Source organism: Eriocheir sinensis, chromosome 23, assembly GCF_024679095.1.
Source record: "Eriocheir sinensis breed Jianghai 21 chromosome 23, ASM2467909v1, whole genome shotgun sequence".
In the NCBI taxonomy this organism is placed as follows: domain Eukaryota; kingdom Metazoa; phylum Arthropoda; class Malacostraca; order Decapoda; family Varunidae; genus Eriocheir; species Eriocheir sinensis.
In genome coordinates, this window is record NC_066531.1 from 11,331,788 (window position 1) to 11,403,876 (window position 72,089).

At 42.8% G+C, this 72,089-nt stretch overlaps 1 protein-coding gene across 1 annotated transcript; it reads right to left on the reverse strand.

Moving 5' to 3' along the window:
• Window positions 1-35,070: 35,070 nt before the first annotated feature.
• Window positions 35,071-41,374, reverse strand: LOC127002479 (uncharacterized). The gene is made up of 5 exons (XM_050868472.1): window positions 41,322-41,374; window positions 39,603-39,715; window positions 38,908-39,000; window positions 36,369-36,481; window positions 35,071-36,018 (listed from the first exon to the last, which is right to left on the reverse strand). Exons 2-5 carry the CDS (start codon window positions 39,682-39,684, stop codon window positions 35,938-35,940), a joined length of 369 nt encoding a protein of 122 aa, XP_050724429.1. The 5' UTR covers window positions 39,685-39,715; window positions 41,322-41,374; the 3' UTR covers window positions 35,071-35,937.
• Between the last annotated feature and the right edge of the window lie 30,715 nt (window positions 41,375-72,089).

Sequence of the window (72,089 nt, forward strand, 5' to 3'; positions counted from 1 at the left end):
AAGGATGACGATGCAAAATATTTTAATTATTATAGAATGTCTAAGGCATCATATAATGAACTTTTACATCGTTTAGGTCCAGCACTTCAACGACAAGACACAAAGTTCAGAAATGCCTTGACGCCAGATGAGCAACTGACCATAGCAATCAGGTAAGTTATATGTTTATATTAATGAATTTTGTTATATTTTCAGAATTGAGCTCAAATTTTATTTTTGTAAGTTTTTAAGGATGTGTCACATTATTTATTTTAAGATATATATTTATATTTATATTTGTAATTAAATATTTCGTATAGTAGAGTTGATTTAACGGTTAATATACTCACACAAAACAATAGCACTACAGCAAACAAAACACGGGGGAATTAAAATTCAATACAAAGGTATGAAATATATTCAGAAAATAATAGGAAACTATATATATCCATTCTTTAAATAAAAAAAGCAATTGTTAATTCTGCTAGTATATTATATTGTATTCAGAAAACAATATACAAAATCATAATATTCCTATTGTGAAAGAGGAAAACCAAGTGTACCTTCTGCATTTACATAATGCAGTGGGAAAAAATTGTCATAATTTATAATTCAACAAGGCTTGATGTATCTGAATAAATCGAGTCAACAGGTGAAGGAACAGGCTGAAGTGTTGTCTGGGGACATGTTTGATAAGCGCTGCGATGCATAGGTAGCGCACTGCTCATATAATCAGGTATGACATTTTGCGTAGGAGGCTGCAAGGTGAAACTTTGATTGGTGAAGCTGCTCGAAGCCTGTTGACCTGAGAAGTAGAGAGGATTCTGATGCCCTTTCCTTCTCTTGATTGAGAGCAGGGCCTCAATAGCACTATGTTGCCATTCCAGTACTTCATCTGCAGTTAAAGTTTCAAGTGAGGGTTCAATACCCTTCATAAAAGCCATATGCGTGCTTTGCTCCTCATGCGTGTCCAATTTCTGAAGAAGTTCATGTTCAAATGTGGAAATTTTGCTACGTTTATTTCTCTGGGCTGAAGGTTTCTTTTCATGTAGTGAGCTTATTGATGACATGTCTGTTGGTGATTCTCCCTGACGGTCTTCATCATTTTCCATTGATGATGTTGTCTGGACTGTTTCTCCAATTGCTTTCAAAAATTCCAGATGTTGGGAATAAGCATAGGGTTTTTTACTACTGTACCCTGAACCAGAAGCAGCATTTTTTAAAATTCTTATTTGTTTCAAATATTTCTCTCTGACGTTCTTCCATTTCATTTGAAGGATTTACCTGCGGAAAAAATAGCATAAATAAGTAGTGTTTTTCATAGTTATGTATAGCATATATCATAATTTTCTAATAAGTTTAAATACGGAAGCCCTTCTCTACGAATCATGGATTTTTTTGTAGATTAATTTTCGTGTGCCACTTGCTAATAAGCAATACATTTTTTTCAGATATCTGGCGACTGGATCCTCAATGACAAATCTGCAGTACAGTTTCCGAGTTGGGAAACAAACAATTAGTGATTGCATAAGAGACGTGTGTTGGGCTATCTGGACAATACTACATAATGAAGAAATTCCAACGCCTAGCGAGGTAGGGTGGAACAAAATTGTTGAAAAATTTAATGAAAATGCTAACTTCCCGAATTGCCTCGGCGCAATCGACGGAAAACATATCAGAGTTATTAAGCCCAAACACAGCGAATCACTATACCATAATTACAAGCACTACTTTTCCATTGTTTTGTTAGCTGTTTGTGACAGCGATTATTTATTTACATACGTAGATATAGGGTCATACGGAAAAGAATGTGACTCGAATATCTTCAAGCAATCTACATTTTACAAATCTATTCAAAATAACACTCTGAACACTCCGCCAGATAAATGTCTCCCTGGACAAAATGAAGCCCTTCCGCATATGTTTGTTGGAGATGAGGCTTTTGGTCTTTCTTCCTCTGTTTTGAGACCTTATGCAGGAAATTACCTACAACCTAAAAAAAGAATATTCAATTATCGCCTGTCCAGAGCGAGAAGGTACGTTGAATGTACCTTTGGCATTCTTTCAAATAAATGGAGGATATTTCATACGCCGATGAATGTTGGCCTCAATGCTGCTATTGACATAACAAAGGCTTGCTGCGTGTTACATAATTTTGTACGAAGACGTGATGGATTCAATCGTGAGGATACCGCTATCAGGGGAAACGTCCAAGGTATTGCTCCTGTGCCACCATGCGGCGCAGCCCGTGGAGGGAGAGCTGCCAACAACATAAGAGATAACTTTGCAGACTATTTCACTAGCTATCAGGGTTCTGTTTCCTGGCAGAATGATATGATATAATTTTTGAAACTGCGATACATCGCACTCATGATAATGATGAATGGTTGAATGAATATATATATATATATATATATATATATATATATATATATATATATATATATATATATATATATATATATATATATATATATATTGGTTTTCCATTACCTGTACATTGATTGGAGCTATAGATTAAATTATTTACCAAGGTATAGTACATTGTTTGTAGCTATAATTCAAATTTTATTTACGTAGTTATGTCCTTAGTAGCTTTATTATTTGTAGTTACATTTCAAACTTTATATACCTAGGTATGTCCTTAGGTACTTTGTTTGTAGCAACAGATGAAACTTTATTTACCTATGTAGCCATGTTTTCATTAATGTATTGAAATACCTAACCATTGTGAAATAAATCTATGTTACTTACATTTTGCTATCATTTCCTTGTTGTCCAAATCATTGAAGCCAATAATTAGTTCTTCGCATATTTATCTCCAGGCTTCCTTCTTGAGATTTTTATCTTTATAATTCTCTGAAGAAATATCCCAGATGCAATTTCTTGCTTGAACTAATTCAATAAGCCGTTCTATATTTACTTCCACTCCACACGACATTATCTGAAAAGATAAACAAAACTTTTAAAATCTGTTATTTCCACAAGAAAATTAATATAGGTGTATCTTCATAGATTGTGAAGCTAACATGTTATTTTAAAAAACAAATGCAAACTTTATTGAATTATCAGAATAGCTTTGATAATCACTTAAAAAGTTATTAACCACAAACATCCGTATTTTAATCACAAGCAGCCCCTTTGCAGCCAAATGGCTGCATACTTTTTGTTTAGAGTACTTCCTCTATTGCATGGTGTCCTAGCTGAGGCTATCTTACAGCAAAGGAAGATATTGGTGGCTTGTTTCAGGATGATCCTTCTACCACTCCAAACTTGTAAGTGAAAAATGTAGGCTTCTTCACGAAGTGTAGGTTTCCCGAGTTTCAAGTTTATCAGCGAAATGACCTACAATGACCTTATTTGAACTTTAATTTGATCTTTGGTAAAAAAATCCTGCATAGTGAGAAATGTAGGCCTCTTCAAGAAATATATGTTCCTCGAGTTTGAAGCCGATAGGAGAAATACTAAAAATTGACCTTATTTGACCTTTTTTGACCTTCTGATTGGTCAAAGGTCACCAAAATTATCACTATAACATTCCTTGGGTCATGACCTTTCCATCGATACCTCATATGTCCAGGTGGGTTGTCTTGGGGCGGAGGAGATAGGGCACAGACAGACAGACAGACACACACACACACACAGACAGACAGTAAGAAAATTTATATATAGATTAACATAAAAAAAAAAAAAAATATTCAGTTAATATTTCATGGCGTACAGGGATATTTCACTTACGATAGAACAACTCGCAGCACCTTCCTCCATCACTGCTTGAAACTGACTGAGCGCTGCCGCAGCGGTCTCTAGGTAGTGCAGACAGCTCCATAGAAATGCATATACCACCTAAACAGAAGCAGCGCAACGCTGCTTCTGTTTCTGTAGGAACGCTGCTCGTGTCGAGGCAGCGTTTCGCTGCTTGTATGAAGCAGCGGCTAGTGCGTACAGCTCCATAGGATTACATGTATGACCAACACTCAGGCAGCGGCAGCGAAAAACAGAAGCAGCGTTCCGCTGTCTAGTGCGGACGTAGCCTTAGACTCCACTCTGTCCAGAAGAGCTGTGAGTGAAGCCCCGCCCCCCCATAAGTGAGATGCATACTCCATACGAGGGCGGACAAGGCCCCTGTATAGAAGGAAGAAAAACTGGCGGAGACGATACAGAAAGCCCAACCAAGAGAAAACTGCTTTAGTGAGAGATGAGATGTGAAGTTTCCAGTTGAGATTTTGAGCTAAGGATAGACCGAGGATATTTAGTGTTGAAGAAGGTGACAGCTGAGTGTTATTGAAAAATTTGGAAGACTGTGCCGAGTAGATAGGTGGATAAATTATTTTTTCTGAGGCATTGAAAAACACAAGGTTCCTTCTACTACAATCGGAAATGATAGCAAGGTCTGAGGTTAAGCGTTCTGCAGCCTTCAGTCTGGAGTCATGTACTTCCTGTTGGTATGGCCTTCTATTGAAAGAAGTTGAATAATGAAGAGTGGAGTCGTCGGCGTATGAGTGGACTGTGCAGTTAGTTATGGAAAGAAGATCATTGATGAATAACAGGAAGAGAGCGGGCGATAGGACAGAGACCTGTGGAACACCACTGTTGATAAGTTTAGGGGAAGAACAGTGACCGTCTAACACAGCAGAGATAGAACGGCCGGAAAGGAAACTGGAGATAAAGGTACAGAGAGGGGAATAGAATCCGAAAGAGGGCAGTTTAGAAAGCAAAGACTTGTGCCAGACTCTATCGAAGGTTTTCGATATGTCTAGCGCAACAGAGAAAGTTTCACCGAAACGGCAAAGAGAGGATGACGAAGAATCAGTTAATACTGGCGATCAGATAGAAGCTTAGAAGTAGAAAGGTGTTTTTGAATCTTCCGGTTAAGGATTGATTCAAAAGCTTTAGATAGACAGGAAAGTAAAGCTATAGGGCGGTAGTTTGAGGGATTGGAACGGTCACCCTTCTTAGGCACAGGCTGTGCAAAGGATAGGTAGATGTTGATAGGCAGGCAGCGACGAAAGAGTTTGACCAGGCAGGGTGTCAGCACGGAAGCACAGTTTTCAAGGACAATAGGAGGCACTCCATCAGGTCCATAAGCCTTCTGAGAGTTGAGGCCAGAGAGGGCATAGAAAACATTATTATGAAGAATCTTAATAACATGCATAAAGGAGTCAGAGGGGGGATGAGTAGGAGGAACATGCCCATAATCGTCCAGGGTGGAGCTCTTATAGAAAGTTTGAGTGAAGAGTTCAACCTCAGAGATAGATTAGACGGCAGTGCTGCCGTCAGGGTTAAGGAAAGGGGGCAAAGAGGAAGAAGTGAAATTGGAGGAGAAGTCACGGAAAGAATTGGAAAAAGCAAGGTTTTGACATTTTCTATTGATGAAAGAAGGTTTGGTAAGTCGAAGAATAGATTTGGCACGATTCCGAACAGAGATACAAAGATCATGGTTAGCAGGAGTGCGAAGGCTCTGGTACCTTTTGTGAGCTGCTTCTCTATCTTTAATAGCACGAGAACAATCGTGATTAAACCTAGGGTTTTTAGCATGAAGAGTAGACAAAGTCCGTGGAATGTAGGCCTCCATTCCAGAAACAATCACCTCTGTGATGCGCTGGGCACACACAGAGGTGTCTCTCTCCTGGAAGCAGTAATCATTCCACGGGAAATTGGAAATGTACATCTTCTGGTCGTCCCACCGAGCTGAAGCAAAATACCAGAAGCATCGCCTCTTCGGTGGGTCCAAAGGATGTACAAGAGCGATAGGACAGGATACATAAATAAAGTTGTGATCGGAGGAGCCTAACAGATAAAACAGTTTGACAGAATAAGCAGAAGGATTAGAGGTAAGGAAGAGGTCTAGAATGTTGGCCCTATCTCCAAGACGGTCGGCAATACATGTAAGGTGCTGAACCAGCTGCTCTAGATCGTTGAGGAGAGCAAAGTTGTAGGCTTGTTCACCAGGCTGCTCAGTGAAAGAGGATGAAAGCCAAAGCTGGTGGTGAACATTGAAATCTCTCAAGCTGGAGATTTTAGCGATGGGAGAGTGAGTCAAAATGTGCTCCACTTTAGAGTTCAAGTAGTCAAAGAATTTTACAAAGTTAGTAGAGTTAGGTGAGAGATAAACAGCACATATGTATTAAAAATAGAATGACAATGAAACCTTAGCCAGATGGTGGAAAATTCAGAAGAAGCTAAATGACAAAAATGATTGCAACCTTGTGGCAGAGCTGGTTGCAAATATAAGATGCACATTAGCAATGCTGACAAACACGGGAGTGGTAGGTAATTTTATGAAGTGAAAATTACACTAACTCATATTGGGTCATGACATAGACTCTGTATCCTTGACGGATGTCGGCGGAACCGCCTAAATATTAGGCGGGCAAACTCTCAAAACAAAATTAAGGCGTCCTGACTTTATTTTTTTTTACCTAGCCTAACCAAATTTTGCATGTAGCCCCCCACAGGTAATGCGCATGGACCCATGTTGTCACATTTTCATTTTAGCTCGTTTTAGTATCAATAACATATATAAAACATTTAAGCACCGCTAAAACAAGAAAATAACAAACCTACTGCCAACTCAGTCACTGCTAATAAAAGCCACTGTTACTTGAGAGAGAGAGAGAGAGAGAGAGAGAGAGAGAGAGAGAGAGAGAGAGAGAGAGAGAGACATACTAAAAATATTAGTCTAATGCATCTCCGGACTGATTTCTTTCGCGGTGAGTGCATTTATAGATATGCTATTTTTTTTTTTTATACTTATTATCCTCACCTCTTATCCAATTTCATGCTCCTGTTACTTGTATTAGACACCAGTTCTGAATAACTATCTGTAATACATTATTCACTCATAAGCCCACGAAGAATTTTAAAAGAGATGGTGGTATTTTTTAAGAATGTGAAGAAACAAGTGTTGTAGGTGGAATTCCTGAACTGGAGAGAGAGAGAGAGAGAGAGAGAGAGAGAGAGAGAGAGAGAGAGAGAGAGAGAGAGAGAGAATTACTGCTTAAGAAAAAGTTACTGCAAAATAAGCCTAGTGCGGTGACCGAAGTGATAGCGTACTGGACCCACATGCGCCGCGTGATGGACGACGCGGGTTCGAATCACGCTACCACTCGGATTTTTCGGTCACCGCCGAGTGGCTTAAAACTACCCACATGCTGTCCTGAAGGCCACCCATCAACCCGGACTCTACAGGAAGCCGTCCAAGCGAATCAAGAACGAGTTCCGGGGGGCAGCATGAGCCAATGCAAGATGGCGCCACTATAAACACTCGCCTGCGCCAGAACGGGCTGGGCCGACCATCAGGCCCCACCTGGAAGAGGCCTTGGGCCGACCATCAGGCCCCACCAGGAAGATGCCTACCGGCGCAACAGGCAACGACGTAAAAAAAAAAAAAAATGACGTTTGGGAGGTGGTAGGCACCATGTCCACCTCAAATGTAATACCTGCAGATGCATTCTGGACTGCTCTCCTGTGTTGTTCTAGTGCTTTTGTTGATATGGTGCAATCGTATCCATTAAATATGATTGCTGAGCCCCTTCCATAATGATTAAGAACATGTGTCACATAGGTGTCACACACCTTTCCATATGTAGCGTCACATGACCAAGTTACACTGTGTAAGAGGTGGCCACCATCAATAATGAATTGTAAGTTCTCGGGAATCTGTAACTGGTCATTCACCTTTGACTTCAGCATAATGGCAAGGACACTTTTGGTGTTTTTGCGCATCATCCCATGATGAAAAAGGGAGGGAGGGTGGGTCCCAAATTCATAACAAAGGAAATCCCGCATTTCATTATGATGCTTCATAATACATGTCACACGCATGAAAAGAACGGCTGCGTTGACTTCCACAATCTGTCCTCTTATAGAAACTTGAGACCTAGCGCTGCTGATTGACAAAACCCTGTCTTTTCGCTTCATTTTCTGATCAGCATAGTTGTGTCCTGTCATTGCTTCTGCTCCAGCTTTCCCCACTGTGTATGATTCATCAGCATTTGCTGCAGTATTAGCAACTTCACCAGTAGAAATACAGACAAGAGATTCATACCCTTGATATGAGAGCGGGGAATGTGTAGAAAGCCAATTAATTAAAGTTTCACAATCCTGACTGTCACGTGCTGTTCTGGATGGACGTAAATCAGCATGCTGGTCTGATGTGCTGTTATGAACACCACATAAGTTTTCCAGTGCATTGCAGATAGGAACACATTTTGGAGTTACAAAGACCCATTTGGTCACAGTGCTATCAGTTATTCCCCTACCACGAGCCAGTTCACCAGATGTCTTCAATAATCTCATGAGTTCTTGCTCAATTATTTGGTCTGTAAAATTCCCATTCCAAAATGAATCACTTCTCCGTATTGTGAGGTAACCATGCTTGGAGAAATTTAGAAATTCAGTTTCACCCATGATTTCAGGTAGCTTCTTCATTGAGTCAAGATACAAACGTGATGATTTAGCATAAGCAGTATGGCCTGCTGCATGGAATATCGGGATCATTTACTCACAGCATGAAGATGCAAATGCCAGTCTTCTGTGCGCTCTGCTCTGATAAAGAGTATAATTACTTGCACCTGCTTTAAATACTGGATCCATAACTTGCCTGTACGACTTTGTCTAGCAGCATCTGCCATGAGATCATGTAAAATGTGAGTCAGCTGCTGAACTATCTCTTCATTCATAATGCTACTCATGTCACACTCCCTGGCAAGGAGCATTATTTGAACAGAGCAAAACTGACTGATATCCATCCCAATCAGACAACCTGGTGTCTGTAGTAAGATCCTCACAAGAGCAGCTGCTGTGAGTAAATGGGCACGAAGAGCTCTTGCATATGCATGCCCTGTCACCATATGATTCACTGTGTTTGGCGCATAGACTGTCTGCCACAGACTCTCCAAACCACTACCGCCCATTATGTAGCCAATAGATCCCATGAATGACATCAGAAGGTGAAACCCACCAAGCCTGACTATTGTGTTCTTGAGCTCAGGGGAGGCCTTAACAGCTTTGATATACAGTGGCTGGTCAAATGTCACAAGACACTTTCCCAAAAATGGTTGATGGCTGAGATGGAGCTTGGTTGATGAATGGAAGAATTTCTATCTTGCTTTTATGATTATTGTCCCCTGTGACTGCCACCTGCATGAATCCACTCCAGGAAGGACACTCTGCTGCAGGAATAGCTTGGGAAAAACTAGCAAACTATATACTATCCAGAGATTTAGCCAGGTTCAACAGGGCTGGGAGTGGTTGAGGGGGTTCAGGTGGGTCAATTATGAATGACTTCAGTCCTGCAGATTTAGTTTTTTTGTATGGCTTTATGGGCACATGACTGAACTGTCCCATCTGCACTACATATCTGATACTGGTGGACCTTTGTGGCAGAGATGAAACCTGATCTGTTGCTGCTGGGGTTACACATGCAATGCCACCCTTGGTATGCCACGTGGCATGACATGTTAGAGGGCGAACATTTATATCTACATTGTCAAAAATAAAATTGACTAGATCTCCAGAAAGGTAAAAAAAACTGCTCTCCTTTTGGTAAAAGGGCATCATATAGTCTTTGAACCTCCCTGTAGTTATCTGCAAAAGATAAACTACCGAGAAGATCAATGAGTTCATGTGACTCCAGTTTTCTATTAATATACACAGATATTCCTAGCAAAATTGGTGATATGAATGAACGAGGTCTGACAGCAGATATTATACTATGGGCAATAGCAGTGCGACGTCTTTCTGCTACTGCTCTGTCATTTGATTAAGTCTTGATTATCACTTCTAGGAGACGCCTTAAGCCCCAAATACACTGCCGAATTTTGGCCACGAACTTGACGCCGAATCAGTTCGTGAAAAAATTCGGCGACCGGTTCGCCGACATGACCAAGATTCTTACAGTTCGTGACCATTCGGCGACATGTCGGCGAATGCTCAAGACAATTCGGGGACAGTTCGGAGACATGTCGCCGAACGTTTTTTTTTTTTTTGTCGCGGAATAACTGGCGACAAGTCTCCGAATTGTCTTCGCATGTCCCCGAAGTGTCGGCGACATGTCGGGGACAATTCTCCGACAGTGCCAAGATTTCTGACAGCTGATCATCTGATGCCCATGTGGCATATAAGAGCACGGGAATCCGCGCCTACCTCATGGACTACTACAACACCGTGGCCTGACAGGACAGAATTGTGGGCGAGTAAATACCATGTGTGGTAATATGGGTAGTAATATGTATGATAGTATGTGTAATAAAATGTATAAATGTGACTTGTTTTTGTTTTGCTCTCCTACAAATATTTTAGAATGAATGAATGTTTACGTAATATCAGTAAACAAACCAGTAACTGAAAGAAGAAATAAATATAAATAACTGAAAATGAAACAAAGGTTAAATAATGGCAGAATAATGATATTAAGAAATAAGTAGAGTAATAAATAGTAAATTAATTATGAAATAAATGAAAATGTTAGTTCCATACCTATTTTATATATTCAGATTCTTCTTGTTTTTCATATTTTCTGGGTTACTTTTTAGTATTATAGTATTATGTGATGCCGTATATATATATATATATATATATATATATATATATATATATATATATATATATATATATATATATATATATATATATATATAGAGAGCGAGAGAGAGAGAGAGAGAGAGAGAGAGAGAGAGAGAGAGAGAGAGAGAGAGAGAGAATCCATAAATAGATAGATAGATAGATAGACCCCCGTGTACACCTCCCACCGCGACCCGTTTGCCATGTCGTGATTTATTCGCCGAATATTCGGGGACATGTCCCCGAATAGTCTTGGCCATTCGGCGACATGTCGGAGACATGTCCCCGAATAGTCGGCGACATGTCGGCGACAAATTTGCCAATAAAATTTAAAATTCAACGGTCAAAATTCGGCGACAATTCGCCGAACACCGCGAATCGGACGCCGAATTGTCTGCAACATGTCGGCGACAATTCGGCGTCCATTTTGCATTCGTGCACATTCGGCGAACGGCCGCGAAATTTTCATGCAACATGAAACTTTAGCCCCAAATACACTGCCGAATTTTGGCTCACGAATGCGCGAATATGCAAGTCATCCAGTGTCGCGAACAAGTTCGGCATCTTTCTTGCCTGTTCTTGGCCGTTCGGGGACATGTCTGCGTCCACCACGCGACTTTTGACAGTTGGTCACGACCGCCACGAAAGTTTCATGTTACATGAAAACATTTTACAGCAAAAAATGTTTCTTCCATTGAAAAGTAAAATATTGGAAGCCGAGAATATCGTCAATTACTCTGGTATGTATCAGTCTTACTTTTGTTGCAAATTGTTGGTGATTAGTTTAGTATTTGATAATTCTTCTGTCCATGTTTTCGATGGTAACGGTTTGTATTAACATATTTACAAACGATTCATTCAAAATGGCCGCGGAGGGGTAAGATGAACCTTTAAGTTTGGGGACAGATGAACCATCAGTTCATCTTACCCATCATGTGTGAATGATTATTTTTAATCCTCATTGTAATCTGTTTGATATCAGATGCCGCGAAAGTACATCAGAAAAACGGGCCGGGCCCCTGTACCCCTCGATGTGATGAAAAGGGCCGTCGCTGCATTCGACGATGGAAAAAAGAAGAAAGAAAGAAAAGAAAAGGGCCACAAAAATACTGACTGATACGCCAGTCCGGGATGAAGTAGCAGCAGAGAGAGAAGAAAAATAGGCCGCAAAGGCGAATAAAGAAATTGTGAAGAATTTGTTTGGTAAGAGACATAAGTCAAGACAGACAGCATCTATAATGCCACTTCGGATGATGATAGTGAGGACGATGTATGCGAGACCATGGATTCACTTACACAAGACTCTGATGACGATATATCGGATGACGAGTTAATGGAAGGCGGTTTCGTGGTAGTGAACATTCATAGCATGAAGGGAACCACATAAAGATATGTCGCAAGAGTCGACGTAATCGACGGTGATGAAATCGAGGGAGTTTTCATTTTTTTTTTTTTTTTTTTTTTACAACAAAGGAGGCAGCTCAAGGGCACACAAAAAAGAAAACAATATAAAAATAACCCCGCTAATGGTTGCTCCCATAAAGAGTCAGAAAAGGTGGACAAAAAAAATGTCAAATACGCGAGGATAGGTGTCCTTATAACCTACTCTTGAAAGAGTTCAAGTCATAGGCAGAAGGAAATGCAGATGAAGGAAGATTGTTCCAGAGTTTACCAGCGTGAGGGATGAAAGAGTGAAGATGCTGGTTAACTCTTGCATAAGGGGTTTGGACAGTATAGGGATGAGAATGAGTAGAAAGTCGTGTGCAGCGGGGCCGCGGGAGGGGGGGAGGCATGCAGTTAGCAAGTTCAGAAGAGCAGTCAGCGTGGAAATATCGATAGAAGATAGAAAGAGAGGCAACATCGCGGCGGAATTTAAGAGGTAGAAGACTATCAGTACAAAGGAACATAAATGAAGAACAAACAACAGCAGACCTGCTGGTCCTTACGAGGTTGTTTGTGACAAGCTACACTAACGTTCTAATCAAAGGTGGAAGATGAAGGACAGCAAAGGCGAAGGCTCCTCCCCACCCCCCCATCCCTCCAGCCAAAGCTGGCAGGAAAGGAAAAAAAAACATGCAGCATGGAAAAACTGCATGGAATTTATGTAGGAAAGAGGAAAGAACTACCATTACTGCTACCACTAGTGGTGGCAGCGCTCCACACGTAGGCACGAAGCAATCACTTAACAAGCATGAGTAAATCTTGTGTTTACACTTGTAATATTTGCTTTGTTTTGTGTATGCAGCTCAGCGTTTTAAGGAAGTAATTGTTTTGAATCTTCGTAATCTTCATTTTCAAGAAAATAAAAATGTATAAGAAATGCATTGTAATTCTCAGACAACGACGTTGTTTGTTAACGCGCATCGGATCCGGGGACGAGTAGGTTTCATTGCTTGTTTCTCCAACAGAAGTTCAGTCATCTATAGGCGATGGAAAGTTTTCAGATTCCGCCATAATCAACTTTACTTTTTAACTCTTAGCGGGTGATATTTTCTCAAATAGTCTCCAAAGCAAATACCCTTCATTCATCGTTAATCAAGTCATACTGAGTATACTATTCTGAGGAGACCTCGGGTAACCTTGTCCCAGGGAATCTACCCCAACGGCCGGTGGCAACACTGCAGGGTGGCGCACGGCTGCCTGAGGTGGCGGAGTTCACATATGAGGAGTCCGGCGGTAGTGGCGCGTGGCCTGTCATAAGTGTAACCATCACGTACCCTTTGAGGCTCCTAAATACTCTTCCGAACGCATGTGACCAGTTGTTGTGTCGCGTGTAACCTAGATTGACGCAGCGACGGAGGGGCAGCCTGAGGGACTGAACACCGATTCCTGGTAAGTATTTCCGTGGGTTGCCTCGTAGCAGCACAAGAGGTTTGTACTGATGTTTCAGGAATAAGAAAGTGAAAGGATTGTATCATCTACAAGAGTACTTCCTTCCGTGTATAGTTATGTGAGCTCGTAAATTCCACCGTCGGTTACAACAGAAACGGCAAATCGTGTATACTGCCTCTTTTCACCCCCCCCCCCCCTTTTCGTTGCTTTTTTACATAGCTCAAATGGCAATTAGCACTACCCCAGCTGCCATCCCCTCCCTGTCTTTGGCTTTACAGTGCCTAAAGTCAGGGATCTCCATGACCAATAACCCAGGAAAACTACTGTTGTACAGTCGGCTATAGAGAGTAGTGACACACTGTCCAGTAAGTTTCGTTCAGAAAGCGACATCTGGCAAGCCCTCCACGCGGCTTGAAAATTATTATATCCTATCGAAATCGTACTGTTGTGGTGATCGGTGGTCACAGGTGCACTCTACATAATTTTAAGATAGATATTTATCAAAAGTGCCCGTCGCTAACGCTTAATAAATATTTTTTCTTTAGGCTCCGTCGCTACATTTTGACACGAGCTTTTAGTTTCGTTCAAAATGAGTCAAGAGCAACTTTAAGTTGTTTATCAAACTATGATACATTTAAAATATACTGCACTTATAAGGGAGATTGTTATGCCTTTTAACTTAAAAAAAACAATTCCCTGACAGCCGAGATCTTGTTCTTTATTAAAAATTTATACGTAATAATAGGCTATGAACGTTCACATGATGACGCCGTCAACCGCGGACTTTGACGGCGCGGCGATGGAGCGCAGAGGTGAAACGACGCTGGAGCAGCGGTATTCGATTAAAGCCCTTATGTCTGCAGGGACTGCCCCGTCTGACATATCACGGATATTAAATATAAACAAGAGGACAGTTTATAGATGGATGAAGAGGATACAAGAAACCAACAACGTGAACAGCCTTCCGAGGAGTGGCGGGCCGCGACACGTAACCCAAGAGGAGGAGCAACGCATCATCGCTTCCGCCAGGAGAAGCCCTCTCACCACATCAGTCCAGCTCAAGCACAAAATAGGATGTCAGTTTGGAGTTCAAACAATCAGAAAGATACTACACAGAGCGGACATACACCACAGGACCCCTGCCGTCAAGCCCTTCCTCTCCCAGGAGAACAAGGAGGAGCGACTAGGATTCGCACTTGAGTATATTACTGAGGCAGACGACTTCTGGGACAATGTTGTGTTCTGCGATGAAAAGACTTTCTCCTCTGATGCACATGGAGGGCTGCATTGCTGGAGGCCAAACAGCACGAGGTAAGGAACGAAAAGCTGAGGATGAAATAGATTTATATATTCATGTTAGGCGTTTTAAGGCCTTAAAGTTTTAAGTCTGAAGTAATATATATATATATATATATATATATATATATATATATATATATATATATATATATATATATATATATATATATATATATATATATACACTATTTTGACATTTTCTCTGTATTCATGGGTCATAAGGCGGCGTCTGCTACCAGACACGGACAAACACAAGTAAGGCAAACATATTTACATATATAAATATCTGCTAAGTCTCGATGGTGGCACCACTTCATCAGCTGTGAGCCTCTGACAGCGTGCAGAGTTGTCAGTTGTTTAAGATTTACAGTAGCAGAACTAGACCTATATTATATGTAGCGAGTTTTGAAACAGGTAGCCCAATCTATATGTATAACAAAATCGAATGCCTATCTTATTTTAGAGAGAGAGAGAGAGAGAGAGAGAGCAGACAGATGTATAGACAGGCAGGTCAGGTGATGTTTTGATATTTATTTTTTATATATTATTTTTATGGCAAACAAGACGGTGACTTACCGAAGCCTTGTCTCCTACCATGATAGAGATCCTTAAACCACACCTTTACTCACGTGTTTCAAATGTTAAAACTATTTACCATTAGCAATTAAACTAGCCAGCCAGAGGTAACGTTCACAAAAAAAATTTAAAAAATCTAAAAGCGGACGACGGAACACCTTACACCCACCACACTTGACAATCACTGAGTAACGGACATCAAGCAACGCCCGGTCTATGGGTGAGTTGCTAGTTATGAAAAAACATAATTACCAGTGTTGCTGAAGATGGATGCCTATTAAATATTTCTGGCTAAAATAATAATCTACACAATCAAAATATTATACCGTTCAATGCACTGTAAAGCTTCAAACAATACCGCTTGTCATTGTCTGGTAAATGATGCCTGTAACATGTTTCGGTGCTGTGTAAAGTTGACTTCTATACTTCTTTTAGGTATGAGCCACAGAACATCCAGCCCTCTCGAAGGAGCGGGAGGATCACGGCAGGGCTGTGGGGCTGGATGGCAGCAAGTGGACCCGGTGAAATCGCAGTCATCGAAGAACGGATGACTGCAGAGCAGTACAGAGCCATCATGGAAGAAGTTATGCTACCTTCAGTTAGAGCGATGCTGATCCCTCCACCTCAGTCAATCTACATTGTTATGGACAATTCACCTGTTCATAATGCACACACAGTGAACAGGTGGTTCCAAGAACATCCTGAGGTTACTCGAATTCCCTGGCCAGCCCGTTCTCCAGACCTTAACCCCATTGAAAACCTGTGGGCCGAAATAACAAAGAAATGGGACCACAACATGGTTAGGAATAAAGAAACTCTAATCACCCACTCCACTACTATTTGGGAAAGTCTGAGAGGAAAAGATCTTTGCCAAAATTTAGTAGCCTCTATACCCCGGCGTCTGGAAAATGTTATAAAGAACAGGGGTTCGTACACAAAATATTAATGTTCACTTGTTCACAGAGAGAGAGAGAGAGAGAGAGAGAGAGAGAGAGAGAGAGAGAGAGAGAGAGAGAATATTCGTGTGCATGTGCGGCCTTTTGTGTGTGTGTGTGTGAGAGAGAGAGAGAGAGAGAGAGAGAGAGAATATTCGTGTGCCTGTGCGCGCTTGTTTTGCGTGTGTGTGTGTGTGTGTGTGTGTGTGTGAGAGAGAGAGAGAGAGAGAGAGAGAGAGAGAGAGAGAGAGAGAGAGAGAGAAACGTGTGTGTGTGTGTGTGTGTGTGTGTGTTCTGAAATAAATGACATATTTGAGTCTACTATTAGTTATCCTTGAAGACGAAGACGAATTTGTCCTCTGATAAATTTGATGTTGCTGAAATAAAGCAAACATCGTTAGTATTAGCTACTAGCTTGAACTAAAATAAATTGCTTGAATATATTTTTTCTCTGGCATCGGCAGCTGGGCTGTTCGGGTGCCACTATACTATATGGATGAATGGTAAGTCATAATTAAGCTGATTCAATTTGCGTAAGTCTGGCAGACTCAAAATTCTGTTCAACAGCTGAGCTGTCACGTCAGTAGCTGTGGAAACGTATAATTTTTAATACCTAAAAAAATAGGAGAGAGAGAGAGAGGGGCTGGGTGGGGACGGGAGACATATGTCCATCAGCGAAAAACGAAGGGGTCATATAGTCAGCGTCGCACCGAGATCTACACACACACACACACACACACACACACACACACGTATTTATACTTTGATATTACGTAATCTTCACTGAGAAATGATTTTAGATTTTTAATGATCTCCTGAACTGTCTTTGAGGCTTTATACTATATAGTAACGGGAATTAAGGTTGCGAGTTAAACAGACCCTCAAGCCTATTTGCTGTTTGATGGTAAGGAGCATGAATTACTGCCTGTCCCTGTGAAGGACAACATTGCACACGGTATTTTCAAAGTTTAATAAGAAAGTGTTTCGGACTGTTCGTGATGTTTTACCTCGTCGTCATCATCATCATCATGTAGAAGACATTCATTATCGCATTTCTAAATTGAATTCATGTAATCTTGTATATTTCTAACTACATTATATTATAATATAATATAATATTATACAATATTATAATTTCACGGTCACACACACACGATACACACTGAAACGAGTCACTAACATCACCAGTGAATGCGCCACCGTGGTATAGTTGCCAGATACCGCCACCAGACTAAACATTCTGAAAAACGTGACACTACTCTCTATCGTCGACTGTACAATCGTGGGACACAAGTGATGACACACTGTCCACTGAGTTTCGTTCACCGGCCCCGACCGCATGGAAAGAGGCTAATGTTCAGATATGTCACTACATATACACTCTCCATAATTTATTACATATGAATTTGTCAGTTGTGCACACTGATAACAAGTTTGTAATTTGTGGAGGAAAATGTCTCTTTTTACATTTCGTTCAAATTTAGTCAAGGACAGCTAAAGTTGTTTACAACGCTATTATGCATTTGAATAAATGTTGTATTCATTCCTGCAACGTCCTCCCTAAGAAAATACGAAGAAAACATTGATAATTTGCACAAATATTCTGATATGATCTAAAAATATATAATGATGAAACCATTTAACTCTCGCTTGACAATGTTATGTAATGACGTCATCGACCATGCCAGCCGGCGCACTTAGGAAACTAGTAGGCTATTGTGAATTGAATTGAATTACAAAGCTATTATTTTGCATTTAAGAATACTAAGCGATTCGTTTGCATTTATGAAACTAAGCCATTACTTTGCATTTACGAATACTAAGTTATTATTATGCATTTAAGAAAACTGCTATTATTTTGCAGTAACTTTTTTTGGTCAATTTACGGTTTCACCCAACCAACGATTTTCTCACGTGGTTCATGTTTTTCTGCAGATAGATGTAGAGAATTCCGTGATTTTGTTCCTCATTTCCGTCGCAAATGTCTACTTTTCGAGTTATGCCTCTTTTCAAGGTATGCCTATCCCCTTCCCTAAACGATCTTGGGGGACCTGTGGGAACACGGGGTTTTTGGGTGGGGGAGCATGAAATCGTCTAATATGCATTTCAAATGAGGTCGAGAAATCAACAGAATCGCATTAGAACACCAGTGAAAAGGCATAGCCTACATTTGTTTTGGTTGGAGCGGGGAAGCGGCCATTGTGATGTAAGCAGTGTTGCCAACGATCCGCTATGGGTGAACATCCCATCCTGATCTGCGCATGCGCGGACTTTGTTTACATACACAGGGCGGATTATTTTCGGCACGGTACCATGTCTTTTCTCGCTTACTTATTGTGATCTGTCTCACCCGAGTTTATATTTGTGTGTTTACGTCGCGGCCTATTGCGGCGGTAGGCTTCTTCTCGGTGGGGCCTGATGGTCGCCCCAGCCCGTTCTGGCGCAGGCGAATGTTTATAGTGGCGCCATCTTGCATTGGCTCATGCTGCCCTCCCTGAGCTCATCTTTAATCCTAGAATCTAGAGTCTGGGTTGATAGGTGGTCTTCTGGACAGCATGTGGGTAGTTTTAAGCCACTCGGCGGCGGCTGAAAAATCCCAGCTTGGTGGCACCGGGCGAGGATTGAACCCGCGTCGTCCCGAACGCGGCGCCGTCATGCTATCCATTCAGCCACCGTCTCCCACTGCCACTCTCTCGCCAATGCAGTAAAGAGCTGTATTATTAAGTCATCACCCATAAGTTGTGTTGTGTTGTATTCCATTTTTACTTATTCCATGTGCAGCCTTACCCGTGGTTATCAGAGGAAAGGGGTAGTCGGTTTTTTTTCTAATGTTTCGTGATAAATAAGAAAAGGGGTGTGTGGCTTTAGGTTTGGGGTTGAACAATACGTCATCATTCATTAATTCCGTTCAGCGGGTTGTGTTCAAGTCCATATTTACGGCCGCGAGGATAAATATGAGCGGCCAGCCAGAGTTACGCCGCCATTTATTCCCGTTTATCGAGCACGCTTCATTAGTATTGGGGTTAGTCTAAGTCTATATATACCAAGTCAAGTCACCTTGCTTCAAAACTGGGACCGGTACGCGCAGGAGGCAGTTTTGGGGCGGAGCAGCGAGATGACGTCACTTGGAGCTAAAAAAAAAATACCCGCCAGTTCAGGGGTGACTAAAGTTGGGGCCGTATGTGCACTTTGGATGTGCATTCTTGTCTTCTTTCACAGCGCGTTCAGGCAAGCCACTGACGAAAAAATGTCTTTTTATTGTGCTATTGCGTGACTGTAATTTCAATGACTACAAACGGCGGTGTTGGATGTGAAGGAGGGCATGATGAAGTGATTGATTTAAATTAGTCCCCCTTTCCTCGTTTTCTCTAAATCCCTGTTTCTACGTTCTCTAGTTTGGCTCCAAGCAGTGTCGCGCATAAACCACGCCTCGGCCGTGTCTCCTCCCATAAACCTGCGTATGATTTGACTTCGTGTATATACACTAAGGGGTTAGTGATGCCCAAATTGGCACACGTAATCCGCGGGGAGAGAGTGAACGATATACAGTCGCGATATGAAGTGATGTCGCCGCTCTCAAAATGTTTCGTACGGGAGCACTTGAAGGTAACGGAAGCGATGTGTATTTATTGTTTATGTTATAATGTTCCCTTTTAATGATAATCTATATAATACGTTGTGATGTAAAACACGGTAAAATAACATAGTAGTACCTGAATTACAATTATACATTCATTTGCTTTAAAAAATGCAACTGCGAATGTCATATGTTGTCTTCAGTGCTGAAGTACTGAAGACAACCTTGAAAATTTAATGATTTAGCTCTCGTCGTGTGCTTATCTTTGCAAAACAGTTGTTATACGTTGTTCAGATTTAGGCGATATATATATATATATATATATATATATATATATATATATATATATATATATATATATATATATATATATATATATATATATATATATATATATATATATATATATATATATATATATATATATATATATATATATATATATATATATATATATATATATATATATATATATATATATATATATATATATATATATATATATATATATATATATATATATATATATATATATATATATATATATATATATATATATATATATATATATATATATATATATTCTGGGTTATTCCATGAATTGTCTTCTGCAGTTATTAATACACACGCACAGTATGACACGAAGTGAATGGACAGTTGCTGGCATTACTTTGCGTTTTATTAAGAAACGATCAAATAATAAGGTTTCACATTAAACACCTTTTATTCACTATTGTGGCTTCTTATCATAAGCATGGGCACTGAAATATATAGTAAAATTGCTCAGTGACGATGATAATGAAGAATGCCTTCATAGGTAGGGTTGCCATATCTGAACTATTAAAATTCCGGACGCCTCTACGAACACTCGACCATAGCCTAATGTTTGGCAGCGCTGCGATTACCCGCCCGACCACCACTTCCATTTCAAAGCCTTATTTTCTTATTTCCCCACCTTCCTCGATTATTCTATGGCACTTATAAGCTGTGGACATGTTCCACTGATCACCTCCAAGCATTAGAAGTCTCCATGAAGCTTTTGTCATCGTTATATTGACCAAGAAAGTCAATGATGTTTGCGATCGGCGGCAAAGAGTGAGGAGCTTGGAGTTACAAAACGCGACAATATTGAGGCTATTTATTCTTATTTTTACATCTCACACTATCCCTCGGTAGTTATATGCTGTGGTCATCTTCCTTTATCACTATCATGCATTAAAAGTCCACGGACAGCTTTTGTTATCGTTATGTTGACCACGAAAGGCAAAGAATGAGTCAGGGCTGAATAATAGGTATGGTGCGCGGGCGATGACGTCATCATCATACGTTAGTATAAATTAAATCAATTACGTCATCCTAGTTTAGGATATCGACTAATTATGCATGTCCTATATATTGCGCATATGTTAGATTTAGTGTTGTCAACAATGATCATGAAAAGATAATTTTACTTTCTGTTTGAGTAATATGTCGATATTTGGACTTCATTTGACTCTTTCCTTGGTGAACGAAAACACTTTGTTTCAAAATATTTCGACAAGTCTTCGTAAGACATCATTGAATATTTATTTTCTATTTTTTTTCTAGCTTCTAAAATATATTTAGTTAAGTTATGATGAAGATGCAGGAAAATAATGGTACTCTTGAAAATATATAACGATACTTGGGTGATCGAAAATAAACGTACACGGCGACATCACCTCATATCGCGACTGTACATTATACCAGCAGTCTTTCCTTCCGTCTGTTGTAGTTTTGCTTTATGTTCGTCTATGGGGAAGTTTGTCTTGTAGTTTTACTTTTTCGTCTATGGGAAAGTTTGTCTTGACTTATCCACCAGTTGCTTGCAGGATTCCTTGGCCCACACGTGTGCTCGCAAGACCACATTATTGAATCAAAGACAAGAAGAAGAAGCAGTTGGTTCGAGTTGTCTTTTGACATTAGACATGAAAAAAAATAGTTGCATCAGACATGGGTTATTATTAGTGATATAGTAATATTAATGACTATTACAAGTACAAGGTTTATATTTTCTTGTGATCTTAACGGAATGCAATTTTTCTACTGTATTAGATGTACTAAATTAGGACACATCATGTTGCAAAATGAGGAAAGACTCAAACAATTAAACTTGCATTGTTTAGAAAGGCGAAGGGTGTGAGGTGGCTTGATAGAGGTTTATAAATGGATGAAGGGCTTTAATAAGGGAGATATTAATAAGGTTTTGATGGTAAGAGAACCGGGTAGGACACGTAGTAATGGGTTTAAACTGGATTAATTCTGATTCAACAGGGACGTACGCAAAAATTGGTTTACTAACAGAGTGGTAGATGAGTGGAACAGGCTGAGCAGTCATGTGGTGAGTGCCAATACAATTGTCATATTCATAAATAGATTAGATAAATTCAAAGACAGTGATATTAGGTGGGGTTAGATTCACAGGTTCACATGGGCTGCCTTGTACCGGCCTACCGGCCTCTTGAAGACTGCTACGTTCTTATGTTCTTGTGTATGTTCTTATGTGTTGCAGACGAGATATTTTTTCATTATCTTGTTTAACATTTATTTAATCGTTGTTTACTTTTAACAATAATTAGTTAAATTCAATTATAGTGTTTTGTAATCACAATACGATTGTAAAATATACATATCCTTTAAAAAAAATTACAGGCGATTACTGGAATCATATACGAAATTAACAGAAATAGGTATTGATGACCGAGTATAGTAATAAATTACAAGTACAGTAATCATCATCTTGGTGATAATAAGAAAATCAAAAGTTTTAGGAATAGTAATAGAAGCACCGTAATATGTCGCCGTGTTTGAGTTAAACATTTCTTCCATTTTCTTTTGAGGAGATTGAGGATTGAAAGTCTCACTATAGACAAATTTGACGAAAAGGTTTGTTACGTTAGATGTAAATTCAAATGGTTTCGTTTTTGACGTTTAAATGAAAAATGAAGTGATGTACATTACAGCACTGCAGCCACTGACACGAGAGCTACTCAACAGGCGCCGTGTCCGTCTGTCTGTCCGTCTGTCTTCTGCCCTGGAATACCATGATAGGAAATAAGCCCCGACACTCAGGGCCGCTTTCACAGTCACTATTTGTTTTGATCGTTACCAATGGCGGCGATCGACACTATAATTTTCCACGTGAAACTGGCCTATGGGGGAGTGGCGGCTGCAGAGGAAGGGAGAGCTGTTGATAATGTGTAGCAAGGTGCGGTGCTAGGCTAACCCCGCAGCCGCCACTACGCCATCGGACAGTTTTACGTGGGAATACTATAGCGGCGATAACAGCCATTGGTAACGATCAAAACAAACAAAATGACTGTGAAAGCGGCCCCCAGTGACGCCGATACTGTCGAGATGGAAGACGGAGAAAAAATTGTGCACTTATGTTCTTTATGAGCTACGTGAACTTAGAGAGAGAGAGAGAGAGAGAGAGAGAGAGAGAGAGAGAGAGAGAGAGAGAGAGAGAGACCAGAACGTTTGATGGGTACTATGACGGCATTGCTTGTGTTGTGCCCCTCGTGGTTGGTGGCCCCGCACGTGTAGTTCCCCGCGTGTTCCCGCCTCAGGTGCTGCAGAACGAGGCTCTGCCTGCTCACGATCACGCCCTAGGTCTGGTTGTGCGCCACCACCGCGCCCTGCGCACCCATGGAAGGGAGGCCGCGGGGTGAGTGCGGGGCAGCGTCCAAGGGGGGAAGAGACACGTTAACATGAGGAGTGCTTGTTCTTAACCTTAACCTGCTTGTGAAATTAGGTCAAAGCTGCGTCGAACAGAAGAGGAAAAGGAGGACTCGAATGAGAGAGAAAGTTGGGGTATAGTAATATTGTGAGATGAGGTGAGGGTTGTTAGGAAGAAGAAATTTAATAGGAGGAATGACGAAGGTGAGGAAAGACTGCAATGGGAGTGTAGGTTAATGACAGATGGTTTTGTTCCAAGAGTACATTGAAGGGAGAGGCAGATAGATCAATCAATCAATCAATGGGGGCATACGCCGGGGGGCGCGTTGCCTCGCCCACCTACGACGCCAAGCCCTGGGGTTCACTCCGGGGGAGTCTCCATGCAGGCCCCCTTCCCAACCCGAATACCTTCCGGCAGGATCTAATGACTTGCTCAAGCCACGAATTCCGTGGGCGTCCCCTTGGCCTCCTCCACTCAGGATTGTCTCTTACAGAGACAACCCGATGAGCAGGATCAGCCTCCGGATAACGTGTCACGTGCCCGTATAGCCGGAGTTGGCGTTGACGGACTATGCAGGTAATACATGTCGAATCAGTCTCACGGGGTAGTCGCTGGTTTAACACAAAATCATTCCAGCGATATCCCATGATTCTGCGTAGACACTTATTACCAAAGGCATCAATCCGCCTCTCCAAGTCCCCATTTAGTGTCCATGTCTCACAACCATAGAGTAAGACAGGAAGCACAAGGGACTTGAAGATCCGGATCTTTGTCCTTCTGCACAGGTATCGACAACGCCATATACTCGTGTTGAGCGAGTCCATAACACCGTGGGCCAGACTAATCCGCCGTTAGACTTCCTGGCCAGACTCACCGTTGTTATGTACTACGCTACCAAGATATGTGGAACTTTCTGAGATCTCAACGTCCTCACCACACGCATGAACAGACTATACTGTGTCATCCAGCAAGCCTCCAAACACCTGCACCTTGGTCTTGGTCCAGAAGACCTGGAGTCCCAAGGGCTTCCCCTCCTCGTGCAGTGCCTCGAGAGCCATCACCAAAACCTCCAGCCACTCCGCCCGGATCACTGCATCATCAGCTAAAACAAGGTCAGTGACCCTGGCATTGCCATTGGATGCTCCACAATGACTCCATACAAGTGTTGAAAAGCAATGGGGCAAGGCCACACCCCTGCCTCACTCCCGCATTCACGGGAAATAAGCTGGACAACCCCCCCCCCCCCCCCCCCACACACACACACACTTCACAACACTCTGTCCCAGATTACAGGCCAGTCAGCAAACCAATAGTCCTTGCAGGAATCCCACGGAGTCGCAGAAGATCCCAGAGTGCCTCACGATGCACTGAATCGAACGCCTTCTTGAGATCGACATCCCCTGTCGAAACTCACGTCGGCGCTCCACCAGTACGCGAAGCGCTAGGAAACGGTCAGTTGTTGACTTACCAGGCGTGAACCCAGATTGTTCAGGTCTCTGCAGCTTCAGCAGCTGGCTGCAAATTCGCATCAGCAATAGGTGGGCAAGCACCTTGCCTGGCACACTGAGCAGTGTAATAACACGGCAGTTATTGCAGTCATGGCGGTCCCCTTTTCCCTTCCAGATAGGGACGACCAACCCCCTCTTCCAGTCAGGAGGAATGGTACCGGACTGCCATACGCCAGTCAAGACCGCATGCAACCCGCGGATCATGGCCTCACCTCCAGCTTTGTGCAGCTCCACACTGATGTTACAGGCGCCAAGTGCCATCCAACCCCTCAACTTAGCCACAGCCTCTCTGACCTCAACCAGAGAGGATGAACTTTCGTCAATGAGTGGGTCAGCATCCACCACTTGCAACCCAGCAACTGGAAGCTGCCGACGTGGAGAGTCCACCATGTACAGCTGCTCAAAGTTCTCAGCCCAACGTGCCCTCTGCCCATTCATGTTAGACACAAGGCAGCCGTCAGCTGTTCGGATAGCGCTCACCTTAGAGGGAGACTTGGAGCGGAGCTTCTTCACGGCTCGATAAGCAGGTCTGGGGTCATTCGCATTTAAATGGCCCTCGATTTCCTCAGCGAGACTCCTGACATACCTCTCCTTGTCTCTCCTCAGGGGAGCTCTAGTCCTACGCGACCGAGCCTTGTATTAAGAACATAAGAACATAAGAACATAGGAGTCTGCAAGAGGCAGGTAGGGCTGTACGAGGCAGCTCCTCTGAACCTAAGCTCCCGTGTATCTAACCCCACCTAATATCGCTGTCCATGAATTTATCTAATCTATTTTTGAATGTGACAATTGTATTGGCACTCACCACATGACTGCTAAGCATATTCCACTCATCCACCACCCTGTTTGTAAACCAAATTCTGCCTATGTCCCTGTTGAATCTGAATTTATCCAGTTTAAACCCATTACTTCGTGTCCTACCCGGTTCTCTTACCAACAAAACCTTATGAATGTCTCCCTTATTAAAGCCCTTCATCCATTTATAAACCTCGATCATGTCTCCACGCACCCTTCGCCTTTCTAGAGAACGCAAGTTTAACTGTTTGAGTCTTTCCTTTTAATCAAAAACACACAAAAAACAGCTAACAAAAAGGCTAACAAAAGTGGTGAACAGCGGTTTACGGACCTCTCCGAAGTGTTCTATAGGTGTTATCTCTAATATAACATAACATAAAATGCATGGTGGCTGGTGGCCGCCTCGTTGTTAACCACGTAAAAAAAAAAAATAACGCTCAAAAGTTATTAACATAAATGATGTGCAGCGTGGTTACGAACTACTCCGAATTGTTATATCTCTCTCTCAAACGTAGCTTCAGTGACAGTGTGTGGGGGCAGTGAACGGTATCGGACACAGCAAACATACGCTGACATCAGCGCGCGGCTTTTCCTGCCCCAGTGAGTCGAGTCAGCACACAGCCGCACCCGAGAGCACACCCCGCCCCGCCCCGCACCTCCACACAGCCCGCGCGCCCCGCATCGCACCTCCACACAACCAAGTTTCCTTGGAGGTGTCCAGGCATTTGTTTCTTCCTACGACACAACTCGTCGTAGGTGCGCACTTATCTTCGCCAGGCAACTCGGACCTTTGAGTGTGACTGGTGGGCGTATATTGTCTGCCCGCCGCCCCTCCCACCACCGCTACCAGACGGTGGACGGCAGACCCTGCCACCCCTGCAGCCCTGCCCTTGCCACCGGCGAGGCGAAGGACGCGAGCGTGCTGAGTAGTGGGGCATCGAGTTGCTGTCTTCGAGGTTTTTAACACATTATAGCTGACACTCATTGATACGGTTTCAGTAATTACACCACTTGTAACATTATTTCAGGTGAATTACTATTATTATGTTCACGTGTTTAGGCGTGTGGGGCTGTATCTAATCTATTAGATTTTTCAGCTGTTGATTTTTCTGGCGTGTGGATGTTTAATATTTTTCTTGAGTAACATGGTTACGCATTTTATGTATAATCATTCATTTTCTTTTCTCCTTTCTTTTGTGTGTTTTATTGCACAGTGGAGAAGTTGTCTTGCTAAGCCTCACTCATTATTCTTTTTCCTCTTTCATTATGCATGTTAAAATCATCGGGGAGGAGTGAGCACATACTTAGCGGTGAATGATTATTACTTTACTTATTTTTGCAGCAATTTTTTTTTTCTGTTACCATTTTACTCCTCATTTTACTAGTAACTCTTTTAATGGCAGATAAACCTGACCCGCAGTTACAAGCTCTCACCGAGGACTATGAGGGGTGGGTAGAGAGAAAGAACAGTGCCGACAAGGATAACGGTATGTGTTCTCATGTAAGGAGTTGTAGCAGTCTTCAAAGGGTGCCTCCTCCTTCTTCTACGCTGCATGATCAACCAAGAGGTATTTACTTACCTTACTAATCCCACAATGGCTTCTGCCCCTAATCACCCACTAACAGCAACAGCAGTTAGGCCTTTCGCAGGGTAGCAAGGGAGGCAGATTATTCGGCCAGGGACTTCTTGTTTCAAAGTGAGATTGTCATGGACATTTCATTCGTGTCAAATCCGAGAGATAAAATATATCTCAGCCGCTCGAAGGTCAATCCCGGGAACGGGCGCAGGGCCCTCATAAACAGGAGCGCGTTCACTGGACGGAAGGATTATGATGCGATTCGGTCACTTTTTCTTGAAACATTTGGGGAAGATGGGCAACACAGCCTCGTAAAGGGTATAAATTTTGCTGTGGACACTGTGCAAACCAGGCCTTTTTAATAGGCAAGTGGACGCCTATAGGCTATCTACTGATTTGATCTCGTGTTTTAAACAGGGAAACTAGACAGATGGAGAAACCATTTCTGTAGCTAATGCTAGATTATTACTAGAGTTCCTTGTGTACATGATTGTCCTTAAAGTTCCTCTTCGAAGGAGTGCAGTATCCCTTGACTACAGCCCCACTGGCAACCTACACGGTTTTATCAGCCAACTTTTATGGCATTTAAAATAATTTTGGGTCCTTTTTGAAGCTTCGTTTCCCGTCGACACGTTCGTCGGGGAGGGGGGCCTTCGCGACCCTCTGACCTAAACCTTTTTGGGTGTCACCAGCGGTAATCAAAAATTCCTTGGTGTGTTCTTTTACCCGTGGTTTAGGCAGAAATAGTCAGATAAATTGGTGGTTGGAAATTTGAGCTTTACGATTTTTTTTGCACAGAATGGTGCATAGTGATCGTCTCCAAAGACTAGCGCCGGCTTGAGGTTCAGCCTGACGCTGCTTTGTGTATCTTTCCACCACACGATATAACCTGCATCCTCGCATCTACTAATTTATGTTTGGTTCCTAAGCTTTTGCCTGCATCTTTTTCATGCGAGAAGGGGAGTGTTTGAGTAATATTTTTCACTCTAACCCACTATTTTCTTTTATTGCTGAGTTGATGCAAGGCAGTCAGTCTTCTTAATTCAATTGGAGCCGTAATAACCGAGGGTGTAAACTAACATAGGGATAGGTACAATTTAACCTTGAACCTCATGTGCTTCTGCTTAAAACAGACTTTTTCTCTGCACTAACATACTTAACTTGAGCAGATGCTGTCCCTAACTTTTATCGTAACCAGCATGTGAATATCTGTAAGCTTTGGAAGTAAGCAGACAAGTCTTACTTACCCTTACTTGACATACCACTGTTACCCGTTACAGGAATTATTTTTGGCGTCAAAGATGTCAGTCATCCACGTTCGTTACGATCGAGGGATAGGTGGAAATTTGTCTTTGTCATTTGATGTTTATTAATGCTAGAATTACTTTAATCAATTATGCTGGAATTATATATTTCTGTGAGATTTGTTATAACAGTGACTTCACAACTTAGTGACAGGATTTTCTTTTATAGTACTGTAGACCTGTAAAACGGAGTATTAGGAGTTAGTGGTGCTGACTGCCGATGCTTCTAAGGTTCTCCAGACTTGTCCTTGTTATCACATTGTAACTATTAGGAGACTCTACGGATAACATTACCTCTTTTCACACAACCTTATCTATTGTTGTAAACCCCACCCGTCTCGAAGGCGTGCCGAGGGTAACGACACTGGCAATTAATTGTCACGCAACGGATGAGTGTTTCTCTGCGACAGTTTTGTGACCAGGTGTGACTCGAAGGTTCAGTGTGTAGCAGATCTTCTTCAAGGATTGTTCCTTTTTCTTTTTACTATTCCAAATAGCTCCATTACCATGTATCCTAATGACAGTTTAGTCAATTTAATTTTACTAGGATGTATCATGTAAATAATTTTTCGAGCTATTATTTTGTTTTCTCGGAATAGTACTGAGCTTCCATGTCCACGACTCTTGCCAAGTTTACCTCGCCCTGTATGTACTTTGCCCATTTCTTGTTACTTCCATGATTATTTTTATTATCATTGGCATTTCCCGATGCTGTATCGTTAGGCGGGCTCTGACTTGTATATATATTTTTTTTAAGCAATAACAGGACCTCGTTTAACTAGTACACATTGTGCGACTGTAACATGGGTAGGTACACTGCTTTTAAAGGTCGGGTGAGTCGCGAGGTCGCGACTTTTAGAGAACCGAGCGATGTAATGTGTATATTATAATGTACATGTGTATGTATGACTGTACGTGTGGCGACACCCGGTCGGTGTCGCACAACGGGATGTCTAACAACACGTCGTGCTTTTGGCCGTGGGAAGCTGTGATGAACTGACACTAGGATCAGCAAATGATGACTTTCATCAACAGTCATCAACCGGAACCCACACCCTTCCGGACGAACTACAAGCAAATAAAACGGGCGAACAACGCAGAGAAGAGGAGAGAAGACGGGTGACGGGCAGGCGAGAGGTGCTCTGCCGCCCCGCTCCCTGCAGCGGTGTGGCTGTCTCTGATTTCGTGCGTCTCGCTCACGTAAACTGTAAACCTTATGTAGTACAACTGTTAATATAGTTAAAATACATTTGGTATTTGTATTAACCTGAGAGAGATAATTAAAGTGAACTAAAGTGAACTTGTAACGGCTACCGCTCGGCCACACATCACTTAACTAAAAAGGCTATTGTGTTATCTCACCTTACTACAATCAACTTGTGAAAGCAGGCAACGGTATACCGGACCTCACGTGAGATAACAGTTCGCGCCTTAATCAAAAACACACAAAAAAAACAGCTAACAAAAAGGCTAACAAAGTTTCTCAACCCCTGAATCATCTTAGTCATCCTCCTCTGCACCGATTCTAACATTTTAATGTTCATTCTATAGTAAGGTGACCAGAACTGAACCGCATAGTCAAGATGAGGTCTAACTAATGTTAAATATAGTTTGAGGAAGACTTCGGCGCTACTGTTGCTTACGCTCCTTGAAATAAATCCCAGTACCCTATTTGCTCGATTTCTAGCTTGAATGCATTGTGCCCTTGGACGGAGATCAGAGCTCACTAAGACTCCTAAATCCCTCTCGCACCCAGACCTGCTTATGGGAGCGTCATTTAAGCAATAGTTATGTGAGGGGTTGTTCCTACCTACACTCAGAATACTGCACTTCCCTACATTGAACTCCATCTGCCATTTATCCGCCCAGTCATACAATCTGTTTAGTTCATCCTGGAGAATACTAGCGTCCTGATCCGACTCAATTACTCTACCGATCTTGGTATCATCTACAAACTTACTGACATCACTACTAATTCCTGTATCTAAGTCATTGATATAAATAATAAACAAAAGTGGACCTAATACCGAACCTTGTGGGACCCCACTCATAACACATCCCCAGTCAGATCTTTTACCATTGATTTGCACTCTTTGCTTCCTATTGCTAAGCCACGCCTTGACCCAGTTCAAAACTTTACCCTCTACTCCGTGAGTCTGTAATTTAAGCAACAGTCGTTGGTGAGGAACTTTGTCAAACGCTTTACTAAAATCAAGATAGATTACATCATAATTTTCATCTCTGTCTACCGCCTCAAATACTTTATTGTAGAAGGACAAGAGATTGGTGAGGCATGGCCTACCTTTAGTGAACCCATGCTGCGAGTCGTGAATTAAGCTATGTTTCTCTAGATGCTCCCGAATGTTTCTGGCTATTATGGACTCCAGCATCTTGCCTATAACCGATGTCAAGCTAATTGGGCGATAGTTTGAAGCAACTGACCTGTCCCCCTTTTTGAAAATTGACGTCACATTAGCTACTTTCCATAGGCTCGGCACATAGCCAGTATTTACCGACAACTTAAAGATGTCGGTTAGTGGGTCACTTGAGTACATCTCCTAATTCCTTTAATACCCTCGGAAATATCCCGTCAGGACCTGACGACTTGTTCTTCTTAAGCTTATCTATCTCATCCTGAACTACTTGCCTGGTAATGATTATATTCCTCAATTTATCGTGATCCCCGCTCTCGTACACCTGAACCCTTTCCGGAATAGTCGTTCGATCCTCTTGTGTGAATACTGAAAGGAAGTAGTCGTTCAGCAATGTTCTCATATTTTCGTAATTTTCTACTAGCTCCCGTACGTTTGTTTTAAGCGGTCCAATTTTCTCCCTTGTTTTTGTTCTATACATCTGAAAGAAGCCCTTATGATTACTTTTCGCCTCATTTGCTACTTAGATCTCATAATTCCTTTTTGCTATCCTGGTGTTTTTCTTCACTAATCTAGATAGTTCGACATACCGGCCCCTGAGAAGTGTTTCACCATTCTTTATTTTCTGATAAATTCCCTTCTTTAACCCGATCTCGTGTTTTAGTCCACGAGTCATCCACTTAGGGTCATTGTTTTCTTTTCTAAGTGTTCGCTGTGGTATATGCTTGCCCCTCTACTATTACTCTAACTAAATTATTGTAAGACATTTCTACCTGGTTCTCCTGGCTCTCCAACCCACAGTTCTGGCTCTCATGAATCGTCCGTCGTCTAGTAGCGGTGGTAGGATGGGCGGCGGGCAGAGTATATACGCCCACAACAGTCAGCCCCAAAGGTTCGAGTTGTCTGGTGAAGAAAAGTGCGCACCTACGACAGGCTGGGGCTTAGGTACACGATGGGGTGTCTCGAACGGTAAGAGGTAACGAGACCCCCGGTGTAGAATATGGGCTGTGTGGAGTTGTGGGCCGGGGCGGGGATTTGCACTCGGGTGCGGCTGTGTGCGGACTCGACTTCGTCGTCACCGTGGGGACCCCCAGTGTTTGGATGCTTTTCGGCGAGCGCGTGCTCGAGCACGACGCACTTTCAAGGAGGCTCAACGAATTTCTTGGACGGCTTATCTCTCTTCCATCACTACCAGAACTACACTCACAGAAGTCTTTAACAGAGTTCGTAAGATCTCTGGGAAGTTTTCCCCCCCTCCCCCTCCAGTGTTATCGCATGCAGGGGAAACGGTGGCGGACCCTAAGACTGTTGCTGACCTATTCGCCAAGCACTTTGCCAGTGTCTCTAGGAAGGATCCTACTGCACCTCGTCATCGCCGGGATTTGGAATCACTCGGCGTTAACTTCGCTTTCACCGGAGGGGAATCTTATAATATCCCATTTTCTCTCTCCGAGTTGAAGACGGCTTTATCCCAGTGTCATGATTCCTCGCCAGGTCCAGACGACATCCCTTATGCTTTCTTACGCCACATGTCTGACTGTGGTTTTACATTTTTATTGGATCTTTACAATTTCATTTGGCGTACCGTTGATTTTCCATCTCTGTGGAGTGTGGCTGTAATTCTCCCCATTCTGAAGCCTGGGAAAGATCATCTCCAAGCAACTAACTATCGTCCTATTTCTTTAACATCCTGCACTTGTAAAGTGATGGAGAAGATGGTGAATGTCAGGCTTATGTGGTACTTGGAGAGCCGGAATTTATTGACCCCGGTGCAATATGGTTTCCGAAAGATGCGCTCCACTTCGGATGCTCTTTTATCCTTGGAGTCCTCAGTTTGTGAGGCGTTTGCCAATAAGCACCACCAGGTGACCGTGTTTTTTTATCTGGAGAAGGCCTATGACACCGCTTGGTGTCATGGAATTTTACTTAACCTGTTTGAGTTTGGTCTTCGTGGCCGTCTCCTGTTTTTATTAAGGAGTTTTTATCTCATCGTCTTTTACGGGTTAGAGTGGGGAGTACTCTTTCCGAGGTTAGTCCACTTGAGGATGGTGTACCACAGGGAAGTATTCTCAGTGTTACGCTATTTGCCTTTTTTTAGTTTTTAACTCATTGAATGCGGCGCCATATGACCCTGGCTGTTGCGGCGCCTAATTTAAATCAATCAATCAATCAATCCACTGCATGAATATTGCACACATGTGTCTTGTATTAACTGAAAATCACACAGTATGCGCTAACCACTCTTGCAGGAAGGCTGTTACAGTGGCGGACGACTCATTTCGAGGAATGAAGGAAGGAGGGAGGGAGGGGCAGAGCAATTAATTATCTTCTTTATTCTTTGTTCCATATCACATAATAGAAGGGTGTCGATCCAGTGCAGATGTAGCTAACAGATGTGGAGTAGAGGACCTGCATGGAAACAGTGCTCAGAAGGGAAAGACTCCGATGGATTTGGACATGTAAAGAGAGCAGGGGAGGACACAGTGCTGGGAGTTGTGGAGAGAATGGTAAGATAGGGTGTTCGGTGCAGATGTAGCTTACAGATGTGGAGAAGAGGACCTGGAAACAGTTTCCTTTTTCCTTTTTTACATGTGACCTAAAGCGCCGGTAGGATTTTTTTTATTAGGGGCCTGATGGTGGGCCCGAGCCCGTTATGACGCAGACTAATGTTTATTGTGGGGCAATTATTATTGGCTCATGCTGCATCCCGGAGATCATTTTTTATTTCACTTGCATAGCTTCTTCTAGAGTCCGGGTTGGTGGATAGTCTTGAGGACAGCATGTGGGTAGTCTTAGGCCCCTCGGCGGTGACTGAAAAATCCCAGGTGGTTAGCGGCGGATTCGAACCCTCATCATCATGAACGCTGCGAAGCCGGGGCCGGCACGCTAACCACTCCACCACCACCTCTGAAGGGAAAGACTCCGATGGTTTGGACATGTTAAGAGAGCAGGGGAGGATACAGTGCTGGGAGGTTTGGAGAGATTGGCAAGACAGGGTACCCAGTTCAGATGTAAGTAACAGATGTGGAGTAGAGGACCTTGAAACAGAGATCAGAAGGTAAATACTCAGATGGATTGGACATGTGAAGGGAGCAGGGGAGGATACAGTGCTGGGAGTTGTGGAGAGATTGGCAAGACAGGGTGTCCAGTGCAGCTAGATGTGGCTAACAGATGTGGAGTAGAGAACCTGGAAACAGTGCTCAGAAGGGAGACTCCTATAGTTTGGACATGTGAAGAGCAGGGGAGGATACAGTGCTGGGAGTTTTGGTAAGATTGAAAGCAAAAGGAAGGAGACCAGTTGGTAGACCTAGGAAAACGTGGAGAAGGTGTATACAGGAAGACCTGGTAGTGATGGGATTGGATGAGCATCAGGCAGAAGACAGAGCAGAATAGAGGAGACCCATAAAGCGTCCAACCTCTCAGGAAGAGTGAAAACGGACGTTAAACGAAATTATGATGATGATATCTAATAATAGAAGAAGAAAATAAAAGAACTGAGAACATTAAGTGACCTGTGGAAAGGATTCAAGCACTTCTGCTACTCTCGGATACGTTCAGTTCACTCCCGACGCAGTAAAGTGACTGTCAGTGGAAATGGAGTTGATCGTTTCCGCACTGACTACTTCTGCGGGGAGGCTGTTCCAGTGGCGGACGATTCTGTTCGATGAAGGAAGTATGGAGGAGGGAGGGATGGGAGCGAGAGTTTTTATTCTTTTCGTTAATCTTTGTTCTCTCGTTCCATCTCATCCTTCCACATGCTCACTGCCACATATACCTCACTGCTCTGTTACTTAACTTTGCTTTCAGATCATTTCACTTTACTTTCAGATTAAATTAGTTAACTTCCTCTGCATTACGCCACGTAGGGCTAGAGCAGACTCTTTTAAAATTAGGAACAGCAGACGCTTTTAAAATTAGGAACAGCAGACGCTTTTAAAATTAGGAACAGCAGACACCTTATAAATTAGGAACAGCTGACACATTATAAATTAGGAAGAGTAATCACTTAAATTATCTTGAGAAACAAACAAAGATTAACATGATTCTGAGGGGAAGTAGGCACCCGTTTATTATATATATACATGTCTGTACATCATCAAGACCCCAAGACCCAGACCAAGCATTCCTAAACGTATACTATAGTCGCAGCACATGAGTCTGAGGTCTTCGTTATCGTGTTTTGGCAACTTGCCATTACACATGCACACACTCATACAGCTACATAATCAGCGACCTTATTTTTTTTTTACAACAGAGGAGTGGCCGAAAGGTTGAGAAGAGCTGTGTGGGTGGAGCCCCCCACACGTGCGATGCATACTCCATACGAGGGCGGACAAGGCCTCTGTATATGGATAACAGCTGTGCGGGGGAGAAGAACTGGAGGAGACGATACAGAACGCCCAACCTCGAGGAAGCTGATTTAGTGAGAGAAGAGATGAAAGTTTCCAGTTAAGATTTCGAGTTAAGGACAGACCGAGGATATTTAGTTTTGCAGAATTATAAGGTGACGTCTGAGTGTAGTTGAAGAATAGGGGATAGGTGTTTGGAAGATTGTGTCGAGTTGATAGGTGGATAAATTAGGGTTTTGAGGCATTGAAGGACACAAGGTTCCTTTTATCCCAATCGGAGATGATAGCAAGGTCTGAGGTTAAGCATTCTGCAGCCTCAGCCTTATAAACTAAAACAGATTTTTGCGACAATTTCAATAATATGATTAATACTGACAAATGTGTCCTATGCGTAGACTATCATATAACATCGTAGACGCCATGACGCCAGGTTGCCAGAGCACGATAATTCACACCTCAGTCTCGGGTGCCGCGACGAAAGCCAAGGCTGTTACACAGAGAAAGCCTTGGCACAGCACAACTATAACTCCTCCTCCTCATCTCTCTCCTTTCCTTTCCCTCCTCTTCCTCCTCACTCAGGCTTAGTGATGCGGAAGACGAAGACGAGACCCTCCTTGTCACAGAAATAGTTTGGGACGATGCGCCGCTCCACCTGAAGGAATTATGACCATCATTTCAAATACGTGACCTTCTCCCCCTGGCCAGCTCCTGACCATCGCCTTATACCAGTGTGTCGTGACAGGCGCCCATACAGTGAACAGCCCTGCCAGACAGAAACCTCGATTAGAGTAAATGTTTTCTTGTACCAATGTTGCCAGATAGTTGTACTCAGCCTCTTATATACTTCCGACTTCAAATATGTCTCCTGGGGCTCAATAACTAGATTCATTTATATCTATCGTTAAAATAGTTAATTCCTGATGTTTCTTGGCAATAGTTAGGTGTCAAAAAACGGTAAATACTATGCTCTGAGTACGATAATCTGGCAACAGTGCTCCCTACCTTCTTCCACTTCCCGCCCGCCTCCAGCTGGTCCATGTAAGGCTCCAGCTTGTCCTTGTAGGAAGGCACGGTCTGTAGGTACTCATGGCGCATCACGATGATTACGAAGCCTCCTGGAGTGCCGGAGAGGAGGAAATTATTTAATCATTGGGGCATACACTAGGGGGCGCGTCATCTAGCCCACCCTAGGAAGACCACCTCAAGGTTTACTCGAGGCAAATCTGAAGGCTCTATGTAGGCTCTTTCCCATCCTAAACGGCGCCTAAGTTCGCCTGTTTGAAAAGCCTCTCGTAAAAGTTGCTGGGAGTACCATGAACAGTTTTGAGATCCTATAGTGATGATTCTACACGTCTGTCACGATCTTCAACGGGAAAACCACCCATGAAAACCCGGTGAATCTTCTCAGTGGCCTTGGGAAATAGTCGTGGCGGAAGATCGGCATGCCCAGGAGCAATGCTAACCTTCGGGTCCTCGCACGAGTATCTAAACTGAGGGTCCAACCTCCAGCGCCTTCACCCACTCAGCGGACCTTGCAAAACAGACACACACACACACACACACACACACACACACACACACACACACCAGAGCCTTCGCACTCCTACTAACCATGAACTTTACATTTCAGCCCGGAATCGTGCCAAATGTATTCTCCGACTTACCAAAACCTCTTTCATCAATAGAAAATGTCAACACCTTGCTTTTTTTTCTAATTCTTCCCGTGACTTCTGGCACTTAGCCAATAAGATCTCCACCACTTTCACTTCTTCCACTTTCCCTTCTCTCCTTAACCCTTACGGGAGCACTGCCGTCTCATCTATCTCTAAGGCTGAACTCTTCGCTCAGACTTTCTGTAAGAACTCCACCCTGGACGATTCTGGGCATATTCCTCCTACTTATATCCCCTCTGACTCCTTTTTGTTTGTTATTAAGATTATATATAATTATGTTTTCTATGCCCTCTCTGGCCTCAACTCTCAGAAGGCTTATGGACCTGATGGAGTGCCTCCTATTGACCGTAAAAACTGTGCTTCCATGCTGACACCCTGCCTGGTCAAACTCTTTCGTCTCTACCTATCATCATCTACATCTACTGGCAGTATGCTCGTTCCAATCCCTCAAACTATAGCCCTGTAGTTTTACTTTCCTGTCTATCTAAAGCTTTTGAATCAATCCTTAACCGAAAGATTCAAAAGCACCTTTCCACTTATAACCTTCTATCTGATCGCCAGTATGGATTCCGCAAGGGGCGTGTCACTGGCGATCTTCTTGCTCTCGTAACTGACTCTTGGTCATCCTCTCTTAGCCGTTCCGGTGAAACTTTCTCAGTTGCGCTAGACATATCGAAAGCCTTCGATAGAATCTGGTACAAGTCTTTGCTTTGTAAAGTGCCCTTTTGGATTATATCCTCTCTGTTCCCTTATCTCCAGTTTCCTTTCCGGCCGTTCTCTCTCTGCGGTGGTAGACGGTCACTGATCTTCCCCTAAACCTAACAACAGTGGTGTTCCACATGGGTCTGTTCTATCACCCACTCTCTTCTTTCTATTCATCAATGATCTTTCCATAACAAACTGTCCTGTCCACTCATACGCCGACGTCTCCACTCTGCATTATTCAACTTCTTCCAATAGAAGGCCATCCCAACAGGAGGTACACGACTCCAGACTGGAGTCTGCAGAACGCTCAGACCTTGCTATCATTTCCGATTGGGGTAGAAGGAACCTTGTGTCCTTCAATGCCTCAAAAACTCAATTTATCCACCTATCAACTCGACACAATCTTCCAAACGCTTATCCCCTTTTCTTCGACAACACTCAGGTGTCACCTTCTTCAACACTAAACATTCTCGGTTTATTCTTAACTCAAAATCTCAACTGGAAACTTCATATCTCCTCTCTCGCTAAATCAGCTTAATCGAGGTTTGGCGTTCTGTATCGTCTCCTCCAATTCTTCTCCCCCGCCCTCGTATGGAATATGCATCTCACGTGTGGGGCGGCTCCACTCACACAGCTCTTCTGGACAGAGTGGAGTCTAAGGCTCTTCGTCACATCAGCTCTCCTCCTCCAACTGATAGTCTTCTACCTCTTAAATTCCGTCGCGATGTTGCCTCTCTTTCAATTTTCTATCGCTATTTTCACGCTGACTGCTCTTCTGAACTTGTTAATTGCATGCCTCCCCCCTTCCCGCGACCCCGCTGCACACGACTTTCTACGCATGCGCATCCCTATACTGTCCAAACCCCGTATGCAAGAGTTAACCAACATCTTCACTCTTTCATCCCTCACGCTGGTAAACTCTGGAACAATCTTCCTTCATCTGTATTTCCTCCTGCCTACGACTTGAACTCTTTTAAGAGCAGAGTATCAGGAGAGGAGAGTATCAAGACACCTCACCTCCCGAAATTGACCCCTCTTTCGGCCACCTCTTTTGATTTTTTTTTAGGAGCAGCAAGTAGCGGGCTTTTTTTTTATATTAGTTTTCTTTCTTTGTGCCCTTGAGCTGTCTCCTTTGTTGTAAAAACACTCACTCACTCACTCACCATTCTTTGCGACGCGCACCAGGTCGTCGAGGCCACTGACTGGGATGTGACCTTCGCCCATACCGCCCGAGATGACCACCAGGTCGTATGTGTCTGAGAGAGAGAGAGAGAGAGAGAGAGAGAGAGAGAGAGAGAGAGAGAGAGAGAGAGAGAGAGAGATTTAGAAGAAAAATACTTAAAATAATCTTAACATATGAAAAAACAACAATAAAAATAAATCCACACACACAGCTCTCCTGGACAGAGTGGCGTCTAAGTCTCTCGTCTCATCAGTTCTCCTCTTACTGACAACCTTCTACCTCTTAAAGTCCGCCGCTATGTTGCCTCTTTTTCTATCTTCTATCGATATCTTCATAATGATTGCTGTTCTGAACTTCCTAACTGCATTCCTCCCTCCCTCCCGCGGCCCCGCTCCACACGACTTTCTACTCAAGCTCATCCCTATACTATCCAAATCCCTTATGCAAGAGGTAAACTCTGGAACAACCTTCCTTCGTCTGTATTTCCTCCTGCCTATGACTTGATTTATTTCAAGAAGAGTGTATGAAGACACCTCTCCACTCGAAATTGACCTCTATTTTGGCTACTCTTTACTTTTATCTTTCATGGGAACGGCGGGTAGCGGGCTTTTTTTTTGTACTCTTTTTGTTGCCCTTGAGCCGTGTCCTTTGATGTAAAAAAAAAATTACAAATACCTTTGGGCACGGTGGAGTGTCCGCTGCCGATAAACTCCAGGAAGTCGTTGGTATAGATGCCAGTCTCCCGCTGCTTCATCATGCCCTCCGACGGGTCCACAGCGTCTATGTGCCTGTGGGAGTGGCTGTAGTAGTAGCAGTAGAAGTTATAGCAGTAGTAGTAGTTGTTGGGAATCAGTAAATTTACCCTACCCAACAGTTAGGTCACTCGCAAAGTGAATAACACACCCGTCAGACAATCCCAAAGAAACAAGTGCTTACCAGCTTTTAGGTGGTGAAGGTATCCAACAAGCAACTCCAGACAGCCGAACAAATAATAATCCTACCGGATCCGTGTAGTAAAATCTATCTGTCTCAAATAACTGCTGGGGGCACTTAGCTGAGAAGCGGGTTTCAAAAGATATTGTTGTCTCTGAAGTCTCGTTGCCGGGTGTAGTATCCCTCAGTCAGGTAATAGAAGGCACACTGCGTCCGATTTAATGGGTGGGCTGCAGTGCCTTGGTCTTTACTTTGTGAAGGCCGGTGGTGGAGTGAGCGAAAACCAACCACGTGGGTCTGAAGCGATGTTTTGAATTTCTCTCGCCAGATGGCGTGGCTTTCCTCTCTGTTTCCATAGGTTAAGTTATCCTTGCTCTTTAATTTTAATTCAGCAAGGACAATTAGTTATTATTTCATGAAAGGAAACACTTCACTATTGTTTTTCCTTTCATGGTAAATGTGGTTAGTCTTCAGGCAGTGAATAAGTTGATTCTGTCTCGGTTTGGGAGCCGATGACCGAAGTATTTAAGTACCATCCAAGGCTTAGTTGAGCTCAGGCGATACTCATAGTTGGCTTGAGCTCTCGGCCCGAGACTAGTTCCATAAGGGAAATAGTTAATTTGTCTAGTCCCACGGTTAACTGGCCTAATTCCTAACATAGTATAGTCTATCGATTTTAACTTGAGCCCTTGGGCGCGACACAAGGATTCCCCACGAGACCGCGCTGGTGCCACATCACTCCATTACTCTCCTCAGAGAGGGTGGCTACCTCTCTCTCTCTCTCTCTCTCTCTCTCTCTCTCTCTCTCTCTCTCTCTCTCTCTCTCTTTGCATGGCTGCGCAGGGCGCGAGAGTGAGATCTACTTCATTTGTCCATTGTAGCGTAACGTTGAATGGTGCGGCCTGGCGCCTGTTGCCAAGGTCCGTCAGGCGTCAACGTTGCATGAGCCACGTTGCCAAGTGATATGGAAGGTTTACTGAGTCGTTGTCTTTCCCTCTAATCCCAAGCCATTCATAACACCACGCAGTCGTATTATGAATTTATATATATATATATATATATATATATATATATATATATATATATATATATATATATATATATATATATATATATATATATTCCAAAAATAGATAACGTACAGACTAACAGTGAGACATAATGCCATGCGCAGGTCATCGCTAGATCTGTAAACAAATGGGGTTTCCCCGGGCCAAGCCACAGGGCTCAATTTTAAGTTAGAGTTGATGGAGTATAGTAATGCCGCTCCTGCCCGCTCCCAGTTCCCACCCAGCGGCCCTGCCTCTACACAAGCTGCTGTAATTTCCAACACATCATCTTCATCTCTTGGGGTTGGAGTCGTGTTGAGGCTGAGGCACTGGCAGGCAGGAGGCAGTGGACTGGAGGATATTTAAGTATGGTGACCGGACATCCCCCTGTCTGCGGCCCTGCGGCACCCACCTGAAGCCTTCCCGGTGGAGTTCGCGGCCCACACACCCCGTCCCGGCGGCCACGTCCAGCCGATACCACCGAGACTCCAGGCCCCACACATCCCCGCCAGCCGGGGCGTGACGTCATCAGGACTGGTGTTCAGTCCCCGTTGCAGCGCAGCAAACATACCAAGTTCAAACACAGCGACCAGCGACTCCGGCGGCGGCCAGTCTATTTGTGCATGGATATTCAATATGCCCAGTGCTTGTGTTGTCCCAAGGTGCAAGGGAAACTATAAGAAAGGTCCTAAAGTGCATGTGTTTGGGTTTCCAACAGACAGTGACTGTAAAGAGAAGTGGATACGAGCTATTCGGAGGGAAAACTTCTTTCCCAGCAAATATAGCAAGGTAATTGGTTTTGAGATGGTCCCTTGTATAAAATTTCTTGCTATTGGTGAATTTATTAATTGTATGTATGAGTTGGCAGACAGGGTGTGTGCCCCTCATCAGCAATATTACCTACCTACCGTAAGTACTTGTTCCAGCATTTCAAAACAAGCTTAACTCGGCATTATGTCAAATTCTGTATGAGGTAAAACTTCCGTGCATGACTGCCACTGTTTTTCTGGACAGACCATAATTAATTTTCCTTTAAACAGGTGGTTTTCATTTTGGAGACTTTTCCTGGGCAAACCATTAAAAAAGACTCCCTTGATCACCCCCAGTCTTTGCAAAAAATCCTCATCACTAAATGTAGTCACTTGAAGGCATTTTTTGGTTAAATAACATATCTGAACTATCACACCTAATCTCTACATAACCTAACAACTAACAGGGGGGCTTCGCCCCCCTCGACCCCCCATGGGGGTTAACGTATCTGAACTATCACACCTAATCTCTACATAACCTATCGACTTATTATTCTTACCTACTGTGTTTGTATGTAGGTAGGTACTTCATATTGGTTTTTACCCAGTATTGTTAGGTAGTGACATGTCAGATTTTCTTACTGATTTTGAAACATCATCAATAACTACCATTTCTTATGCTGCTTATGCTGACAACTCACTATACATTTATGCTTATGAGTCTTCAAGGCTTTGTAAATTAATTATAGGTATTCTACATACATAAAGGCATAGTATCCCAATTATATAGATTTTTTTTATTCTAAATGTGTGCCCTGTCTTATATTCATACTGTATCATGCATTTTCCTGTTCTGCTCTGCACTGTGTTACAATGTGTGTCTGGCTTTACATTTAAAACTGTGAGATACCATTTTTTCCCTGCTCTTTAATGTGTCACAATGAGTGTCCGGCCTTGCATTTAAATTGTAAGATGCTGCTTTCCGTCCTGCTCTGTTCTGTGTCACCTGTGTTGCAATGTGTCTTGCGTTACACTTAAAATTGTAGGATGCAGTTTTCTGACTTGCTCTGTGCTGTTACAATGTATGTCTGCTGTCTGTCCTTACATTTAAAATTGTGAGATACAATGGATACAGTGTTCTGCCCTGCTCTGCTGTGTCACCTGTGTTGCAGTGTGTCTGGCCTTACATTTGAAATTGTAAGATGCTGTTTTCTGTCATGCTCTGTGCTGTGTCACCTGTTGTTACAATGTGTATCCAGCCTTACATTTAAAAATGCAAGATGCTGTTTTCTGTCATGCTCTGTGCTGTGTCGCCTGCGTTATCTGTGTTGCAATATGTGTCCGTCGCTTGTGTCTCAATGTGTGTTTGGCCTTACATTTAAAATTGTGAGATGCAGTTTTCTGTCCTGCTCTGTGCTGTGTTTTCTGGGAATTTCTTGTCACTTTGCAAAACGTTCATGCACTAATATCACCCTTGCAGGTCTGTGAGTTACATTTCAAGCCAGAGGACATTAGGTGGGAAACTTCTTACTTTGATCAGAACACTGGTAGAAAGGTTTCAGTTAGGTTGAAAAGCCTTATCTTCATGATGGAGCAGTTCCTTCACTCTTACCAGGCTGCCCATCATATTTGTCTAAAACAACTCGGTCAAGAGAGTCCCCAGACTCCAAAAGGAAACGAATTGAGGAGTCTGCACTTCAGGCTGCATTTGCACAAAGTGCAGCAGATCATGAAAACTACTGGGAAGAAAAAAAATTTAGTACCATTGATGAACTCCTTGGAAAGTTAGACTCTTTGGATAGAAGCTATTGGTCAGTGATCAAACAAGAGGAAAACCTTCTGATCTGTCACATCATATATGCTCCACATCCTAAACTTATACAGTCACTCTTGGTCAAAGCTGATTGCAAAGTGCATGCATTTACTGGTGATGTACAAATTCAAAAGATAGGAGATTATGCAGTTCCTTCATCTGTTACTGATATTAATGTTCTTGAGCACTTACTGGGAAAATTGCGTACTCTTGACACTGGTGAACAAAAAGATAATCCACCGTCAGCAATTACTGTGATACAACTAGTACTGTCATTTCTGTCCCTTCTGCAAGATCAGTCTTTCAAGCACATCCGTGCTCTAAAATTTGTATGTGAACAGTTATACCTAATGACTCTGACAAAGTTGAATTATTCATCTGAGCTCATGGTTTTTGCTTCACTCTTGTACCACTGCTCTCCTCAAGGGTACAGGCTATTGAGGGACACAGGAACACTTATTTTACCTAACTACACCTCACTCAGAAAGCTAACTTTATCAGTTCACTTGAATCCTGCACTAGAACAAAATGAGAGCCATTTCCTTATGTATATTAAACAAAATTTAAGTTATTATCTACACTTGACAACACTGTAACTCTGATGTTGGATGAAATTCAATTGAAGCCTTACTTTGATTACAAAGGGGGTAATGTTGTGGGATCAGCATTTAACAGTACTGAAGCTGCAACCAGTGCATTTGTCTTTATGATAAATAGCATTTGTTCAACCTTTAAGGAGGTAGTCCACATCATTCCTACAAAGCTGATAAAGGCAGAAACACTGCATTCTCTTTTAAAGCAAGTGATCATTGGCTTAGAAGAGATTGGGTTCAAAGTAATATGTGTAGTGACAGACAACAATGCCATCAACAAGAAAGCTTTATCATTTTTGCCTCACCACCAACTGTATCCATAGTATATCCACATCCTGCACAGAGTTCAAGGCCTCTGTTTTTCTTATTTGACTCTGTACATATATTGAAATGCATCAGAATAACTGGTTAAATAAAAAAATGCAGACAGATGTATGACATTCCCACAGTTTAACCTCAGCAGCAATAGCAAAAGTGTAATAAAATACTCAATGCTCCCTTTGCCACCTTGCAGAAACTTTACACCCTTGAAGCTGAGTCACTTCTTAAGCATTCATATAAATTAACACTGAAAGCCTTGTCTCCATCCAACCTTGAAAGACAAAATGTAAACTTAGTTTTACAAATATTTAATGAATATATTATTGAAGCACTGATAACATTTGGTAAAACAAAGTGCTTACCCTTAGTTGATGATGTTGCAGAATATATTAAAATCTTTTGCAAGTGGTGGGACATCATGAATGTTAAAACCCCATTTAAAGGCTGTAGACTTAAGAAAGAATATGCCACTCCCCTAACTGATGCTGCTGATGATGAAAAGTATGTGTTTCTGAACAGTTTCTGTGACTGGCTTGAAATGTGGGATAGTATGAAGAACTCCACGGGCAAGTTAACAAAAGAAACATTTGCAGCCTTAAAACATACTACACATGCAATGGTGGAACTAACAAGTTACTGTATAAATGAATTGAAATTGAAATATGTTTTACCTGGCAAGTTTCAAACTGATAATTTGGAGGCCAGATTTGGTAAATACCGTCAACTTGCAGGTGCACAGTATAATATTTCAGTAAGACAAATGTTTGAATGTGAAAAAAAATTAAGAATGATGTCAGTCTTACACCAAGGCAGCATTAATTTAAAGAATTTGGGTGAAACTAATTGGGAAGGCTTAGAAAATCAAGATAATCTGCGTGTAGAAGACTTAGGGCTTTAGACGTGACAAGGGAAGACACTGAAAATGTAAAGATGTCCTTGCTGTCATAACATACTTAGCTGGATACTGCTGTTATGCTGTCTGCAAAAATGAAATGCCTTTTCTGCAAAGATATAGTAACTTGTACTGATTTAGCTGACACACTGCCTGAAAACCATAGCTACATTCAAGGACTTAGTAGAGGCTCTCTTATATCCAGATGATATCACAACAAACATTGTAATGTACAATTATATAATCATTAACAAACTAGCAACGAACCCTTTATTTATACCCTCGATGAACCAACGCAATCTGGCAACAGAGCTTACCCTACATGCTTTAGCAGAGGATGATGCTCTTTCCACAGTGATGTCTGTGGCGGTGGCCATAGTACAGAAAAAGTAGAAAAGATGATAATCTGGCATCTACCAATGCACTACTAAACAATTTCTGTGCTAGAGAAAATAACAGTATTGTAGCTAATAAGGATGTGCAAAAGAATCGAAAACTAAAGACATTAATGAAGTAGTATGTAGAGGGAAATGGACATTGAATAAGATGGAAAACTCAGTGTAGTAAATATTACAGCTAAGCTTCATTCTAAATGCTCATGCCAAGGGTAATATATTATGTTTGTTCTCATAAAGTACAGTAGTGCAAATTAACATGGAATAGGATGGAAATACTCAGTGTAGTAAATATTACAGCTAAGCTTCATTCTAAATGCTCATGCCAAGGGTAATATATTATGTTTGTTCTCATAAAGTACAGTAGTGCAAATTAACATGGAATAGGATGGAAATACTCAGTGTAGTAAATATTACAGCTAAGCTTCATTCTAAATGCTCATGCCAAGGGTAATATATTATGTTTGTTCTCATAAAGTACAGTAGTGCAAATTAACATGGAATAGGATGGAAATACTCAGTGTTGTAAATATTACAGCTAAGCTTCATTCTAAATGCTCATGCCAAGGGTAATATATTATGTTTGTTCTCATAAAGTACAGTAGTGCAAATTAACATGGAATAGGATGGAAATACTCAGTGTTGTAAATATTACAGCTAAGCTTCATTCTAAATGCTTATGCCAAAGGTAATATATTATGTTTGTTCTCATAAAGTAGTGCAAATTAACATGGGATAGGATGGAAATACTCAGTGTTGTAAATTTTACAGCTAAGCTTCATTCTAAATGCTTATGCCAAAGGCAATATATTTTGTTTGTTCTCATGAAATAGGATTTTATACCTTGGAAACAGTATCTGTTAGAATTAGATATCCTCATGACCAAAATTATACTCACTATTAAAGGTGATATAGGTAATGACACTCTCTCTCTCTCTCTCTCTCTCTCTCTCTAACACAGCACTTCCCTATTAATCATTAGGTTTAATGATTTTCATACATAATATCAGATTTCCAAGTTTGATGTCATCTAACAATACTAATCATCCCTTTTCCCGTACAACCTCTTGCAAAATATATTTTTAGTAATGCAACACTATTTCCTAACTCTTATAAACATAATGTATCATCTTGACTGCCCGCCTTTTCTTTCCTTCCTTTCATACTAATCTCTTAAAAAAGTAAACAGGATAGCAAATGTGTTTATAACTATTATCAATGAGATACATTTAAGCTTTCAGTTTCATGCAATAAAAGATGATAAAGTATATATATATATATATATATATATATATATATATATATATATATATTTATATATATATATATATATATATATATATCTATATATATAATTGATACAAAAAGGAATAATTTCTTATACAGCTATTGCCAAAGGAAGAAAGAGGCATTTCCTTTTGGATGCCTGCCACTTTTTTTTTTTTTAATTATTACTCTGCTGACTCAGGATGGTGATCGGGGTGTCCAATAAACTAGCCCTAAGGGGTCAAATAATTCTCTGTTTGTTTCCGTGTGTGTGTGTGTGAACAGAGAGAGAGAGAGAGAGAGAGAGAGAGAGAGAGAGAGAGAGAGAGAGAGAGAGAGAGAGTTACAAGGAGTTGCAAGGAAGATAAGTACTCCAGAAGGCTTTATGACCCGTACAAGGAGTACTGTGAGACACATAAGTTGGAAAGACATGCCCAGGTGAGATAAAATCTACAATCCAGGTAGCACCTTGTCGAGTACGTTTGAGAGAGAGAGAGAGAGAGAGAGAGAGATTGATTCCCATACATTTTGTGTTATTCTCTCTCTCTCTCTCTCTCTCTCTCTCTCTCTGATGGAAAAATATAAGAAAATGGAGAGAGAGATTCCTGCCCATTTTCTCTCTCTCTCTCTCTCTCTCTCTCTCTCTCTCTCTCTCTCTCTCTCTCTCTGATGGAAAAATATATAAGAAAATGGAGAGAGAGAGAGAGAGAGAGAGAGAGAGAGAGAGGAAGGGGGAGGCGAGCAGACAGCATAATAGGCGCGCGGGATATCTGAACACCAGTCCTGATGACGTCACGAGGGATGTGTGGGGCCTGGAGTCTCGGTGGTCTCGGTCCAGCACCCTGGCCTTGGCTCGCCGCTCCAGGGGTACCCAACGCAGCGCCTCCTCCAACGTGATGGCGGGGCCACGGTACCCGCCTTTCCAGATCATCTAAGGGGACGGGGAAGCAGATGATTACAGGTGCGTACCCCAGGGGCCGCATCACTTCACTCCCGGACCTCACGGAGTAGTCGCCGGTTTAACGCAAAATCATTCCAGCGATACCCCATGATTCTGCATAGGCACTTGGTACCGAAGGCATCTCTCTCTCTCTCTCTCTCTCTCTCTCTCTCTCTCTCTCTCTCTCTCTCTCTCTCTCTCTCTCTCACCATCTCCTCGTAGTTCTCGGACCACTCGTCGTAGCCGGCCGCCATCTCCTCCGGCGTGATCCCCGGCCTGTGGACGTTCGCGTCCACCCTCATTGCCACGTCGCCCTGACTGCCGCCCTCAGACATTATCCTGCAGCAGGGAAGAGACGGGAGAATTACAGGCAGGGCATGACTACAGTACAGTACAATTTCTTTATACAGCCTTTATATATTTACAAAGGTAGGTACGGTTTTCTAGCCGCACTCCTCGCTGACTCGCCGGCTGGCTCTCAAGCTCCGCCCACCTCCATGACAGGCATGGCCCGCTCTCTCTCTCTCTCTCTCTCTCTCTCTCTCTCTCTCTCTCTCTCTCTCTCTCTGGAATGAAATAGACGAAGCAATTACATAGTTAGTGCAGGGACGATAGCTTGGTTTAAGAGTAGACTGGATAGCTACATGGACGAGGATGACAGGTGATAGTGAGGTGTGGGTGCAGTAAGGCTCTCCAGCTTATTGCACGGCCAGCTGAAGTTGCTCTCTCTCTCTCTCTCTCTCTCTCTCTCTCTCTCTCTCTCTCTCTCTCTCTCTCTCTGTGTGTGTGTGTGTGTGTGTGTGTGACAGAGAGAGAGAGAGAGAGAGAGAGAGAGAGAGAGAGAGAGAGAGAGAGAGAGAGAGAGACTCGAGATCACTCTGTGATGAATGAATAACACACACACACACACACACACACACACACACACACACACACACACACACACACACACACACACACACACTCTGCCAGGCTTCACGGTCTGACAGGGCGGCAGTTCGAGCCCGCTCAGGGCGAATTCTTTCCGTTGACTAGGAGTGGTTACTATCCCCCCTTGAGCAAAGGGGATGGGGTGTGTGGTGTGTGAAGTCCTGGCAGTACCCAGAGATCGACGATAAAGAGCACTTGCTCATGTCGGGAGGGTACCTGCTGCTGGCGATTATGAGCTTCGGGAGGGCAGCATGAGCCAATGCAAGATGGCGCCACTATAAACACTCGCCTGCGCGAGAACGGGCTGGGCCGACCATCAGGCCCTACCGGGAAGAAGCCTTGGGCAGACCATCAGGCCCCACCGGGAAGAAGCCTACCGGCGCAATAGCCCGCGACGTAAAAAAAAAAAAAAATAGTCGCCATGTTAACCATTTTTCTTTTAATCCGACATAAAAATAGTTGTAAGCTCTAAAATGTCTTACTTTTATGAAAATTCCATTTAAAAGAAATATGTTAAAATCCTTCAACCTATTAGGCCCGACACGTACCATTCAAGTCACTTGTCGGGACCCAGAAGACCATAACAGCACAATTAATTAATAGTGACCCCAATCAGAGGCAAATACCGGAGGGAGATATGGAGACAAGTATTGTAAATATGATAGGAGAGGGAAGTGTCACGGGGTAAAATAAGATTAATAACAGGAGTGTGCTCACAAGGAGGTAGCTAGCCGACAAGGGTTGATTCCCGCGGCACGCCAGGAGACACGACGGTGTACACACCCTGACTAGGGAGTACTAACACGACTTACCTGCTCAAATTTCCCGTGGGGTTCTTATTTACTCTCCTTATGGGGCTGGAAGGCACATACGCACAGGCAAAAGGGTTACTGATAAAGCTCGTGTACAACTATGCACAGACTTTATTACATAAAGGAACAAGACACGGACAAATCTCACATACACACCCAGCTGAGCCTAGCGTTTCTCGTGCTCGCACAAGACTAACGTGCCCTGGCTACACTAACAACTAGCTACTTAACTTAGTGCGGAGGGAGAAGAGTAGAGGCTCGTTGCACAGCCTTGCTCGAGGTGGCTGCAGCTTGTCCTTCCTGCCGTGGGTCCTCTCATCAGGCGCGTGATGTCGGCGGTAGATGCGGCTTTCAGAAAGAGGCCGCCGCGGACTCGACACACCCAAACTGAGACCCGGTGTGGGCTGTATCCCGAAGTGGCGAAGCCCAGGATCCCCGCACTCCAGCAGGAGGAAAACCGCGTGGTGCCAAGAGGTAGGCGAGAGTAGAGGAACGTCGCCCCGTGACCTCACCAGACGGCGGTCAGGGGGAGAAGTCAGCCCCGAGCCGCGGCGAGTGACCTGACGGGCCCCAACTCGCCCGGCCGAGATGCAAAACGCTGCTGGCGAGGAAAAATACAACAGAGGGTGCTGACAGCACTCTGAGCAATACTGCCATAGGCAGATATCGTTACACTTCTCTGACGCGCAGCTATAACTTGCAAGTGCATGGCACCGCAATATAAACAGCGGAGCAAGCTACGTACAGACACGAAGAGGAAAGCAACAATCGCGAGCTAGCAACACAGGCCGCCCAGCCAGGCCGCGGGCGGCAACAGCCCCCATGGCGGGAAGCACAAAGACAATAGCCCAACATCCTCACAGCAGAGGCGTACAAGCTGCAGTAATGCACACACTACTATGCACCTGCAGAGAGTGGAGTGGTGACTCCTGAAAGTGCGTAAACGCAGGTAAAACACAGCGGGCGACCCGCACGAAAATGCACGCCTTGGCATCACTACGCTCGTCGCCTAGGCAACGAACAGGCTGAGTCATCGTGACCCGCCCCGCGCCTAGGTCACGTGACGAACTAGGAAAACGCGTCAACAGCTTCCCTATAGCAAATACTATAAAAATAACTTGTCGCGAATCTAAACCGAGACAGGAAGGAAAGCAATTAGTCAGATATACAAAGTCGTAAACATCTGATAAGCACTAACACTAACAATTGAGGTTACGGAAAATACCAAGACCCACATACATAAAACAGATACGGTACCCAGTAGGCGTGGTCAGAAAGTGTGGAAAACCATTCAAAAGACTTTAAACACGTGACCTCAGTCGTGACGACATGCTATAAGCGAATAACTAAACAGATAAGTCACTGTGGGAGCGTCATAAGAGTGAATCACGAATAGCAGGATAAGTAAACAATACAATATAATGAGCGAGCCAATGTTTGTTGACAGGAAGTATTGGCTACTGGTTATGCAGAAAATTAAAGCGTGTCAAGAATGTAGTTCCGCCTCATGCAAAGAAAAAATGTGACCTAGAAATCAGTAGTAAGACCAGACCGAGCTTGGTTCTCGTCTCAAGCAGACCTGCTACTCACTCAGCTGAGAATGGCTGTTGTGATCTTAATCGTGAGTAGAAATTCGAGAATCTAAGGGAAACCGACTGTATTGTCCTGGAGATTATAATGTAGGAGATGTGTAGTAGGATTGTGAGTGGGACAGGATCAGTGTTGCCAGGTCTACAGAAATATCTGTATTTCTACAGATATTTCGAAGAGTATACAGAAAAACAGTTTTGCAGAAATCTCATCCAATTTCTGATAATCAATAAATATCATGGAACATCCAGTTATAAACTTTACAACTTTTACAAATGACAAAAAATGAGGCCGTCGGTCAATCGTCCCGCCATTCCGCCAAGGCCCCCCCACCCCCATGCACTGTACTTGAACCGTACGCGTCAGCAGGCAGACCCGGTGAGACTCAACTTCAGCGATGTCAGTTTAGCAGATTTTCGTTGGTCATTACTCACAATTGTTCTCAATTGTTCTTAATGATGTTCATTTTAGTGTGCGAATACCATCGGCATACGTATAAAACCCTATGTGAATTTAAAAATTATAAATCCACAAAGTTAACAACAATGCTGTGTGCTGGACGAGCTCAGTGCGAGTCTGCTGCTGCTGAGTGTGTAGCTCAGCGACTCGGCAGTCGCCAGCTGGGCTCTCATTTTTAAGGTTGTACTTCACAGACGCTGTCCTGTCTGAAAGAATCATTGCCTGTGAAACCATCCTTCAAAGGCTTCAAGATCCCACAACCAAACTCTACCTTCAGTTTCTTGATTTTATTTTGCCAATGTTTAACACACTTAATAAACAAATGCAGTCTGAGGCTACACAAATTCATGTGATGCATAAGTCAGTTTCTCGCACATTGAAATCCATCCTGGAATGCTATCTGAGTGATGAATACTTGGAAAAGACCCCTCTGTCACACATTGCACCATGTGATCCCCACAATTTTAAGCCAGTCTCTTCTGTGTACTTTGGTGCCAAAGTTGGATTGACACTCTCTAAGCAGCACACTATCCCATCACAAGCCATTGAACTTTTTCACCAGCGCTGTCTGTCATTTTACACTGAAGCTGCTGTCCAAATTCTTAAAAGATTTCCTTTTAAAAATGCAACATTTCAACATCTAGAAGCACTAGATCCTGCAACTGTAAAGTGTAAAAGTATTACATCACTTGTTCCACTCATGTCAGCTTTCCCCACTTTAGCTAATGAAGAAATAATACAAGCCATTGATACTGAATGGCGAATGTTGAGAAACACTGACTTGAACACTCAGCATGATGCAACACCAGTGCAGTTTGGGGTAAATGTACGTGATCTCAAGTCAGGGGGCGATGAACCTCTATTTCCTCATTTAGCTTCATTTATGCTCAACCTTTTATGCTTACCTCATTCCAGTGCAACAGTAGAGAGGGTGTTTTCTGCAGTGAATAGAATGAAAACAAAGCTTAGAAACCGCTTGTCTACTGGTACTTTGACTGGCCTGTTGCACACTAAGAGACTCTTCTCAAACACTAGTAAATGTTTTAATATGAATTTGCCAACTCAAATGATGAAGTTAATGAAAGAGGATATGTACAGTATGGCAAAAGACATAGAAGATGATAACAGTGAGTATATCAGTTTTTCCAATATTTTTTAATAATTTTGTATTATGCTGATTTTTGCACTCCATTCATAATTTCAGTTTCACATTCAGGAGGATTTTTTTTATTTTGTAATGGCAAAAATAAGCCAAAAAACTTGTAATAAATGTAAATGAAAATATTATGTAATTGATGTAGTATTGAGTTTAATTTAGTCTAGTCCCGATATATATATATATATATATATATATATATATATATATATATATATATATATATATATATATATATATATATATATATATATATATATATATATATATATATATATATATGTGTGTGTGTGTGTGTGTGTGTGTATAATCTACATAATTTTTCCGGAATCTCAAGATATTTTAATGGCAAAGCTACAGAAAAAATGGGTTAGGAACCTGGCAACACTGGACAGAATTGTGATTATTTTATTGCGATGTAAAGCAAAGGTAGAAACCGCTGGGTGTGGTATAATTTGGTGCTTCCGTGAAATTGTAGTAGATAATACTATAAGAATGTGTTATTAGGATTTGAGGAGAGTACATAATTATTGTGATGTAACCAGAGAGAAGCAAACCACTGCTTGTGGAATGACGAGTGTTATTATTATTGGCAACACCTGAGCACATATTGTAGTATTATGTTTTAGACATGTCGTTTGTCATATGTTGTATCCATTGCTGAATATGCCAGTGTTATGATCGTCTGAGCATATAATATTGCGTAAGGCAATTACTTTCATTTAATTTTAAATAAATGTATATTTTCTTTTTCCCTTGATTACCTCGGAACACCAGTCTCTAATAACAACTTCAGCCAGATCACTCTCCCAGGGATACGAGACGGTGATATCATTTATGGAGTAATTAATGAGTGATGAAAGAGTTGTTTTAATACAAGCTGATGCAAATAAAATAAAATGTAAGAATTAAATACAAGAAAAGAAGGATCCACAAACTTTGCCGCCCGCGTTCGTTACCCTTAAAAAGGAGGGTCTTGAAATTATGATATAATAAATACGACCCTCCAAACTTGCTGATTAATTCAGTCATCTGTAGTTACCTAGTAATCTTTCAATGACATTTTGTACCAATCTTACTTCTCTTCTATAAATACTATCCGTTAAAATTACTAATACCTATGTAATTAATCAAGCACTCGATAACATCTGTAATCGTCATTCAGGTGTGTCGAGACTTCTGAATAATGTACGTACGTCATTAGGCTCGGGATATCGCAGATAATGGCGGACACTTGACTTTCTTCGCGGACAGGTAAAATACGGGACCTAACACTAACCCGGGAACACACACACGTTACCGCATTAATCACACGACGGACTCAAAATAGCCTCGCAAACCGCCTTGGGCGGCCGCCAAGTCATTACAAATAAGTCATCCAGTGTGAAAGAGGCTCAGCCTCCAAGACACATTACCGGCAGCCTTAATGGAGGAGTTCGTTTCCGAGCGGGAGAGCGTGCGAGGAAGAGCCAGTTTGCCGGATTACTTGTTTTCGTCTTTTTCTTGAAAGCCGGACTTGGAGATATTTGTATAATGAATGATGTATAACTATTTTCACTCACAGCCACTATCACATCTTAGTGTTGCTTAATACAGATGAAGGTTTTCCTTATATACTTATTTGTCAGAGAGAGAGAGAGAGAGAGAGAGAGAGAGAGAGCTTCCTTAGGCAGGCTACCCATTTATCGACCAGCCCGAAAAGAAAGAAGGATGAATAGCTGGGTGAGCCCACTGACTGCCCAAGCCGGGATTCGAACCCGTGCCCGCGGATTCGTAGCTAACCACTAGACCATGGAGGCATAAAAAAAGATTCAAGGGGTGAGAAACTTGCTATATGTGGAGAGACTCAAGCATCTAATGCAGCCATTGTCAACAAGATGAGAAAACAATTAAAAGGAAATAAACTGAAGTTGCTAACGCTTGGTTGCACTGCACACACTTTAGATGTTCTGGCTCATGATCAAACAATTGGTAACATAAAAGAAAATGTGGTTCATGTTATAAAATACGTTTGAAACCATCACCATGCCTCAGCAAGATATGGAGAGAGACGGTCAATGTCTTGTTCTGCTCCAGGACACTAGACGAACCATGTTTGAACTGGGTCAAGGCGTGGCTTAGCAATAGGAAGCAAAGAGTGCAAATCAATGGTAAAAGATCTCACTGGGGATGTGTTACGGGTGGGGTCCCACAAGGTTCGGTATTAGGTCTACTTTTGTTTATTATTTATATCAGTGACTTAGATACAGGAATTAGTAGTGATGTCAGTAAGCTTTTTTTGTTTTTTTTTACAACAAAGGAGGCAGCTCAAGGGCACACAAAAAAAGAAAACAATAATAAAAAAAAAGTCCGCTACTCGCTGCTCCTAAGAAATATATAAAAGAGGTGTCCAAAACCAAGGTCAAATTCGGGAGGAGAGATGTCCTGATACCCTCCTCTTGAAAGAGTTCAAGTCGTAAGCAGGAGGAAATACATATGAAGGAAGATTGTTCCAGAGTTTACCAGCTTGAGGGATGAAAGAGTGAAGATGCTGGTTAACTCTTGCATAAGGGGTTTGGACAGTATAGGGATGAGCATGAGTAGAAAGTCGTGTGCAGCGAGGCCGCGGGAGGGAGGGAGGCATGCAGTTAGCAATTTCAGAAGAGCAGTCAGAGTGGAAATATCGATAGCAGATAGAAAGAGAGGCAACATCGCGGCGGAATTTAAGAGGTAGAAGACTATAAGTATGAGAAGGAGAGCTGATGAGACGAAGAGCCTTAGCCTCCACTCTGTCCAGAAGAGCTGTATGAGTGGAGCCCCCCCACACATGAGATGCATATTCCATACGAGGGCGGACAAGGCCCCTGTATATGGACAGCAACTGTGCGGGGGAGAAGAACTGGCGGAGACGGTACAGAACGCCCAGCCTCGAGGAAGCTGATTTAGTAAGAGATGAGATATGAAGTTTCCAGTTGATATTTTGAGTTAAGGATAGACCGAGGATGTTTAGTGTTGAGGAAGGTGATAGCTGGGTGTTGTCAAAGAATAGGGGATAGTTGTTTGGAAGATTGTATCGAGTGGATAGGTGGAGAAAATGTGTTTTTGAGGCGTTGAAGGACAACAGGTTCCTCTTGCCCCAATCGGAAATTATAGTAAGGTCTGAGGCTGAGCGTTCTGCAGCCTCCAGCCTTGAGTCGTTAAGTTCTTGTAGGGTGGGTATTCTATTAAAATAAGTTGAGTAATGCAGAGTGGAATCATCGGTGTAGGAATGGACAGGACAGTTCGTTTTGGAAAGAAGATCATCAATGAACAACAGAAAGAGAGTGGGACATAGGACAGAACCCCGTGGGACACCACTGTTAATAGATTTAGGGGAAGAACAGTGACCGTCTACCACAGCAGAGATAGAACGGCCGGAAAGGAAACTGGAGATAAAGGAACAGAGAGAGGGATAGAATCCGAAAGAGGGTAGTTTAGAAAGCAAAGACCTGTGCCAGACTCTATCGAAGGGTTTCGATATGTCTAGCGCAACCGAGAAAGTTTCACCGAAACGGCTAAGAGAGGATGACCAAGAGTCAGTTAAGAGAGCAAGAAGATCGGCAGTAGAATACCCCTTGCGGAACCCATACTGGAGATCAGATAGAAGGTCAGAAGTGGAAAGGTGCTTTTGAATCTTCCGGTTAAGGATTGATTCAAAAGCTTTAAATAAACAAGAAAGTAAAGCTATAGGACGGTAGTTTGAAGGATTGGAACCGTCACCCTTCTTAGGCACAGGCTGTATGAAGGCATACTTCCAGCAGGAAGGAAAGGTAGATGTTGACAGGCAAAGGCGAAAGAGTTTGACCAGGCAGGGTGACAGCGCAGAGGCACAGTTTTTAAGGACAATAGGAGGCACTCCATCAGCTCCATAAGCCTTCTGAGGATTGAGGCCAGAGAGGGCATAGAAAACATCATTTTGAAGAATCTTTATAACAGGCACAAAGGTGTCAGAGGGTGGATGAGTAGGAGGAATATGCCCAGAATCGTCCAGAGTGGAGTTTTTAGAAAAAGTTTGAGAGAAGAGTTCAGCCTTAGAGATAGATGAGACGGCAATGTTGCCGTCAGGACTGAGGAGTGGAGGGAAAGATGAAGAAGTGAAGTTGGAGGGGATGTTTTTGGCTAGATGCCAGAAGTCACGGGAAGAGTTAGAGAAAGCAAGGTTTTGGCATTTTCTATTAATGAAAGAGTTTTTGGTTAGTCGGAGAATAGATTTGGCACGATTCCGGCCAGAAATGTGAAGTTCATAATTAGCATTAGTTTGAAGGCTCTGGTACCTTTTGACCGCACGAGAACAAGCGTGAATAAACCAAGGCTTTTTAGCGTGAGGAGTAGAGAAAGAACGAGGAATGTATGCCTCCATTCCAGAGACAATCACTTCTGTGATGCGCAGAGCACACACAGAGGGGTCTCTATCCTGGAAGCAATAATCATTCCATGGGAAATCGGAAAAGTACATCCTCAGGTCGTCCCACCGAGATGAAGCAAAATGCCAGAAGCATCGCCTCTTTGGTGGGTCCAGAGGGTGTACAGGAGCGATAGGACAGGATGCAGAAATAAGATTGTGATCGGAGGAGCCCAACGGAGAGAACAGTTTGTCAGAATAACCAAAAGGGTTTGAGGTAAGGAAGAGGTCTAGAATGTTGGGCCGGTCTCCAGGACGGTCGGGAATACGTGTAGGGTGCTGGACCAGCTGCTCTAGGTCGTTGAGGATAGCAAAGTTGTAGGCTTGTTCACCAGGCTGGTCAGTGAAAGAGGATGAAAGCCAAAGCTGGTGGTGAACATTGAAATCTCCTAGGATGGAGATTTCAGCGAAGGGAGAGTGGGTCAAGATGTGCTCCACTTTAGAATTCAAATAGTCAAAGAATTTTACATAGTTAGTAGAGTTAGATGAGAGATAAACAGCACATATGTATTTAGTAATAGAATGACAATGAAGTCTTAGCCAGATGTTAGAAAATTCAGAAGAGTCAAGGTTGTGGGCACGAGAGCAAGTGATGTCGTTGCGCACGTAGGCGCAACATCCAGCTTTGGATTGAAATTTAGGATAGAGATAGTAGGAGGGAACAGAGTAGAGATTGCTGTCAGTAGCCTCAGAAACCTGTGTTTCGGTAAGGAAGAGAAGGTGAGGTTTAGAGGAGGAAAGATGATGTTCCACAGAATAAAAATTAGAACGGAGACCGCGAATGTTGCAAAAATTGAGAAGAAAGAGGTTCCAGGAGTCATCAAGACACCTCTCGGGTCGGCAGCCAGAAGGGGAGTCCTCCCTGGGGGCATTTGTGCCCCAAGGCGGGGACTCCGAGGCTTGATGTAGGTGCGCCATTTTGAAATTTGAATTTTGGGAAAAGGTGTATATGTTGTGTCAATGTAGTGTGGTGTGGATAGAGAGAGGATCTGTCTTTAGAGAGCAAGCTGAACTACTCTCCGGTGTTGTTTAGACAATAGGGAAACGGTTAGTGAGGACATGTAAGGGTCTTTGTAGGGCTTCAGCTCCCTTCTCACCTCCCATATATACCTCATCGGGAGTGGCTTGCACCCGTTCGGTAGGTGTCTTCCTACGTACTCCGGCCATATGTTGATACCAAGTTCGGTAGAGTAATTGAGTCGGATCAGGACGCTAGTATTCTCCAGGATGAACAAAACATTGTATGACAGGGCGGATAAATGGCAAATGGAGTTCAACAACCCCTCACATAACTATTGCTTAAATGACGCTCCCACAAGCAGGTCTGGGTGCGAGAGGGATTTAGTAGGGGTCTTAGTGAGCTCTGATCCCCGTCCAAGGACACAATGCATTCAAGCTAGAAATCGAGGAAATAGGGTACTGGGATTTATTTCAAGAAGCGTAAGCAACAGAAGCGCCGAAGTCTTCCTCAAACTATATTTAGCATTAGTTAGACCTCATCTTGACTATGCGGTTCAGTTCTGGTCACCTCTATAGAATGGATATCAAAATGTTAGAATCGGTGCAGAGGAGGATGACTAAGATGATTCAGGGGTTGAGAAACTTGCCATACGAGGAAAGACTCAAACAGTTAAACTTGCATTCTCTAGAAAGGCGAAGGGTGCGTGGAGACTTGATCGAGGTTTATAAATGGATGAAGGGCTTTAATAAGGGGGATATTCATAAGGTGTTGTTGGTAAGAGAACCGGGTAGGACACGAAGTAATGGGCTTAAACTGGATACATTCAGATTCAACAGGAACATAGGCAAAAATTGGTTTACTAACAGAGTGGTGGATGAGTGGAATAGGCTTAGCAGTCATGTGGTGACTGCCAATACAACTGTCACATTAAAAAATAGATTAAATAAATTCATGGACAGCGAAATTAGGTGGGGTTAGATACACAGGAGCTTAGGTTCAATAGAGCTGCCTTGTACAGGCCTACAGGCCTCTTGCAGACTCCTACGTTCTTGTGTTCTTATGTTCTTATATGTAGCTGATTGAATATATATATATAATATATATATATATATATATATATATATATATATATATATATATATATATATATATATATATATATATATATATATATATATATATATATATATAATGAACTAACAAGCTCATGGAAATCAGTGAAGTTAATGATAGGGAAAATATTGATATCAAAGTTAGTGTTTTCTTAATTAGTTTTTCCGTAGTATATTGTTGCCCTGGTCCGTCCCTCCCTCCCCCACCTCACTCTCCCTCCTCCTCCTCCTCCTCCTCCTCCTCCTCCTCCTCCTCCTCTTCTGCCTCAAATTCCTCGCCTTCCTCTTCCGTCCCCCCTCTCCCCTCTTCCCGCCCACTCTCCCCCTCCTCCTCCTCCTCTCCCTCTTTCTCCTCCTTGTCCTCCGCCTCCTCGCTCGTCCCTCCCTCCAACACCTGTCCCTTACCTTCCCTTTCCCCCTCTTCCTCCTCCCTCTCCTCGTCCATTCCTCCCTCCACCACCTCACCCTCCCTTTCTCCTTCTTCCTCCTCCTCCTCCCCCTTTCCACCTTCCACCTCTTCCACAATTTCTCCTCGTTCTTGACAGCAGGTCCCTCCCTCCTTCCTGCTCTCCCTCCCCTTCACCCACCCCTCCGGGCCCCCCGTCCGCCCGTCGGGTTCTCGTTGTTGGTGATAGTCAGTTTCGTTATGTTGACCGGTATTTTTGCTCAACGGATAAGAACAGGCCGAGGCTGTGTTTCCCAGGGGCAGGGGTGGGCCATATATCAGACAGGATTGAGGCGTGTATGGCAAGCGAGGGATCGAACCCCATTGTCTTTCTCAGCTGTGGCGGAAACGACGTTTCTCGTGTGCCAAGCGAGGACCTTCTCAGGCGTTTTAGAGAATTGTTAGGCAGGATACGTGACGCTGGTGGGTCACCAGTAGTGTGGCGTCCTGCCAAGGAGGGGCGTTGGCGATGGATGGCTGTCCAGGGCGATAGCAGTGAACAGCAGACTTGCTGAGCACTGCGAGCGCAATGGGTGGCTGTTCGTCGACAATTGGGACCTCTTCTTTGGCAACGACGCCCTCTACGCCCTTGACGGTATACACATTACGTTAAATGGTGTTGAGGCTCTCAGACTCCCTTGAGCGAGCACTTGGTACCCTGAGGGATTTTTTAGTATAGGCGAGGGGGGGAGGAGTAATGGGAGCAATGGGAGGAGTAATGGGAGGGGACATCTAGCTCATAATATAACCAGGCAGCTTATAAGTAATTCTAGAGGAGTAACAGAGGACGGGCTAAGAATCTTCTATACTAACAGCAGGAGCCTCAGAAACAAGATAGACTTACTAAGGGGTGAAGCTTGTTCAGAAAATTTTGACATAATAGCGATCACTGAGACATGGATAGACTTTGCTAATATAAATTTTAGGTCAGAATTTGAAATAACGGGTTATCAGATGTTTCACAAAGACAGAAGGGGCAGAAAGGGAGGTGGAGTTGCGCTATATGTTAAAGACTCACTTAAATGTTTAGTTAACAACTCAGTCAAAACTAACATGGATTCAGAATCAGTTTGGGTGGACGTTTACAAAGGGAAAGAAAAACTAACTCTAGGAGTTATATACAGGCCACCCAACCTTAACAGGCAGGACACGAGTATATTACTACAGGAGATTGGCAGGGCGAGTATGAGTAGAAATGTCTGCGTAATGGGGGACTTTAATTATAGGAATATAGACTGGGAAGATCTAGTGGGTGACCTGGAAGCCGAGGACTTTCTTGAAGTTATACAAGATAATTTCCTTAAGCAGGTAGTTACTGAGCCTACCAGAGGAGATAACATATTAGACTTAGTCCTAACCAATAATGGGAACTTGCTACGTGAGTTGGAGGTGGGCGGAGAGTTAGGAAATAGTGATCACAGAACGGTTCGTTTTAGGTTAGACTGGGCGGTAACCCGTGATCCAAACCCAGTGTTAGTGCCAGATTTTAGAAGAGCAAACTACGAGGGGCTTCGAAGATATCTTGAAGGGGTAAACTGGGATAATTTAGGGATTCATGAGGGCCAGACTGCGGATTGGAGAGCCAGGAGAACCAGGTAGAAATGTCTTACAATAATTTAGTTAGAGTAATAGTAGAGGGGCAAGAACAGCATATACCACAGCGAACACTTAGAAAAGAAAACAATGATCCTAAGTGGATGACTCGTGGACTAAAACACGAGATTGGGTTAAAGAAGGGAATTTATCAGAAAATAAAGAATGGGGAAACACATCTCAGGGGCCGGTACGTCGAACTATCTAGATTAGTTAAGAAAAACACCAGGATAGCAAAAAAGAACTATGAGATCAAAGTAGCAAATGAGGCGAAAAGTAATCCTAAGGGCTTCTTTCAGATGTATAGAACAAAAACACGGGAGAAAATTGGACCGCTGAAATCAAACACAGGGGAGCTAGTAGAAAATTACGAAAATATGAGCACATTGTTGAACGACTACTTCCTTTCAGTATTCACACAGGAAGATCGAACGACTATACCGGAAAGAGTTCAGGTGTACGAGGGCGGGGATGGCGATAAATTGCGGGATATAATCATTACCAGGCAAGTAGTTCAGGATGAGATAGATAAGCTTAAGAAGAACAAGTCGCCAGGTCCTGACGGGATATTTCCGAGGGTATTAAAGGAGCTAGGTGATATAATCAGTGACCCACTAACAGACATCTTTAAGATGTCGGTAAATACTGGCTATGTGCCGAGCCTATGGAAAGTAGCTAATGTGACGCCGATTTTTAAAAAGGGGGACAGGTCAGTTGCTTCAAACTATCGCCCAATTAGCTTAACATCGGTTATAGGGAAGATGCTGGAGTCCATAATAGCCAGGAACATTCGGGAGCATTTAGAGAAACATAGCTTAATTCACGACTCGCAGCATGGGTTCACAAAGGTAGGTCATGCCTCACCAATCTCTTGTCCTTCTACAATAAAGTATTTGAGGCGGTTGACAGAGATGAAAATTATGATGTAATCTATCTTGATTTTAGTAAAGCGTTTGACAAAGTTCCTCACCAACGACTGTTGCTTAAATTACAGGCTCACGGAGTAGAGGGTAAAGTTTTGAACTGGGTCAAGGCGTGGCTTAGCAATAGGAAGCAAAGAGTGCAAATCAATGGTAAAAGATCTGACTGGGGATGTGTTACGAGTGGGGTCCCACAAGGTTCGGTATTAGGTCCACTTTTGTTTATTATTTATATCAATGACTTAGACACAGGAATTAGTAGTGATGTTAGTAAATTTGCAGATGATACCAAGATCGGTAGAGTAATTGAGTCGGATCAGGACGCTAGTATTCTCCAAGGTGAACTCAACAGATTATATGACTGGGCGGATAAATGGCAGATGGAGTTCAATGTTTGGAAGTGCAGTATTCTGAGTGTAGGTAGGAGCAACCCCTCACATAACTATTGCTTAAATGACACTCTCATAAGTAGGTCTGGGTGCGAGAGGGATTTAGGGGTCTTAGTGAGCTCTGATCTCCGTCCAAGGGCACAATGCATTCAAGCTAGAAATCGAGCTAATAGGGTACTGGGATTTATTTCAAGGAGCGTAAGCAACAGAAGCCCCGAAGTCTTCCTCAAACTATATTTAGCATTAGTTAGACCTCATCTTGACTATGCGGTTCAGTTCTGGTCACCCTACTATAGAATGGATATCAAAATGTTAGAATCGGTGCAGAGGAGGATGACTAAGATGATTCAGGGGTTGAGAAGCTTGCCATACGAGGAAAGACTCAAACAGTTAAACTTGCATTCTCTAGAAAGGCGAAGGGTGCGTGGAGACATGATCGAGGTTTATAAATGGATGAAGGGCTTTAATAAGGGAGACATTCATAAGGTTTTGTTGGTAAGAGAACCGGGTAGGACACGAAGTAACGGGTTTAAACTGGATAAATTCAGATTCAACAGGGACATAGGCAAAAATTGGTTTGCTAATAGGGTGGTGGATGAGTGGAATAGGCTTAACAGTCATGTGGTGACTGATTAAATAAATTCATGGACAGCGAAATTAGGTGGGGTTAGATACACGGGAGCTTAGGGTCAAAGGAGCTGCCTCGTACAGGCCTACCGGCCTCTTGCAGACTCCTGCGTTCTTATGTTCTTATGTTCTTAATACGGTCAAGATTTAAATCAATGACATTTGAAAAGAGTATCATAATTAAAGTTGATTTACATCAATGATTAAAAAAAATCCTTAAATTTAAATCAGTGATTTAAATCAACTTGATTTAAATCAAACAACCCTGCGTTATATAATTATGTGTCTAATAAATTAAACAATATTGATCTGCCTTGTTAGGAGCTCACCTTCACCACCCCCGCGCAGCCGCCGTACCCGAAAAGAGACATTTTCTCCACGGTAATAATTATGATAGCTTTCGTCACGTCATCGAAGTGTTTTATACATACTTTGAAGGTACAGTCGTGGGACGCAAGTGTTGACACAGTTTCCAAAATGTTTCGGACGCCGCCAGCGAAAGACGGCAACTATCCAGCAGAGCTACATTTGAGTTATATGTGACGTATGTGTGTGTGTGTGTGCGTGTGTGTGTGTAAGGGTCAAAGAGTGTGGGTGTGAAAGAGATATTATTTAAGGATTTTTGTTACGAAACTGTGAGCGTGAACTGCACGACGATTATGTTTTTTTAAAAAGAAATGTTATGAATCCTCTTGTTTCCACCAGTGCACGCTCTGTAATAAGATTTTCTGCATTCCATAAGCTAAATACTTGCTTGGCTTTGGTCGTCAGTGTTCATTATGGTGTGTGTGTGTGTGTGTGTGAGAGAGAGAGAGAGAGAGAGAGAGAGAGAGAGAGAGAGAGAGAGAGAGAGATTAATTTATGTTAAGAAAAAAAAGTTACTGCAAAATAATAGCCTAGTTTTCTTAAATGCATAATAATACCTTAGTATTCGTAAATGCAAAGTAATAGTATAGTTTCATAAATGCAAACAAATCGCTTAGTATTCTTAAATGCAAAATAATAGCTTTGTAATTATATTCAATTCATAATAGCCTACTAGTTTCCTAAATGCGCCGGCTGGCATGGTCGATGGCGACGTAATTGCATAACATTGTCTAGCGAGAGTTCAATGGTGACATCATTATATATTTTTTATATTATATCATAATATTTGTGCACGTTATCAATGTTTTCTTCGTATTTTCTTAGGGACGACGTTGCAGAAATGAGTACAACATACATTCAGATGCGTAATAGCGTTGTAAACAACTTTAGCTGTCCTTGACTAAATTTGAACGAAATGTAAAAAGAGACATTTTCCTCCACAAATTACAAACTTGTTATCAGTGTGCACAACTGACAGATTCATATCTAATAACTTATGGAGAGTGTATATGTAGTGACATATCTGAACATTAGCCTCTTTCCATGCGATGTATATATTTTAAAGTCAGGGCCGGTGAACGAGTGGACAGTGTGTCAACACTTGTGTACCACGATTGTACAACAGTAGTTTTCCTGGGTTATTGGTCATGGAGTTCTCTGACTTTAGGCACTGTAAAGCCAAAGACAGGGAGGGGATGGTAGTTGGGGTAGTGCTAATTGCCATTTGAGCAACGTAAAAAAAGCAGCGAAAAGGGGGTGGGGAGAGAAAAGGGGCAGTATACACGATTTGCCGTTTCTGTTGTAACCGACGGTGGAATTTACGAGCTCACATAACTATACACGGAAGGAAGTACTCTTGTAGGTGATGCAATCCTTTCACTTTCTTATTCCTGAAACATCAGTACAAACCACTTGTGCTGCTACGAGGCAACCCACGGAAGTACTTCCCAGGAATAGGTGTTCGGTCCCTCAGGCTGCCCCTCCGTCGCTGCGTCAATCTGGGTTACACGCGACACAACAACTGGTCACATGCGTTCGGAAGAGTATTTAGGAGCCTCAAAGGGTACGTGATGGTTACACTTATGGCAGGGCACGCGCCACTACCGCCGGACTCCTCATATGTGAGCTCCGTCACCTCAGGCAGCCGTGCGCCACCCTGCAGTGTTGCCACCGGCCGTTGGGGTAGATTCCCTGGGACAAGGTTACCCGAGGTCTCCTCAGAATAGTATACTCAGTATGACTTGATTAACGATGAGTGAAGGGTATTTGCTCTGGAGACTATTTGAGAAAATATCACCCTCTAAGAGTTAAAAGTAAAGTTGATTATGGCGGAATCTGAAAACTTTCCATCGCCTATAGATGACTGAACTTCTGTTGGAGAAACAAGCAATGAAACCTACTCGTCCCCGGATCCGATGAGCGTTAACAAACAACGTCGTTGTCTGAGAATTACAATTCATTTATTAAACATTTTATTTTCTTGAAATTGAAGTTTACGAAGATTCAAAACAATTACTTCCTTAAAACGCTGAGCTGCATACACAAAACAAAGCAAATATTACAAGTGTAAACACAAGATTTGCTTATGCTCGTTAAGTGCTTGCTTCGTGCCTACGTGTGGAGCGCTGCCACCACTAGTGGAGGGGTACAGTGGAAGTGATGCAACATCTTGTCAGGATGACACGACAGTGTAGCAGTGTCATATGCAACCCTTACCTCCCATAATGGAGGCTCGTTACTCTTCATAAATTATTATACCTACCGTTCGTGATTTCCCTCAGTTTAGTGAGGACATACAGGTCAGTAGACGGATGATTTGCTATCTCTCTCTCTCTCTCTCTCTCTCTCTCTCTCTCTCTCTCTCTCTCTCTCTCTCTCTCTCTCTCTCTCTCTCTCTCCACTGCCCAGCCCACACGTCAGGCCCGTCGGGTTATCCATTTTTTTTTTCCCGTCCGCTGCTGATTGTTAATAAAAAACTTTACTCTGGAAATAAGCGAGATACGAGCATTTTCAATTTTGATATGTTTGCTTGAATTACACTGTACGTGTGTGTGTGTGTGTGTGTGTGTGTGTGTGTGTGTGTGTGTGTGTGTGTGTGTGACTGAGGACTGAATATATTTGTTGGCTCGGAGCTCCTAGTTACTTGTATTACAGAGGTATCTGACACAGCCACACTTTTGGACCCTTCTTTTCTTGTATTTAATCTTTATATTTTATTTAATTTGTATTAACTTGTATTAAAACAATTATTTTATCACTCATTAATTACTCCATATATGACCGTCTCGTATCCCTGGTAGCGTGATCCGGCTTAAGTTGTTATTGGAGACTGGTGTTCGGGGATAAACAAGGGAAAAAGAAAATATAAATTTATTTAAAATTAAATGAAAGTAATTCCCTTACGCAATATTATATGCTCAGACGATCATAACACTGGCATATTTAGCAATGGATGCAACATATGACAAACGACATGTCTTAAACATAATACTACAATATGTGCTCAATTGTTGCCAATAATTATAACACTCGTCGTTCCACTTATCTCTCTGCTTCTCTGCTTACATCACAATCATTATGTACTCTCTTCACAAAATCCTAATAACACATCCCTATAGTATAATCTACTACAAGTCACGGAAACACCAAATTATACCACACCCAGTGGTTTTACCTTTGCTTTATATCGCGATAAAATAATCACGATCCTGTTCCACTCACAATCCTACTACACGTCTCCTACATTATAATCTCCAGGACAATACAGTCGGTTTCCCTTAGATTCTCGAATTTCTTCTCACGATTAAGATCACAACAGCCATTCTCAGCTGAGTGAGTAGCAGGTCTGCTTGAGGCGAGAACCAAGCTCGGTCTGCCCATACCACTGATTTCTAGTTCACATTCTTCTTTGCTTGAGGCGGACTTACATCCTTGACACGCCTTAATTTTCTACATAACCAGTGGCCAATACTTCCTGTCACACCCATTGGCTCGCTCATTATGTTGTATTGTTTTACTTCTCCTGCTTATTCGTGATTCACTCTTAAGACAGTGATTTTTCTTTTAAGCTAATGGTTTATAACATGTCGCCACGAATGACGTCACAGGTTCAGAGTATTTTTCAATGGCTGTTCACACTTTCTGACCACGCCTACTGGGTATCTGTTTTCTGTATCTGAGTCTGGGTATCTGTTTTCCTTGACCGTCGTTGTTTCCCCTTTTTGTTATCGTTTGTACTATGAGATGTTTACACTATTATATATGTCACCCTTCTTGTTAGTGTTTGTCCTGTCAGATGTTTACACAGTTGTATATCTGTCGTTCCTCTCTGGGTATCTGTTTTCCATTACCCTCGTTGTTTGTTCGTTTTCTGGGTCCCGACATACTTCCCCTTCAGGAAGATCTCGCCCCTGATATCTCACAGGTGTTGGTTGAGAGAGAAGATACGCCTTTCAATGTCTGCAATTGGCTCTATTCTGGAAGTAGGCGGTGTTCTGCGTAGCGCAGGACATAGGAATACCCCACGGCAGACGTCACCAGCAGAAGAACCCGGATCACGACAATGGCGAAGACAATCCACCAAGGGATTGCTGGTTGAAAGGGCTGATCCGGCTCGACCACAGAATTAAGGGGCTGCAAGCCATCTGTTAGCTCCTGTAAGGAGATGGACTCAGCACTACGAAGAGAACCTTGCCTAAGCGTCAATATTCCATTACCCGCCAAGCTGACAGTATGTTTGTTTACAGGACTGGTAGGGCATGTGAGTGTCAGAGTGATGGGGGAGGCAAGTGAATAGGTCCAGTAGCCAGGACCTTTTATAAACATAGGGGTAAATGTTTTCAAGACTATTGTGTGGCAGAGGTTGATCACTGACTCATGATTGAAGAAAGCAGCCGATTCACAAGAGGCTGCGTCACTAGCCTCATAGACGGGGCCTGTGGGAGGACAAATTAACATATGGTTATTCTTGTTACTGTGTTCTATACTAGAAAGCAGAAAATATATTTTCCTATTCTCACTGAAGGCAATATATCGTGAATCAACACTATACATAAGAAAGTAAGTGCTATTCTGCACAGAAAATGGAAGGGAGTCGATTCGAAAGACATCAAAGGTGTCAGGCGGATCTCCTCGTAAAGGTTTGGTGAGACAGAAATTACGAGAATCGTGCAAAGCCGTTGTCCTGGAGGACAGTTATTACATCCCTATATAAAGCTAAAAAATCAAGAACTGCAAGGCACAAACGACCTGGGGGCCGAACCTAGGCTTCCTTTAATGTACTGAACAACTGTTTGTCTCACATAATGGTTGGAGTTATGTATGTTTGCAGGGGAGCCTGCAGACTCAACTTTAAATCTTGTATACCTGGTCAGCATAATGCTAAGTCAAAATACAACAATGCTTGTATTAGCTTTTTTCTCTTCCTAAAGCCAAAGTCTATAGAAAATTGGCGCACGACTTGGTTCAATACATCTACAGCTGAATATAGCCTATTGAAGGCAGATTGCATGGCATGCATATTACTTAACGATGTTGAGTTTTCCATAATAAACATTTAACTATATAAATTTTTCTCAGTTAATGACTCTAGTACTCTATTTTTCCATGAATAGCATCAACTTGAGCCTGGGTCGCGGTACCAAATAAGAAATTAGACAAGGATCCTTAAAAAAATAATTATTTCACTTTTTTTTTTTGTATAATTCATAGAAGCATGCAGCTTGTTTTGATTAGTAGTCATCACATAGCCTAAAACGTTTCTTAGATGATGCAACAATGAACTGAATTCATGTTCAAAATTAAGGAGTGTGTATTTTATTGCTTTTACAGCTGGATACTCAGGTGGCATTTGAATAACATTTCAAGCCAAAGAAGCAGTTAAATTCCGTGCTTTATATAATGCAGCTAAAACATCTTCTGTGAGGCTAAGCGGTACTATAGTCTCTGTCTGTGAGGACTATAATATAGATAGTATGTTGGTGTGAAACTTTGGCCAGCACGTGTTGGGGACTCCTGTTGTGTTATTGAGTTGTACACCGAAAGAGTCAAATCAATCTGTGGTCTATTTCGTCATATTTCCGCTTAACATTGCATTTTCATCTTTATACATTATTCCTGTTTTATATCGTATTGGTTTTGACATTACATTAGGCAACTCTTGTACCGTAGAGGAAGAGCAAAGGCTTTATCTATGCTGAGGTGGCTCTGAAAGTTTGGGAGTAACCTGAGAAGGTAGGGCCTGTGCATCAGCTGTTTATTGCTGTTGTAGAACGAACATTATTTAATGTGTAATCAGTAGTAGTCACCTCTCCGCTACGAGTTTTCATTTTCGGTAGAATTTTTTTCAGCGATTTCAGGGTTGAGCAATGGAAATAATAGATCAGTGTCTGTCTGTGGATTTAAGGGTATGCTCGCCTAACCGTTGGACATTGCTGCACATCGATGCAGTCTTCATGAAGGACTTTCACTCTATCTGTGTGGACCGTTGAAACCTTACTAGTCCTGAGGTTCCTACCTTCTTCAGTGTAAACCTGGCATCTATCATAAACTTTCTTTGCAATTGCAGCCATTTCCTTTTCATAGGAGTCAATATCGTAAACTGTCCTTGCAATTACAGCCATTTATTCTTTATAGGAGTATTATCATAAACGTTCCTTGCAATTACAGCCATTTCCTCTTTATAGGAGTAAATATCATAAACTCTCCTTGCAAGTGCAGCCATTTCCTCTTTATAGGAGTCAATATCATAAACCCTCCTTGCAATTGCAGCCATTTCCTCTTTATAGGAGTCAATATCATACCAGGGCTGCTGAGGTTTATATTTTTTTCTAACATAGTGTAGGGCATACGAGGATCTCTAAAAATCCTCTCTCTGTCTCTCTCGATAAAAAGGGGACTCCTTTATGGTGCGATGATACGCAGCATTATAGGCCAGGGTGACTGCAAGTAAGTAACATTATCTCCCAAACGGACACATTTCCTAGAACCATTGTCCTCAAAATGTTAACAACGGTATAATTTGCGCGCTTTATTATTCCATTTCCACTTGTATGGTAAGCCGTTATTTTCGCGTGTCGCATAGGTATCTTCTAATTTATCTCCTGCATCACGGAATTAACGAACTCTGAACCTTGATCTGTAACAACTGTCTGAGGAACACCGTGTACACAAACAACATCCATGTACAGTCGACGACAGAGTAGTGTCACGGTTTTCAGAATGTTTAGCCTGGTAGCGGTATCTGGCAACTATACCACGGTGGTGCATTCACTGGTGATGTTAGTGACGCGCATCAGTGTGTACAGTGTGTGTGTGACCGTGAAATTATAATATTGTATAATATTATATTATATTATAATATTATGTATTTAGAAATATACCAGATTACATGAAATCAATTTAGAAATGCGATAATGAATGTCTTCTACATGATGATGATGTTATGCCGGACGTATTACTTGGGTTCCGTGTCGCCGTCACAAGACTCCGTGGGAGGGAGATATGTAAACACTTCGCACAACTTCTGTAGTTTAATATTCTTCCTTAGTAATACACTTCACTCGACCCTTCACTGGCCACTAGCTTACTATGACTCGGACTTGACTCTCTCGCCCTCTTCTCCTATATATATATCCAGAACAGTACAGTCTAGAATGTTACAGTATATTTTAGATCATACAAGAACATGTAGCAAAAATATATGCGAGTTGGCAACACTTCCCACCTGGCGTCTGGCCGCGCCCCGCGGGGCGCGGACGGCTCGCCTTGCTCCCCGCCCCCCTGCTCGCTCCTCCCGTAGCCTTCTAGAGGCCCATGGACGCCGGGGGAAGCTTCCAGCACAACACTATCCCCCCCTCTTAATTGTGATCGTCCCGATCACGCACTTAACTATATACAAACATAAGATAATTAATCAAAAACATAATAATCGTCGTATCGCTGTGGACGCCTGCGTTGTCTCTGTCTTCTGTTCGCTGCCTCCTGCGCGTCTGTCTCCTGGTGCGCCTCGTCGTCGTCCGCTTCTTGGGGTGTCCCTGGAACATCTGCCGAAGCTGGGAGGTTATCTCCCTCGGCTGAAAGGTCCAGAAGGCTAATGTCGTCGTCGACCTCCTCTTGGTCCTGGACGTCCCTTACGTTTTCGCCGGCTGCTGGGTGTCTGTAGTTGTTCCAGGTGTAGTTTCCCGGACCGCGGTACCTCCATAGGCGGCTGACGTGGACAACTTTCGGCTTGGTCCTTTCCGTTCTCCGGATTCGGTAAGTCACGTCGGAGAGGCGTTCTAGCACAGTATAAGGGCCTTCCCAGGGGTTCTGTAACTTCGGAGACTGTCCTTTCTTCCTCTGCGGGTTGTAAAACCAGACTTGGTCTCCTTACTTGAAGTCAACGTGGCTTGCCCTCATATTGTAACCGCACTTCATGGCCTCCCCGGAGAACTTCAAGGCACCACGGACTTGATGGTGCACCTCTTCCAGCCGTTCCTCTAGTTGACGGGCAAAACTGGAGGCGTCCCTTGGAAGACTTTCCCCAGGAGGCCTTCCTGTCAGTAGGTCCACCGGCAATCGCAGCTCACGTCCAAACATCAGCTTTGCCGGTGAATACCCCGTAGTCTCGTGGACGGCAGACCTGTAGGCCATGAGGAGCGCAGGCAGCTTCTGATCCCATGAAGACTGATCACTGTTGCACTGCTTGGCCAACTCCTGGCCCAACGTCCAATTAAACCTCTCCACCATTCCATCTGACTGGGAGTGCAGAGGGGTGGTCCGGGTCTTCTTGATACCCAGGAGCTTGCAACACTCAGCAAGGACTGTTGACTCAAAATTCCTTCCCTGATCGGAATGGAGCTCGTTAGGCACACCGAAGCGACAGAAGAACTCCTCCACCAATATCTTAGCGATGGTAGTGGCTTTCTGGTCAGGGATGGCGTTGGCTTCC

Excerpts from the sequence above, each read along its gene's own strand:
- LOC127002479 (XM_050868472.1), bottom strand. The coding sequence starts at position 39,684 with ATGATGAAGCAGCGGGAGACTGGCATCTATACCAACGACTTCCTGGAG. Across the intron at positions 39,001-39,602 it reads ACACTCCACCGTGCCCAAAG|ACACATACGACCTGGTGGTC; the intron begins GTATTTGTAATT and ends TCTCTCTCTCAG. Across the intron at positions 36,019-36,368 it reads CGGGCGGGAAGTGGAAGAAG|GTGGAGCGGCGCATCGTCCC; the intron begins GTAGGGAGCACT and ends TAATTCCTTCAG.